At 42.6% G+C, this 70407-nt stretch overlaps 4 protein-coding genes across 9 annotated transcripts in view; 1 reads left to right on the top strand and 3 right to left on the bottom strand.

The window, feature by feature from the left end:
- The first annotated feature begins 32435 nt into the window (after window positions 1-32435).
- Window positions 32436-41958, top strand: TMEM14A (transmembrane protein 14A). 4 transcript variants are annotated; one of them, XM_042802891.1, is made up of 7 exons: window positions 33198-33529; window positions 33640-33756; window positions 34306-34391; window positions 36142-36243; window positions 40465-40552; window positions 40735-40833; window positions 41552-41958. In XM_042802891.1, the coding sequence occupies exons 2-6, from the start codon at window positions 33713-33715 to the stop codon at window positions 40808-40810; spliced, it is 396 nt and encodes a 131-aa protein (XP_042658825.1). In that variant the 5' UTR covers window positions 33198-33529; window positions 33640-33712; the 3' UTR covers window positions 40811-40833; window positions 41552-41958. The 4 variants fall into 4 exon arrangements, with proteins under 4 accessions (XP_042658822.1, XP_042658823.1, XP_042658825.1 ...); XM_042802890.1 differs by having other exon boundaries at window positions 33635-33756; XM_042802888.1 differs by lacking the exons at window positions 33198-33529; window positions 33640-33756 and adding an exon at window positions 32436-32978.
- A 2140-nt stretch (window positions 41959-44098) lies between these two features.
- On the bottom strand, window positions 44099-52796 carry LOC104356313 (glutathione S-transferase). Of its 2 annotated transcripts, XM_042802887.1 has the most exons (8): window positions 52671-52742; window positions 52082-52233; window positions 50206-50312; window positions 49078-49129; window positions 48701-48833; window positions 47461-47602; window positions 45609-45740; window positions 44099-44728 (listed from the first exon to the last, which is right to left on the bottom strand). In XM_042802887.1, exons 3-8 carry the CDS (start codon window positions 50290-50292, stop codon window positions 44606-44608), a joined length of 669 nt encoding a protein of 222 aa, XP_042658821.1. In that variant the 5' UTR covers window positions 50293-50312; window positions 52082-52233; window positions 52671-52742; the 3' UTR covers window positions 44099-44605. The 2 variants fall into 2 exon arrangements, with proteins under 2 accessions (XP_042658821.1, XP_042658820.1); XM_042802886.1 differs by lacking the exon at window positions 52082-52233 and having other exon boundaries at window positions 52671-52796.
- A 2497-nt stretch (window positions 52797-55293) lies between these two features.
- On the bottom strand, window positions 55294-62278 carry LOC104361416 (glutathione S-transferase). Of its 2 annotated transcripts, none has more exons than XM_009967545.3 (7): window positions 62095-62278; window positions 60917-61030; window positions 59923-59974; window positions 58034-58166; window positions 57034-57175; window positions 56021-56152; window positions 55294-55691 (listed from the first exon to the last, which is right to left on the bottom strand). In XM_009967545.3, the coding sequence occupies exons 2-7, from the start codon at window positions 61001-61003 to the stop codon at window positions 55572-55574; spliced, it is 666 nt and encodes a 221-aa protein (XP_009965847.2). In that variant the 5' UTR covers window positions 61004-61030; window positions 62095-62278; the 3' UTR covers window positions 55294-55571. The 2 variants fall into 2 exon arrangements, with proteins under 2 accessions (XP_009965847.2, XP_032865866.1); XM_033009975.2 differs by lacking the exon at window positions 62095-62278 and adding an exon at window positions 62042-62093.
- Window positions 62279-68477: 6199 nt separating this feature from the next.
- Window positions 68478-70407, bottom strand: part of LOC104361415 (glutathione S-transferase) — a 13049-nt gene continuing 11119 nt past the window's right edge. The window contains exon 7 of the mRNA XM_009967544.3: window positions 68478-68756. Coding sequence (XP_009965846.2) covers window positions 68634-68756 — 123 coding nt within the window. The 3' untranslated portion in view covers window positions 68478-68633. The remainder of the gene's footprint in view (window positions 68757-70407) is intronic.

Raw genomic sequence — 70407 nt, 5'->3', positions numbered from 1 at the left:
TCACACCAAATCCTTACATGGGTGAAGTTCCTACATCAAGCTACACAGAATGACTGGAAGGGATATTACAGTTTATAAGCTGTAAGGCAAGGGGTTAGAATTCTAAGGGGGTATTTATTATTTGGCAGCAAGCACGTGCCGACACTGAGCAGGCTCTGGTGCTGTGGCAGCACACCTCCTGGCATCTGCCCCTGGGACTCTGGCCAGCGCGCACCGAGATACGGGGGACTGCACGTCTGTTTGGGTGTAAGGACTGGTGTTTTTTCCTTCCCATTCTTCCACGTTTTTCCACGTTAAACTGCAAAGGCAGAAGGGACACGCTGGGTTTCATTGCAGTGAAAAAAAAATCAACCCCAGATCTTTCTGTGCAGTTTATAATGAAGCAGCAAACCCAAGTTGTCCGGCCTGCACAGCTTTTGTAGCGTGGTGCCTACTCTAAGGTAGTCAGTGCATATTAAGAAGGTACTTTCTGTAAGGCAGCGATTCCCTAAGGCGTCCCGTGCCAGAGCGCTGGGGAGCCGGAGCTGTGAGATGGACTCTCTTTGCCAGCCTTTGCAGATAATCCTGCTTCGCCCCCAACAAATCCCAGGCATAGCCACTGGTGAGAGCTGCTGTTTTTTCTTTCCTGCGTGGTGTGAGCCGGCGTGTGTGCAAAACAAGGCTGGAAGGGCCCTCTGCAGCCAACCCCTAGCTCCGGTAGCAGGGGGGATGGCAGTACTGGTAACGAGGGGTGGGCAGGGAGGGTACATCTGGACATCCAGGGTAGGGCCTATCACGTAAAAAAGGTAAACAGACGGAGATAAAATTAGGCTACAATGAGAACAGAGTGCCTTGCCAGCCTCTGCGGATGCCCAGCAGCAATGTGCCCCTCCAGGATGGTTTTGCTAAGGAAAGGGAAGCCGGCCCAGCGCTTGCATTTACCACCATCTCGTGGTCAGCCAGCAGATACCAGCTCTGGGCCGCTTCCACTTCCCTCATGCATGGCAAGCGGAAAGGGCAGCGAGCTGATCCTGGTGGGTCACAGTCAGGGCTGTCCCTGGTCACTCCTGGCCCAGGGGAGACCCCAGGAACCCATGAATGGGGTTGGCCAAGGGCAAGGGAAGCGTCGCCAGGTTCATTCCCCGGAGATCCCAGGCAATGCACAGCGTGTGCTCAGCCCCAGGCAGGCCCCAAAACGTCTCTCGTGCTCTTGGAACGTTAGTGAGAGACCTGCCTTCCAAGGAGCCCTCAGTCCTGAGGGGTGGTGCAAGAGGGCATCATGCTTCTCCTCCAACACTGGCATAAATGCTCCGTGTTTGGAAGGAGGAGAAAAGCAGCCTCCCTGCTCCTTTTCCTGTGGGATGGTAAAATACATGAAACCAGCAACAGTAGCCAGTGAGGTTCACAGTGAAAGAAATGATGGAAATCAGTTTAAAAAACAGAAATTCATGGGAGGGCAGAGGAGGAAGAGAGCTGCCAAAATGACAGGGAAGTTTTATGATTTCCTACTGAAAATATGTGAAGCAGTTTTGAGCTTTGTTTTAGCTGCTTTCAGAAAGCGGTGACAGAGTAACAAGCCTTAATGCACCATGCTTTATGTAGGAAACTCACTTAATGCACAGTGGACTAATCCCTACATATGAGATTCTCCCAGCCTGACAATAAATCAGAAAAGGTCTCGGATGTGTGTGGTGGGGGGGTTAAGGAGCTGCAGTCTGAACCAGATCGAAGGGATCTGAGAAGTAAGGCAATGCAAGCCCAGTGGTGCCTACTGAGCATCCTCAGAAAACAAAGTAGCTAAACAAATGCTCATCTCATGAGCTGAGTGGTTTACATCTGGTTTGCCCACACAGAGCCTAGTCAAGTGGACCTCAGGTTCAATGCATTGACTAACCTATGGCCTACAGGAATAAACTACCTTTATTTTCCCCCTCCATCTCTTACTTTGCTGTAAAACCAGGAAGAAGAAGAGATCCCTGTGCTCTGACTTTCATCTTCTCCAGAAAAAAAAAAACAAAGACTTTCCCCTCCCATTTTTGAGGGATCCCTAGTGTGGATTGTTTTGCCTGTGGGTCCTGTGCCAAGCTCCCTACATTCCTTCACTCACTTCATGGCTGTCTCAGCTAGAAGGAGGGCGTCTGATTTAAATTTGTGGGTGGCGATCAGCAAGGCTGTGAGCTATAGCTGAGCAGAGAAAGCATTTGGCATCACGCTCCTCTCAGATAACTTGAGATATCCACGCTCTACACAGATACAGCTGATCTTTTAGGACATCATTTTAGGAGACAGAAGAGCCCAGACCCTTTTACTTCTCTATATTGTCACTCAGGAGATAAATGCAGGTCCAGTGTTTCCTTCATCTGAGCAATTTTAGACACTGATTCCAGGATGAGAAGAAATGGAGCTTAGACCGATTTGTTATATTGACTATACGTCTGCTGGCTGTAAGGAGAAAACAGCCTGAGCAGCTCAGGCACAGACGTCCGTGCTGGTGGTTGCCTATGTTGAGCCAGGCGGATGCTGGTCCCTGTCCCTCTGCCTCCACGGGGGCTCAGGAGATGTCTCGGTGCCTGCAGTCCAGGGGAAAGGGCTGTAGGCAGTGCAGCCACCCCTGAGCAGGGGGGTCACCTCCCGCCGTCCTCTGCTCCTGGCCTGGGGCGCAGAGGCTGACGTGGGGGTGCCACCCTCCCGTGGGCTGTTAAAAACCATAGCTGAGCTGCCAAAGCACCTGCGATGTGTGTCCGGTTTGGCTTCTGTGTCTTGACATCCTCACACAGGGTATCCCCCTCTTCTCCCTTTAAGGGATGGGCCTGGGGAGAGATCTGCCCTCTCACAGGGTCTGTTTTGTTGATATCCAGCTGATATGGAGCTACACGTGTTGTACTGTGGAGAATGACAGAAGCTGAGTTATATTTAGCAATGTTCCCATATAAGAAATCAGTCTTGTTAGACAATGGTTGATGTACTGCATCTAGTGAAGTACATGGCTAAATGCCATGCTCTGATACAGAAATTTATGTTGCCCAAGCAAACAGGAAGCCCAAAAAGTGCAACTATGTGCCTACTTTTAGAAGGAAAAAATCTAAACCATGGTTAGATCTATTTCTACCTTACTTTGGAAACTTCTAAAATGCATTTCAGGGCAGTCAGTTGCATGCTTACAGGACGACCAAGAAAAACCCCCAAAGCTTACCACTATTACCCAAGCCAAAAGCTCGGCACCGTGAGACAGCTGGGCCCCCGGACTCTGCACAGTGTTCATCTGCAACACACCGTTCCCACAGGGGTCCAAGTAAATTGCCCCTTATCTGTTTTTAACAAACTTGCATTAAACCTTTGAGTCACTGTACTGTTACGAGTTTTATTTCTCCTCTCAGGCAAGATCACTTGCTCTGTGATGCTAATGATCTCCTAAGCATTCCTGTTGTTTAACTTTCCATGCAGAGTGATGCATGATGAGAGCCGGGCTGTATTATATTAGATTATAATAGTGTTTCTCAAACTGATATAATGAAATACCTGCAGCGGAGCCAGAATGTCCACGGCATCCTGGTGTGTATTCAACAACATACCACACGCAGCTGTGCATATTTCTATCTGTGCATATTTCTATCTGTGCAGCCCATGGTCAAAGAAAACCAAAGAGCAGAAAATGGAGGGATTTGTCTAGTCTTGCATTAGAGGATTGGGCGCAATGACAGCACTGGGTTTATTGGCAGAGCACTTCTGGGCCTGTCTTCTCAAGTGAACTGTGGAAGGACAGACAAACTGGAATCACCTGTCCAGAAACAGGCAATTATTGTAACTTCTGTCCTTGCTAATACACTTACTGCAACCTACAAGCTCCCTCACCTCCACACTGTACCCCTTATCTTAAGGATCTAACACATGCTTTTACTGCTCACAGAGAACATAATTTATATTGCCAACAGCTCAGTTTATATTTAGTCATTATTAAAAGCTGGGGGAAGCAAATAAAAGACAGTATTGGCTCTGAGAAGCTCTCTGCTCTGCAGGCAGTCAGATGAGATGACCTTGAGAGCTCCTCCATTGATGGCTGCTGCAGTAATCACTGCTGCTGAGAAAATGAGCCTGAACGGGATGAATTCAGCACATAATTTCATTACATTTTTCTGTACTTTTTTTTTTTTTTTTTTTTTTTTATGGAAAAGCCTCCAACACACTCTGTTTTCAAGTTTGTTTCTCTGTTGTTCAGTTGTCCTAAAGGTTTCTATCATCCTTGCTTCATGCTGACTTCCCTCATTCTGTTTCTTTCCATGTGGTTTCTAGATCACTGCTCTCTTGACAGACACTCTGTGCCTTTCTTTGTGTGCTCTCTTCTTGTATCTTTACTACTTCTGTTACTTTCTCTCGCCCTTTCCCTCTGTCTTTTACCTCTTCTTATGCCTATACTTTGGTGTACACTTTTTCCCCATCTGTTTTTGCCTTGCACTTTTTGTATCCTGACTTACATACTGTTACTTGGACTGGTTCTTTATTTTTGCTTGTAAAACCCATTTAATTTCTTTAATCTTCTCTAGTACAGTCACCATCACTTACACTACATTGACTTCACTGATTTCAGGAGCACCAGAAAGAATAAGAGAATAATGTAATTTAGAAGACATCAGTACCCAAATAGTACAGAGTAGCAAAATGAGGAAGAGAAAGCTTAAAATAATCTTTAAGCTACACGCTCCTGCGTTGCAAAGGAAAAACTCTGCCAGGTGTATGGATTTGCTATACCCAGGAGCAGCAGGAGACCTGCTGGCACGACTGAGATGTGCAGGCTGGGCACGCCGTAAACTCACTTGAGCTTTCCAGAGCCAAGCAAACAAAGGGTCAGGTTATCTGCATGACTTCTCAGCATCTTTACTGAAGAGCAGTGTTTTCCTCCACTAGCCACAGTCCCACATTAGGTGCTAGAAGTGAATTTGGGGCTACAGATGTCTGGAGAAACTCATGTTATACACCCTGTTTTCGTATTGCCTCTTTCCCCTGTGACCAGTGACGGAGAGCTGTTATTTTCCCCTTGTTATCCGTCTCTGGGCTATGAAACACAACAAGCATCTGTCCCTTTGCTCACAGAATCTGCTGTTGCAATTAGGTAAAGACAGAGAAGTACTGGGATTAGGGAGATGATTTCTATTTATGCAAACAGCACTATCAGTCCAGTCCCTAGCATGAAGCAGTTATACAGCACAGCAGCGCCTTCCATTGCCTTAGTTTATTCCCTGACTTGTACTCAGGTCAGCAGGAGATTGGCTTAATTGCCAGACTGTGTGAAAGAAAATGTGAGAGCAAAAATAAAGGACCAGACCTAATAACAATGAGTATCTGAGCCAGGCTCACAGTTACTTCAGTCACCTTCCTGATGACTGAGCTCACAGGGCTGGTAATGCTGCTAGCAGCATGACTGAAAATAGGATAAGGCTTCTAAACAGCAGTTTATTATTATGCATTCATAAAAAGTTGGGTCTAATCTATCCTTATTTAGCTGCAGGGATTTAATATCTGAAACATGCTCGTCCTATATAATTCCCATTAGGTATGTTCAAAACTCCTTATGTGATTCAAAGCCCTTTCAAAGTCTCCAGGCCACCAGGATGAACCTAGCCTCTCACTGTTTCTGCAGTGTACAGCTGTTCTTTTCTGGTTGAAGAACAATTTTCAAGAGTTCAAATGCTCTGTCCAATGTCGTGCTTTAAAACTCAAAAGAAAACCCAAAGCAAAAGAATGACATAAACTGATAGGCAGGCCTCGTAAGGCTGAATTTGCAAAGCCGACCTGCTGAACGGCCCTTGGTGCCCCAGCTCAGCCGAATGGATGCTGGCCATGCCATGGATCTCCATCAGTCTCTGAACACTGCAAATGCAGAGCACAGCCCTCCCCAGTGGTGACAGGAACCAGTGAGGATTGCACTCTACATTTCATATTGCTACTAACACACAATCAGAGTTGCTGTCAGTACTGAAATTGCTGTAAAGCTGAAATTGCTCCATGACTAGCTAAAGGACTCGAGGAACAGGATACAATGTAGAAGTATATTAAATCATGTCTTTTTAAATTGCATGGTATTATAAATTTCTCAAAATAGCTGCACTTGACAACATTCCCAGTGCAAATACAGTAATTTTATCTATTTTACCTAGAGCAGATTATAATGGGGATATGAATATACCATTCCTTAAATAGAATTGCCAGCTCTTTTACTGAAATAAATTGCTCGTTTGCACTTTACAATGGATATATTTTTCATAGCAGGAATGTTTAAGAGTTAATTTTCCTAATGAATGCAGACAGTAGCATGGCTTTCCCACGCTGCACTGGAGATGCAGCATTGACTTACATTTTGCTGTCTAGAGCTGTCAGGATTGTCCATGCTGGCTGAACTGGAATTTTGCTTCCAGCTTTTCACCTGTCCCCACGCACGTCCTCACCATTTCCCATCCCTCCATCAGTTCATGCAACCTCTCATGCCACAGCTGGCAGTCCCCCTGCATCTCGCTCCTGCTGCCCAGCAGCCTAGGTCCCTGGGGTCTGTCCCCGGCCAAGTGCTTCAGGAAAGGTAACATCTTCTCTTGTCTGCCATTTCTCAGAGGAAAAATATACCAAGGTTTGCACAGAGACTTTGTTTAGTCAGCAAATGTGCTCAAGTGTTTAAAAACCAGGTGTGGCACTTGGTGATGTAGTACTCCACCTTCATGACTCTGAACAGGGCAGTTTGTTTCATTTCCCTTCTCTTGCCTCTCTCATCACGGGGCTCAGTACTTACATACTCACAGAAAGGCTGAGGTGGGAAGCAACCTCAGGAGTCACCTACAGCCCGTTCCCCTGTCCGGTTGGGTTTTTAATATCTCCAAGGTTGGTTCATGGGGTGCTAGAGTTTAGTGTACCACTTTGGTGGCAACTCCTGTGCTGAGTTGCTTGGTGAGACCCTGCTTGCAGGCCAGCAGGTGATAGACCCCCATTCTCCACCCCGCTCCCGCAGCAGGAGGCTACCGATGTTGTGGTTGTGCCCTGGGTCTGGCTGCAGGAGAAGGTATGAGGCAGAAAAAGTAGAAAACATGGACTGATGTGGGGAAAATAAGAGTGAAGTGGAGAGAGGTGAGATAAGGGATCACAGCTGCTGAAGCAAAGGAGGGAGGTTGGGGTATGTTAGGGATCACAGAGTAGTGGGTAGGAGAGTAGGAACCTGGACTGAGAGGGGGTTATGAATAGGAGCGGGGTACACAGGGTTGGTGTACTGGTGTAGTGGGATAAGATTATATTAAAGAAAAGGTGAGGTTGGAAGTGTGTCTTCTTTAGCATTTGTGTACAGCCCATCCAAGACGTATTTGGAGAAAAGCCATTTTCTCTCCTCCCCTTGGTCTTCCTCTGAAGCCTGCACAGGCCAGAACAACAGGGTCCCAACTCAGGACTCTTTTTGTGTTGCCTCACTTTTCCTCCCTGGGATGTTTTTTTCTAAGCTTTGTGCTCTTAGATGTTTCAGCTGCAACAATTTTTATCACACTCGTATCAAGCAGGAAGCCTGACAGTACATCAGCTTTTCAACCACCGGCTGTTTGATCAGGTGCACTGAGGTAGCAGAGAGAATTCAAATAACTCCCTATCTATACAATAGCTATTGTTTCTTCTATCTCCCAACTCCAGAGCTAGAAAAGAAAGATGTTGTTTCCCATCTTTGCTTCTAAAAGCCACGGTTTTCAAACAGCCTTTTGATCTGACTTTCACTGTCAAGGCAACCGGTTCCGGGCCTGCATACAAAGGGCGCTCGTTCTCCCTTCCCTACTCAGGTCATTAAACTTCAGGGTCCAATTCGCTCCCATTGTTCGTTTTGAGTTGGGAAACTATTGCTGCCAGGTAGGTTTATAATGCTACTGTGCCATTTTTCTAAAGATTCATTTCTGCTTTCCAAAGCAACATGTAAATCCAGAGAGCTGTGCCTCTAGTATTAATTTGCTAATCAATTAATTGCACCAAGAAAACAAGCTCTCAATCATTTCAACATGACATAAGTATGTCTCAAGAAAAATAAAGCATCAGTCATGAGAGCAATGGACAAGAGGAGTGGACAAACATGACGGCCTTGATGATTTAAAAGCTGCATGAGTAGGAGAAGTCTGCATCTGATTATTTTAAAGAAATCCATTCCTCTCATGTTCTCTTTCCTTTGCTCAGTCTATGGCAAGGGAGAAAATTCATCCCTGCTGTAAGCCAACTGAAGTCATTCTGATCTTGCTGTTTTTAATGCTTACTGCTGTGCTTTTTGTGTTCATATGAAGAAATATCATAAAGAAAGAAAAGAGAGAGAAAAATTAGGCAAAGTTACAATAACAAGTGAGATACCAAGCAAAGATTAAAGCAAGAAACAAAATGTTACAGTTCAGTATGCGGTCAAACACACAGAAAACTAGCATTTTATCTTTAACTCTGCTCTTCCCTCTGTCTATACATTGTCTTGTTAGACTGTCATCAGCTTGCCATCTCTTGCTATCTCACATAGGCCTGACATATATTAGATTTTTAAAATTGAAAATGGTGGAAGGATTAAACTTTGTTTTTAAATAAGGTGGATATATTTCACATAGAATACATGAATTCCAACTAACATTTATGTGTTTGCGTAAAATACAGGAGGAGTTTCTCAAGGAAAAAAGCAGCTACTTCTCTTTGCTGCAAGCTCACTCCATGTCAGGGAACGCTGCGAGACTCCACACTGGAGCTGATGTGGAAGGGACCCTCGCTTTCTGCTCCCACGCTTTGTGAGGCAAATGTGATACCGCTCAAGTTTGTCAAGTCTTTGCATATGTATCTCTTTCTATATATCTATGTGCGTTTGTGTATGTGTTTGTAGGTACATACATGTATAACTGCCTGTATATAGGTAATAAAGCTACAATCCTGTTGAATCTCCCAAATTTAGGGACAGAGAAAGAGTAATTTTCAGAACTGTAGCTTCACTTGGGCACGCCTAAATCTTGTCTATATCTTCTTTTTGTCTGGACCTGAATCTCTACGCCTTAGTATCCAAGGTGTTTATTTTATATAGTTACACTGCTTTAGGGTAAAGCCTGAGATAAAAGCTATTTTTTCTCTCATCTTCCTGACCCGTTCAGTTTAGGGAAGAACAAAATTAAAAGGTTAACTGGCAGTAGAAAATCTTACACAATGGACAATGGAAAATTGAAATGTTTCAGGGACTCATTCTGTTAATGAGCAGCAATAAATAATGTCTTTCGTCTTCCTATCTAGTTCTTTTGGATAACCCAGCATTGCCATATACTCTTCCAACTGTAAAGCAGTCTCTCTATTGTTTCATAATGCCCACCCTAGCCAGCAGTAAGGGCATGCTGCATGTACACCTGGGAATATCTGCTGTGTGGATTGTAGTCTAATAAAGAGGTACCTGTGTAAACCTGGGGTTGAGAAGCAATCAGCTGTGATAACTCTATTGAGGTTGCAAAACTCATGTAATGAGAAAGCTAAATTTGCAACACCATGCTCATGGCTTGTGTACCATTGCAATGGCTAGTCAAGGTGTTTGCACAAACATAGAGCAGCAGTCAGAGACAGGTGTAAACCGAGCAGTCCACAGCTGGAGACCTGTTACCAACACACCAAACATTTCTGTTTTCTCCCTGGGGTAAAATTCATGGTGTCTGATTACGTCTGTGTTTGTGAGCTCAGCTAAGGGCATCTGCCCACATAAATGCATCAAAGCTGAACAAAGACAAAGCTCCAAATAGGGAAGTTGGTGACGAGACACAGATAGTGAGAGTAGTTCTGTGCCCAGCATGCTGGAGAGGAAGATACGGTTATATAAACACGGCACTTTGAACATATGGTGGCCATCTAGTCATCTAATATACTTGCTTAGGAGTATTCCATCCTGATGAGACATTTTAAAGAAGACATTGGTGGACGACAGGTATTATTTCAGCCACATGTACCTTAAGAAGTATCCAAATACAGTGCAAGACAATCCTCATAAAAGAGTAGGCTATGTAGAGCACTGCAGTATTGGTGGAGTCAAAAAACATGGCTAAAAAATCCCTTGAAACAGAGACTGGCTGGCTCCCTTTCTTTCTCAGGCACATTGTTGAACCTCCAGGCTCATGAATGGTCCTAACATTTTAATTATATTTAATATTTACTAATATTGCTATTTCACAGAATCACAGAATGTTTGAGGTTCGAAGAGACCTCTGGAGGTCATCTGGTCCAACCTGCCTGCTCAATCAGGGTGATCTAGAGCTGGTTGCCCTGGAGCACGTCCAGCTGGCTTTTGATTATCTCCAAGGATGCAGACTCCCCGGCCTCTCTGGACAACCTGTGCCAGTGCTCAGCCACCTTCACAGTAAAAAATGTTATTATATTATATATCCTTATGTTCAGATGGCACCTCCTGTGTTTCATATTTACTGATATTTTAATGCTAATAACGCCCACAGAAGATTCAAAAAGACAAATTTTATAGATGGGGATAATGTAGCATAAAAAGAAAAAAAAAAAAAAAAGAGATAATTGCTAGTCTGAAACTATCCAGTAGCCCCAGGTCAATAACAACTGTGGTCTCCTAATTCCCTGCCTTTGTCTCACATGGCTTCCTTTTCCTTCAGAACTTGTGGTGTCTCTTCCTTTATCTGCTTATTTCATCCACCCTCACCAGGGAGCAGGAGCAGGCTATGGTCGCTACTGGTGAGGTAGTAATGAGAACTGTCAGACTGGCCAATGTCCACCTAGCACAAGGACTCTCCTCTATGGTGGACAGTAGCAGATGCACAGGGGCACAACCAAGGCCATTCATAGGCTGAACTTTCTCCTGACATGTCCTCTTGACCTCCAGCAAACAGCCATTTAGGAACTTCCTGGGGTGACAATTTCATCCAAATCCCTGTGTACCAATTGATGTATTTTCCATTAACTCATCTAATTACTTCTTGAATCTACTTGTACTTTTGGCCTCCACAAAATCTTTCACAATGTTGTTATATACTCATGAACAAATCTTGTTTGTTTTTAAATTTGCTGCCTGATCATTTTGTGGAGTGCTCTCTACTTCTTGTATTCCAATAAAGAGTGACTAATAATTTCCTTTTTAGCATCTCCTCAACAATCATCACTTCCTAGGCCTGTAGTATACCCAGACTCAGCAACTCTCTTCAAATTGCAGAACCTAGTCTATTTAGTCTTTCCTCATACTCTTTTCCATGTCTTTCCTGGTTCTCCTACATCTGTTTGGTAGTGTGGTGAGTAGAACTAAGCAGAGAATCAGTAACCCAAGGACAATGTAGATTAGGAGAGTGACATAATGCTGTCTTTGGTTTTGTTCTCAGCTCTTCTCCTGGTAACATCGGACATTGTTGGCCTTGATAAGAAGGGGCATGAAGAAGTCAGAGTGCATGGTCAGCTGAGAGTCACAGACTTGTTCCATTTGATAGGGACCCCAGGAGGCCTCTGGCCCCCCAACCTTGTCCTCAAAGCAGAGTCAGCTATGGGGTCAGACCTGGTTGCTCAGGAGATTCTTAAAAATCTCCAAGGACGGAGACTGCACAACTTCTCTGGACAACCTGTTCCACTGCTGGGCTATCCTTGTAGGGAAAATGTTTCTCCTCATACTCAGTGTGAACCTCTCTCAGTTCAACTAACAACATTGTCCTTCATTCTCTCACCATGCACCATTGTGAAGAGCCTAGCTCCATCTCCTTGATATCCTCCCTGAAGTCACTGTGGGCTGCTGTTAGGTCCCTCTGAAGCCATCTCTTCTGCAGACTGAGCAAGCCCTGCTCCCTCAGCCTCTCCTCATGGGGCATGTGCTCTAGCCCTGACCATCTTGGCAGCCCCCACTGAAGTTCCTCCGGTTTATCTATGTGTTGCAAGAGGAAGACTGGGGGCGAACCTGGACATCCTAATCTAGATGATGTCTAATGAGTTCAAAGTAAAGGGGAATAAGCATTACCCCAACATTACCCCAAATCAACTGATTGTGCTCCTATTATTACAAGCCCAGATGCTGTTGGCCGTTCCTGCTGCCAGGGCTCACTGCTGGCTCAGGCTCAGCTCATTACCCACCAAGACACCCAGGGCCTCTTCGGCAGAACTGCCTCCAGGCAGACAGGCCTGGCCTGAATCACTGAATAGTCCCATCTCTCTCAGCTTTTCCTCATAGGAGAGGTGCTCCAGTCCCTTCCTCACCTTTGCGGCCCTTCGCTGGACTTGTTCCAGTACATCCATGTCTCTCTTGTAGTGGGGAGCCCAGCACTGGGCACAGCACTCCAGTATGGTCTTACCAGTGCCAAGTAGAGGGGAAGGATTCCCTCCCTCAACCTGCTGACAACACTCCTCTTGATGCAGCCCAGGATACCATTAGCCTTCTTTGCTGCTAGGGCACACTGCTGCCTCATGTTTACCATCCCAGGTGCACAACTTTGCATTTGTTCTTGTTGAATTTCATACTGTTCCTGTTGGCCCATTTCTCCAGCCTGCATAAGTCATTCTGAATGGCAGTCCTGACCTCAAGTGTACCAGGTGGTCATTCCCCTAACCCCATTTTGTTGTCATCTGCAAACCTAATGAGTATGCCCTCCCTCCCTCATCTCCTCCAGGTCATTGGCGAAAATGTTAAACAAGACAGATCCCAGGACAGACCCCTGCCATACCCTACTTGGTACTGACCTCCAGGAAGAGTACAAACCATCAGCCAATACCTGCTGAGCCCAACCATCCAACCAGTTTCTTTCCGGACTGAAGAATGCTTGAAATTTGCATTTGAAGGTTTAGCAAAACCTTATAAGCAGAGTTGGCCAATATGCTACCGAGACTGATTAAGATTGGTTCATGAAGATCTGGGGTTTCAGCTATGCCAGTTTTGATCATTGCCAACAGTGAAGGAATTGGCTGAAGGAATTTTCACCTTTGGCATCTCTTATAGTCAGTGGAGAGATAGAGCAAGAGCCTTATCAAAGGATGACCCATTCTATCTACACTAATACAGAATTTTAAGATTGATGGGATAAATCGGCGAGGGCTATCTGTCTCCACTAAGGAAGAAGCTTTAGCAACTAGTTCAGTATCAAACATCTAACTTGCATGTAGCGCAGGTCAGTGAAATGAGACATACACTTGCCACCTTTTTACTTTAATTCCTTATCTATAAAATGAGGGTGCTAATGCTTCCTTTTTCTTTACATCTATTTGAACTGTATGCAACTACTAAGTTAGGCTAAAATGTGTTTTGCCCAGTGTCTAGAATAACAATGAATGACATACTTTTGAGCCTTTCTTATTGGCTTCATGCTACCACTATTAATGATGAGGGGATGGAAGATGGAGCTTCTAGAGCAAATAAATTTTGAGCATTTGCACACAACCTAAAAATCTCACATAGAAAAGGCATAAAGGGAAAAATAAGGTAGTGAGTTTCCACAATTTCTCATTCTCTCAACCTTTTGAACTGCTGCCAACTTCAAATCTAAACTGGCGTATTTCTTATTTTGCTGTTTTTAACAGGAGGTAATTATAGCTCATTGTTCTACAGCTTACTGTGTAAAATGCTGAGCAGTACTTTTGTCTATTCTTCTTAGCTCTGAGGAACTTTAACTACTTTTGATTCTTGTGTCCCAGATAACCACTATTTAGCAGTTAAAAGTTCATTAAAAATGAGGCCAAACATAGATGAAAATGCCAACAAAAACATGTCTGAAAAGATAGATGAATAAAATGGCAGTGCCAATAGAAACAGGTTTTCTCACACTGTATTTTTAAACATATCTAATGAACATTTTATAAACTTTAAGTATATTTCATGAAACAGACTTTCTACAAAGTAATTGTCCTAGTGATGGGGAATTTATAAATGTAAATGATACTCTGAAGCAGCACCCAACGAGGACACTTACTACAAATATCCATGTGTATTTCTTTCATGACCTAGAGTTCAAATTTCTCTACTGTTTTGTACACTATGGAAAAAAAAAAGTTTAAACTATAATGCACAATTAAAATGAAGATGGAAAAACCATGTTTGAGTAGCACTCCTGCACTTTTCCACTATTAGGAAAGCAACAGTTCCCTTGGGTTTTCCTTCTTTGGCTGTGAAGGAAAATGGCTGGTTAATATTTCCAAAACATTTCTGTGCTATTCCACGACATCACTTAGCTCAACAAAAGGAGGTTCCTTCTCACATTCTTTTAATCCAAACTCCCATTGAAAAACATATCATTAGAAAACATTCTTCTAGAGGTTCCTGAATTTTTCTTTTTTCATTTGAAGTTTTCCACACTGTAAGGACGCTCAGATCATCCCTTCTCTCAGTTTGAACTTTGCTAGTGAGAAGGTCTTCAGCCTCTTTTCTTCTTTGTGGATGGGCAGGGAAAAACCAGCAGTTTCCTTGCCAGAAAAAAAAAAAAAAAACAAACAGAGTGGATGAACAGGGCTCAAAAATCTTAGATTAGCACAGAGATTCATCACTGACAGATAGAACAAAGGTCAAATAATAGCTTACTAGAAAATATCTAAAAGAGTGAAGCACACTTGGAAGCACAAGCTACAACCAGAATTCCTGGTCAGGACACATCAATAAAATCTGTTTTCCTACATTTAAAACTAACTCTAAAATACTAAGCAATTATTAGTAAGCTTTGTGTTTTGTAGTACTGGTTGAGGAAGCCTAAGAAGCTGGCAGAGTCAGGGCTGGCAAACAGGCAGCAAGGCAGGACGATAACCTGCACGGGGTAACAAAAGCGTGCCTCTGTGTCAGCAGGCACGTTTCACAGGCCAGATGTTTGTGGAAACACACATTCACCAGAGCCTGAAATAATTGTTCAGAGCACAAAGTAGGGCAGTTCTAGTACAGATACGGGCTCAGTAACCACCACCTCTACTAGGGCACTGGCTGTCAGGAAGAGGATACAGATAACCAGCTATATGACTATCTGTTATGAGGGGAACAATTTTTTATTTGCCAGGGGCAGCAAATATGCCCATGAAAACTGTTGTTCACCCATTCCTAACAGTTTATGGCATCATTTGCAGTGTATTCCAATGAGAACCTGATGGTCATTCAGAGATACAAAGCGAGCCTCTGTGTTTGTTCATGTTATGCTACGGGCTGATAAAAAGAGACAAGCATAAAGTTCTTGTTAAAGAATAAAAGAAAACCAGAATGTTTTAATTAACCCAACAGAGGACTGACATTGTACCAAGGACCACTGACTAAATTCATATTTGTTTTAAAATAACATGTTTTGGTGAGAAAAATACCTGGACTTACATTGATTGTTTATGTTAGGAAAAGTTTATGTAATATGAATGACTAGGCACTGCACAGAGAACCAAGCAGGGCATAATATAAATCTTTAAGGAGACGAAAAATCACCCATATGGTAATTATTTATTATGGAGATGTTCAAAAGAGTGCAACTTCCACTAAAGCTGCCAGGAGTTTAGTTTATAAGTTCCCTGTACCTTCAAAGCTTTTTCTCTTCTAGTGTCATGGAAATCGGAAGTGTTCCTACATTTTCTTCTTAACTGCTGCAGAACTTGAGGAATAATGATCCAACTCCAAACTGCAGTGCACATGAATCAAAACAGAAAAAGAAAAAATCCAGTGAATGTGAAATGTCAAACGGAAGAGAAACAAATTCATACAAGTATATGAGATATAAAAAATGAGGCCAGAAATTATATCTGGATATGTGGTCACCTTGATAAGTTCAACAAAGAGCCTCTCCGGGTTGGTTTGGAGCCAACCTAGTGCTTTCTCTTATTAAATAACTTAAATGATTTGTAGTCCTGTTTGCACACTATTTCCTCCTATTTTAATCTTCACAGGATCAGTGAAATGTTAGCTCAGGGATGATTTCTCTCTGAAGCACAAGAGCCTTAGTCAACCTGTTCTTCATAAACATCTGAAAATACACAGATCAATTGATTTACCAAAGGCAGTACAGTATCTAACTTGTCCATTCCTTCCTGTCCTGAGACAGTAAAGATCGGAGACATGAGACACATTTATGTTTTCCCTATGCTTGAACAATCACCATAAAAATGCAGTTTTGCTAAGTCAGTAGACTAAGAACCAAAGATACTTTGACTCCCTGTGCTTCGCCATCACAGCTGGGCCTTAAGGTAAGAAAACGGATCAGGTAAACAGTCAAATCCCACCGGCTTTGTTTCTTCCCATTTCTGAAGGACAGTCAGGTAGATGTGTAATATGGAACTAAAATAAAAGGGATGGCTCCAAATTTGGTAAAGTGAGCCAGTCCTGTTCATTTTTTAGCGCCTGAAATATACAGAAATGGGATAGGTTGCTCTTCTTGATACTTCTGCATGGCACCTTCCATCCAAAAGAACCTCAGGGATAGGTGAATGCTTTTGCACACTGCTGAGAGCCTGAGGCTCCCCAGGTAGAGTTCTGGGGCTGTGGTCTGAGACAGCCGTAAGGACTCACACACGTAGCTGAAGCTGCAGGAAGCGGCAGCAGAAGCAGGCTGCTTTTGACTAGATCAGAGCTAGCTAAATACCAAAGATCTACCCTTGATTTAAAACAAGGCCTGTGACATTTTAAACAACCACAGTTTGTCGGGACGATGGCCAAGCCAGCATTTCCAGTGCCACTTGAAAATCTGATGCGCCTTACATACCAATTAAAGAACACTCTTTGGGCTCCAGTCTCCCAAACTGTGCAGGTCTGACAGTCTCATAGCTCTACTTGGTTGGGAAAAATGCACCAGGAGCACATCCAATTTGAACTCACCATTCAAAATGTGTGTCTTCCTCCTTCTTGTGCCTGGTCTCCCTGACACCTGATCACCACCATGACCAACAAATTTGGTCACTCAAAGGTAAATCAGACTGAGCAAAGGACTGACCTCCACCTGACAGTATTTAAAGATCTTGTTCAAGGAACAACACATGTCAACATTGATTTGAGCTTCTCTGGAGTATATGAAAGGAGATCTTCTGTCCTTCCATGGTGTCTATTCCAAAGCTAAGGAACAAAACTGCAGACCATGAATGTAGCTAAAACAGGCACATCTGTATCTCTGCCTGAACACTACACTGAGCCCCTATTTTTACCCACTGTTACAGCTAAAATGGCTGAATTACAAGGTCACGTATTTTGCTGAAGGCCATATCATGAGTCATTTGATTAAAACTCTGCCCTTCCTGGCTCTCAGTCCTTTGCTCTACTCATTAGTACACACAATGTAATGAAATGTTGGAATATCCCCAGAAGGGAGTCTTGCTTAGACCACTTCCTCTGTAGTTCACTACCACAGACCTCAATTCCTGGCTTGGGCAGCTTTCCAGCTGAACTACATGATGCAAAATAACATTTTAAGTTAAATTTCAAGTGGGATAATGAGGAACTACAGAACTTCAACATTGTTCTAAATTTAAACAAAACAGCAAGAGGAATTTTAGAGAGTATTCAAGAGAGTAAACAGAATAGAGGCTAAGCAAATACATAGCGGACACTATTCGCCCTTCCTATTATCCATCTTGACAAGCGTTCTTTGATGCATTTAGGTACTTATGACCTCTCTTGCCTTTTTCTCAATTTTTAGCAAAAACACTTTACCCAACTCTCTCACCCAGGATAACTGAAATCTGAAAAGCTGGTAAAATTAACCAGCTGTACTGACTGAAGAGAAATCATTGATAACATTAGATAATTTATTAAAGTTGCATTAAAACTCTTCTATATAATAACACAGTTTAAGGAAGGGTTCATTTTATAAACTCATAGGGTGTTGGAATGAAAGATGTGATAGTTCCCATGTAACCTCATAAATTCTCTTGCTAGTCAGTCTTGAGTCTATGAGCTCTAATAAAATTCTCATGAGAACACAGTATCCGTCCATAAAAACTCCTGAACCTCCCATGGGAATCAGCTGGTTTAGAAGGGTTCAGAGGTTCAAGCCTGTGGTTTATTTATTAAAATTTTCTCAGTAAATATATCATGGTACAATAGATAACAACCACACTGTTCTGTGCTAGTAACATCCATCTTCCATAAAATACATGAACAGTAAGCTTCAAAAATAGGAAGGAAGAAGAACCTTAAGTTACATTTAAATGTAGGTGCACTGAACTTGTTCTCAAAATGAGTCCAAAATTATAAACAAGAATGAGAATTTGATTCTTTATTTTTCCCCTCACAAAACCACTGTCATCAGAAGCAGCTAAAATGTTGCTCTGTGCAAAGCTATAAAGAGAGAATTCAGATCACCTGAGCTTTTAATAGACTGGGCTGAGGTTAGACACTTATAGTCCCAAAAGACGATGGTGACTTGGAGATAACATAGCTGTAGTATTAGAAGTATGAACCTGCAGGAACACCACACCCATGCTGAAAATAAATACAACCATTTTGTAGTCTGTGCTTGAAGGCTCTGAACCAATTTTACCTCCTCCCTCTAAAAAGTCCCCAAAACAACCCTAAAAAAGAAAAGTGCAAGCCCCATTCCTTGGAGCTAGAGAACAGCAGTAGGAATGTGACAGACAGTGTTAGCTTCTGTGAGACAATGTTGTACCCAAGAATCACTCAGATATTCTAGTCATGATTTTGATAGCTAGTTGGTGTCAGACTAACTATTCTAATCCAGAAGCTACATAGTCATTTCCAGCATAAAAGGCTCCTTCGGGAAGAAAAGTACCACTAAAATCCAGATACAACTTTTGGTTTTCTGTTGGAAAGCAAAACCAGTTGCTCTAAATCCTCTGGTGGAGTTCTCTTGAAGAACACTTCCATGCTAAGAAAGAGTAAATCTTTCATAAATGTTTTATGGCAGGTCATTTCAGGCCTTTAGAGTCAGACTCTTGGGGTGACAGGAACAGGGAGGTGGCATGGATTTGATGAGTGGACCACTCGGTGGATAAGGAACTGGATAGATGGTCGCAGTCAGTGGCTCAATATCCACATGGAGAGCAGTGACGAGTGGTGTTACTCAAGGGTTGGTGTTGGGACCGGCACTGTTTAACATCTTTGTTGGTGACAGGGACAGTGGGAATGAGTGCACCCTCAGCAAGTTTGCCAATGACACCAAGATGTGTGGTGCAGTCAACATGCTGGAGGGAAGGGATGCCATCCAGAGGGACCTGGACAGGCCTCAGAGGTGGGCCCACGTGAACCTCATGAAGTTCAACAAGGCCAAGTGCAAGGTCCTGCACATCGATCAAGGCAATCACAAGCACAAGATGGGCAATGAGTGGATTGAAAGTAGCCCTGCAGAGAAGGACTTGGGAATATTGATGGATGGAAAGCTATGAGCCAGCAATGTGCGCTTGCAGCCCCGAAAGCCAACTGTATCCTGCATCAAGAGCAGTGTGGCCAGCAGGTTGAGGGAGGTGATTCTCCTGCTCTACTCCACTCCTGTGAGACACCTGGAGTACTGCATCCAGCTCTGCGGTCCCCAGCATAAGAAGAACATTGATCTGTTGGAGCAAGTCCAGAGGAGGGCCGTGAAAATGATCAGGGGGCTGTAGCACTTCTCCTGTGAAGACAGGCTGAGAGAGTTGGGGTTGTTCAGCCTGGAGAAGAGAAGACTGCAGCGCTTTCTAGTACATAAAGGGGGACTACAAGAAAGCCAGAGAGGGACTTTTTACAAGGGCAGTTAGTGACAGGAACTGAAAGAGGGTAGATCTAGATTAGATATTAGGAAGAAATTCTTCACCATGAGAGTGGTGAGGCACTGGCACAGGTTGCCCAGAGAAGCTGTGGCTGCCCCCTCCCTGGAAGGGTTCAAGGCCAGGTTGGACGGGGCTTGGAGCAACCTGGTCTGGTGGAAAGTGTCCCTGCCCATGGCAGGGGGGTTGGAACTGGATGATCTTTAAGGTCCCTTCCAACCCAAACTATTCTATGGTTCTATGATAAATGCTGACCAGGCAGTTTGCTGTCCAGGCACTTTGGACACATCTTCATCTTCACAGGTGACATTAACTATGCCATTTGCAAAGGGGGGGACTGTGCACCTCCGACAGGTCCATAGTGAGGGAGAGCCATCCTTGTGAGGCACATGGGCCACGGGAGCAGGGAGAGCAAGGGGCATGTCCAAGCAGCTGCCTGCAGCCATGTGGCTGACATTGTTCAAACCAGAGTTGTGATATTCTGGATGTATCCCACATGGTTGAAGGTAATGATAAGTGGGCATGCAAACCTATTTCCAGACTCTTTTCAAGCTCCAGTACCCAAAAATAAAATTAATGGTTGCTTTACTAAATATCTTTTGAACACCTATTATGATTTTCAATAAAGGGATCACAAATGGAACAGAAGCAGCAAATTGGATCATTGGAAAAACTTTGCAGAGAAGCCATCTGGGCCTGGTGCTTTACTGGATGGTGAAGAATTTACATTTCTCACTCCCACAGTTTACATTTTCGAGGTGATAAAGACATTTGGATCATTTTATTTTTTGGATGTTTTACATAAAATGAAGAGCTGTGATTGAAACTGGAACTGGAGTTGGGAAATAACCAGACTGTGTACAATGTGGTAAAGCGCTAACAAATGCCACGTGTTACATGATTAATTTAGTATAAATGCCAGTTATGGATTTGGTTTGTCAGCAGTTGGCTTGGGTTTTGTGATTACTGGCCAATAGTTTAATTGATGATTTGATCCATAACAGAATCCTCAACTTTTGGGAATGGAAGAGAGTTGCATTGATAATTTAATGTATTAAGTGTACACAGAGCTGTTAGCTTCTAGAAAGGATACAGATAAGTTCTGGGGTCTTAATGTAACTGAAGAATAACCTTTTCTCACAATACAGTATGATTTACGGTGGTAAATGTGACTGCTATTGTTTTAATATGTCTTCAGGTGGCATTTTTGAACTGCAGGTAGACATGCAAGGAAAACTCCGGGTCTGACTATAAATACAGCTGCAAAGTATGGCACCGCTCTTGCCTCTGAGTCAACCTCTAATCGCTGTTCTTGGCGCATCGGCACTGGGCCATAGGGAAGGGCCATCTGTCAGAGGTAATTGAAAGTGGAGGCACTGACCATCTGTAGGTATTTAAGGTCTCCTGACGTTTTTTACAAGCTGAAGGGTAAGCCAGTGTTATAATTTGTAGTGTGTCTACCTATTAGCCTCTACGTTTTTCAAGGGAATACAGTAGTATTGGTCATTTGTCTTTTACTTCTGTGGCCTATCTCTTTATGTCATAAACATACTTCCCTACATCTCTGCAGCTCACTGCTGGCTGAAATGACCCCTGTAAATCTTTGTAAGTTTGAGATTTTTTCAAAAGATGTGCTATGTAAATTGCAGGTCACTGCTATTGCTGGAGCTAAAATGCAAGCAGAAGCTTTCTGTAAAGCCTTGGGCTTTCGAGTTGGCTAGAATGGAATTCAGATATAGTTTTTGCAAAAGTCAAAGACTCATATATTCCCTTGATTTCTCTTATCCATATGGTGTAAATCATATGGCAAATGCCAATGCCGGCTCTATTCCAGAGAAAAGATGTATAGATACGTAAAGGTACTGTGCCTGCAGACTTCCCGTATGTGCATAGCTACAGCTGGTTAACAGTAAAAAACAGTGTACAGTATTTGTAAGATCAAACTCTTGATTCCATTAAGAAATTAAGAAAGAAACAATTTTAATGGTTACTTTACATGTTGAGCAGTTGAATTTTACATGCACATTTCTATTTAAACATTTATTGGGTGTGTCAGTATGCAGGAAACCAGCTCTGTCACGTGCATGAGCATGCACACACACATACAGAAAGTTTGGCTCCTTCCAGAAAAAAAAAACAGTTGTTTGAATATTTTTGTTAATTATCTTTCTAATCCAAGCATTCAAATACTGTACATGTGCCGAGCTCACATGGAAAGAAAGGAAAGATACAGAGAATTTTTAATAAAAACACAGTCCCAGCAGGATTTGGAGTGCACTGCTTTGAAATACAAAGCCAGAACTTTATTAACCAAGCTAAGCAAATTTTCTGAATGTATTCAAGGTGCTGTTATGATAAGCGAAGGAAGCCTGTGAAGTTGCTTGGAGCTGTTTAAAACTGCAAATAAAAAGTAAAACACATTTACATTTCATCAGATGGTTGGCAGAAATTGGAACAGTGTCCATTTTCCTGAGCAGAGTCTGCATGCACGCACACACCGCACCAGCGGTAGGGGATGGGGACATGAGTGTGAGATGCAATATGGAGCATGGAGCAGCTGAGTATGAAAGCTATGCATTTGTGTCCCAGGGAGACAAGGCAGGGAATATGCAAAGGTATTCCACCTTTTTCACGCAGCATCCTCCTCTCCAATTTTCTCTTAATACCGAAGTACCAGAAGAGTGGAGGATACGGGAGTGGCTGAGTAGAGAAAGCAGAGACTGCCTATGGCACGCTCAGCCCCAGCACCTTAGAGTAACGGTGGTTTTGGCAGTCCTGGGTTCCGCAGTGTGCTGGGGCTGTGATGCTCTGCACACCTGCATGAAGCACTGTCTTTTGGACAAGGAGAGCTGTGACCGTCTGCCTCCTTGTTTTCAGAGCTGGAAGCTGGCAGCTGACTCTTGGGCTGGGAGAAAGGTGACTTTCACAGAATCACAGAATCATAGAATGGTTTGAGTTGGAAGGGACCTTAAAGACCATCTAGTTCCAACCCCCCTGCCATGGGCAGGGACACCTTCCACCAGACCAGATTGCTCAGAGCCCCGTCCAACCTGGCCTTGAACCCTTCCAGGGAGGGGGCAGCCACAGCTGCTCTGGGCAACCTGTGCCAGTGCCTCACCATCCTCACAGGGAAGAATTTCTTCCTAATATCTAATCTAAATCTACCCCCTTTTAGTTTAAAGCAATTACCCTTTGTCCTGTCACTACCTGCCCTTATAAAAAGTCCCTCTCCAGCTTTCTTGTAGGATCCCTTTACTGGAAGGCTGCTATAAGGTCAGCAAACATGCTGAGGGTGCATTCAGTCCCACTGTCCATGTCGCCAACAAATACGTTAAACAGCACCGGTCCCAGTACTGACCCCTGAGGATCACCACTCGTCACTGCTCTCCACTTGGACATTGAGCAGTTGACCTTAGCTCTCCAATGTCTCTCCAATTTAGACAAGGATGTCGTGCAGCACAGTGTCAAATGCTTTGCACAAATCCAGGTAGATGGTATCCGTTGACCTTCCCTTATCCACCAATGCTGTAACCCCATCGTAGAAGGTCACCAAATTTGTCAGGCACGATTTGCCCTTAGTGAAGCCATGTTGGCTGTCACCAATCACCTCCTTATTTTCCATGTGCCCTAGCACAGTTTCCAGGAGGATCCACTCCATGATCTTGTTGGGCATGCCCTGTAGTTCACTGGGTCTTTCTTTTTTCTCTTTTTAAGAATTGGGTTTACATTTCCCCTTTTCCAATCAGTGGGAACTTCACTAGACTGCGATGACTTCTCAAATATGATGGATAGTGGCTTAGCCACATCATCCACCAGTTCCCTCAGGACCTGCAGATACATCTCATCAGGTCCCATGGACTTGTGCACCTTCAGGTTCCTTAGATCATCTCAGACCTGATCTTCTCCTGCAGTGGGTGGTTCTTCATTCTCCCAGTCCCTGCCTTTGCCTTCTGCATCTTGGGCAGTGTGGCTGGAGCACTTGCCAGTGAAGACTGAAGTAAAAAGTCGAGTACCTCAGCCTTCTCCATATCCCAGGTAACCAGGTCTCCCACTTCCTTCTGGAGTGGCTCCACATTTTCTCTAGTCTTCTTTTATCACCGACATACCTATAGAAGCTTTTCTTATTGCCCTTGACCTCCCTGGCCAGACTGAATTCTGTCAGGACATTGGCCTCCCTAACCTGATCCCTGGCTGCTCGGACAGTTTCTCTGTATTCCTCGCAGGCTATCTGTCCTTGCTTCTGCCCTCTCTAGGCTTCCTTTTTGTGTTTGAGTTTGTCCAGGAGCTCCTTGTTCATCCATGCAGGCCTCCTGGAGTTTTTACCTGACTTCCTCTTTGTCAGGATGCATCGCTCCTGAGCTTGGAGGAAGAGATTCTTGAATATCAAACGGCTTTCTTGGGCCCCTTTTACTTCCAGGGCTTTATCCCATGCTACTCTGCCAAGCAGATCCCTGAAGAGGCCAAAGTCTGCTATCCGCAAGTCCAGGACTTTGCCCAAACTGATCACATTACAGAAGATGACCATCAGCCAGATTAAACATTTACTGGGGAATTACAAAGAGACTTGACACAAAGAAGGAGTCAGACTGAAAAGAAGTATAAAAGATGCATGAAAACTCTTAACAGGAGGGAGAGGCGTTGGAGGGGAAACAGCTTTCTCAAGGGCATGTGGTTCAGCCAACAACTTGTAGGAAGCTGCAGGGGTCTGCATAAAGGCAGAGGACCCATATCTCCCACAGGAGACCCGCAATCTTTGGGAAGGGGGGCTGTTTTTGTAACGCATACTGCCCACACATGAGGGAGTGCATACCACTCTGTACACGTGTGTGTCCGTGTTTCTCTACACGTGTATGTGTACACTAAGGCAGCTTTGGGATTAGCTATAGGAGACTGTTTAGAAACTTCTAGTATGGTTTGCTTATTGTATTACTGATTTTGTATGCATAGTTCACTGATTGCTGGTTAATTACACACTGTCAATAAAGCAATAAAATGCTTTGATCCGTATTTATTTTAAACTATGTGAACTCAGCAGTTTTTCACCGCAACATCTAACAAGCTGCCGAAGAGACCAGAAATCTCTGTAACGCAAGGATTTCATGTTTTCTTCCAGAGCACTGACACTGAATAAATTAATGTAAAGAATAAATTCATGTTTAGCGAATCACACCTAAATAAAGGTGACATCCCTTAAGTGCGTGCAATATTTGTCTCAAAATAATTATTTTTAAGTAAAACATTACATATATGGTTATTTCAGACCTATTTCCCAGAATTTTGTGTGCAGATGTTACGTGGTTAGCATTTGTAATTAAACATGCTGTTATACTTCAATTTGGGGATCAGCACTCACTATTTGCACCATATTTTCCCTTTGAGTTGTCTGTGAAAAGAACAAACTGGGCTGGATTTGGATCTCAATTACCACAGTCTGACAGAGAAGAGCCTTAACTAAGCCCCACTAAAGAATCAAAATCTTAATTGTACAAGTGTTTGTTGCATGTTGCAGAGTTTCACTAATCCTACACGTTTTTAGGTTTTTTTGGTAACATCAATTCAGAATTTCCTTTTTCTGTAAGACAGACAAATCTTCTCTATTCTACCCATTTAATTGGCCTGGCCAATTCTCCCTCCTTCCATAGCTGTAATAACATACTCCAGTATTCCCTAAAGCATGTTCTGCTGTGCATGCCTAGATATGCTAGTCAGTACTAATTTGCTATAACCCTGCTGTCCCGACTTTCCCAGACCACACTGATACAAATGTCAGCAGTTTGGTCCAAAGGGTGGACTTTGCGATAGCCTCACAGCCCTGATTATTGCCCAGCATCAATGCACTACCAGTGACAGCAAACTCTCCACAATTCCTCGCAGTACGGATAGGGAATAAGCAGACAATCAGTCAGGAAGGCTCTAACACTTACCAAGCAATGAACTTTGAACAACTTGGTAAAGGAAACAAACAAACAAATAAAAAAAATCTCTTTCTGGGCTGAGATTGTAGCTGGATATCCCAGCCAAAGATAATTGTATTTCACAAAATTGCAAACCTCATATGAGGGTTTATAGTGGAAAAAACACTGACAGGCCATTGTCTGCGGCATTGTATCCACAATGCTGTAATTACAGCTTTACCATAACGAGTGTAACTCTGGTCAGAAAGATGGCAAGAATATGATATTTTTCCATGGAATACTTCTTCCTTCATAGATGTTTGGCTTGAAATCTGAGGTTTAAGCTGCAGTGTTGTTGGCATTATTTTTTAACACATTTTCATTTTTGAGGGCTGACCTATGTAAGTGCTTTAACTTGTCTTCTTCTTTTAGGTGTACAAATAAAAAACACTTCACTTTTTCCAAGTGTGATTAATTGCATGTAAAAGTAGACATGTAAACACTTTCTATCATTTGATGTTTATAAACCTCCCTTTACACCCACAGTGGTACTCCTTTGGGTATTATCAGCCACAAAAAATGAAGATAGCTTTATTCTCCTTTTTCAAATTAGGTCACTGCTGTTATTGGGCGAGATCCCTGAGCTCTCACTGAGCTGTGCTCGTCCAGGCTGGCTTGGCAGAAGACACATCCTAACCCTCGCTGCCTGATGACAACCACCATGAGACACCACTCTTATACCCTCTGGGGGCTCCTTTACCACATGGTTGTGGAAGGTTTCTGGCTCATCTGCACTGGAGGAGCAGCAAAAAAACCCTCAGCAGAGACCAAAGATCTGGCTCCATAATCAACTAAGCATGAAATATAGTACTGTCTAATATACTCTTGTGCATCTAAGTGTGGGATGAGCTTTGGAAGAGGAAGGAAAACAACATCTGAACTGTTATAAATGTTACTTCTGATAGGTCTAAAAGTGAGTTGGTAATCATTACTGGAGGCTGCCAAGTAGTGGGTGGTCCTCCTTACTGGATGTCCCAACTCCAGTGAGCTCTGAAGAGGAAACAAAGTCAGAATCTCACTGGGAAAGTGTTGGAACGAGAACACTGCTTTGAGAGCCCTAGCCTGTTCACCACTTTTTCTCAGTAGTATTTGTATAAGTAATACTCCTGATGTTAATGTGATTATATAAAGGCAGAAGGAATACTCATACAAATAAGGGTTGGGATTCATGCCTAGTATTCTGTCTAATCTGGCACTCTCCCTCCTTCAGCTGCACTAGATGTTTTCTAGCAGAAGACTCTCAAATAATATATCAAAAATACACTGATATCCTGGGGGAAAATTATATCACAGCTTATGAAATCTTTCCTGGAACATGAACATTCATCAAGTTCTGTGCAGACAGAGCAGAAGGATCCCAGGGGGAAAGTGCAACATCAGAAGGGCTATAGTTTAGCCTAAGAGGCCCTTTGTAAGTGGTAATACTATGTGGATTGTCCTAAAACTGCATGTTTCCTCAGTAGGGTACAATGCAGTGTTAGTGATCCAGGCATCAGGTTTCACTGAGGTAAGAGAACCCTGAGATATCACCTTCAAAAAATAAAATACAAACTCCTACCAACATCACATTTGTTCTCACATATGTGCAGACACAAAACCAGGGCCCTGAAAAGAACACGAGGGATGCCCTGGTGGGTCAGACCAATGTCCAGCTATCCCCCATATCCCTTCTCCAATAACAAGAGATGTTACTTAAAAAGAACATTCAGGTCCAGCATCCAGTTCTCCTCCAGCATCCACAATCATTGTACTAGGGATGTTAGGGAGCACATCCCTACTCATTCCTTCTACTATCTCTTTATGAACCTGTAGTCCATTTAATCACTTAGTCTCCTTTCCAGACTGCTGACCTATCACAGCAAATTCCACAAGGTCATTAAAGCTTCTACATAAACAAGTATTCCCTTTTATCTTTTCTAAACCAATCTCCTATTGGTTTCAATGAGTGCCCCCTTGTTCTAGTACTGCAGGATTTGTAGAACAACAATCTGCATTCACTCTACCTACTGACTTGATTTTATAAATCCAAATCATATCCACTCTCTCCAAATTGAAGCTCTTGCTGTCTATAACCTCACTCCCTTCTATTTGCCCCCTGAGAGTATGGCTTGTGGGTTTGAGCAGGACTGTCCCTCCACCTTTCACTCTCCTCTTCAATACACAAACAAGAATCAACTCTCCAAGACAGCAGTTCCAGAACAGAAATATCAACAGGGAGCTAAATTTTCTGATTATTTATTATCATGGCTCAGCAGAGAGTACACTGAATGCCAGAGGTGGTTCAAGCAAGGGACTGAGAATGGGGAAGCCAGCAATTGAAATAAATTATTGCAAAAATTACAGCTTGAGCCACTCTCTGTGCACCCATAAAAGCTAGGATCTCGCAGATCTCTTCCTTCTGGGAGGGATGTCTTATTTTACTTTCCCTTCTGTTTTGGTGTGAGAACAATCCAAAGGATTCTTATGATCTGGCTACTCCCGTCCATAAGCTTGCCCATACTCTAACTGAACAAAGATCCAGCCAGCTCATGCTTCTGCCTCAGTCAATGGCCACGGGTAAGAGAGAAACAGCAAGAACAGTGGGCATGAACTTGATACCTAGGAAAGAGTAAGCACAGGGCATGCATATGTGAACTGTCATCCTAAAACTTTCCTAGCTTCAAACTATTTTTGAGCCCAGGAAGCTGCCTTGAGCCATAGACAGGTTTTAGGTATGCCTTGGTCTATCTGCTAGAATTTAGAGAAAGCAATGGATCCTGTGCCTCTGTCCTTCAGTGAGCTGTTGTCTGGAAAGCTCTTGTGTCTCAGTGTGTGCAGCTGAAAGCAGACCCCTCTGTACCAACCACACAATGGTGAGAGCTATCAGAGATCTGATGTCTATCACAGGATGACAAATATTAGGGAAAGGATCTGAAAATATACATACACACACAAATCCCTCCTCTGTCCCAAGAAACTTCCATCTTCAAGAGTTGTTTTCAATCAGCTGAAAACATCACACAATGACAAATAAGGCACTTCAATGCCTCTGAAATCCCTTGGGGTTTCACTCTGACTTCCTGAACTGCTTTAAAATCCACGTACTTATTAAGAAAAACGGGAAATTTGGGGGTATCTCAGAAACAGAGCACAGCTAGTGGTCCTAATCTGGATTTATTTAGACCAAGGATTCCTGAGATACTGAAGAGAAAAACCTCCATTTCTTCAGGAGAGGGAGTCTTATCAGCTTTTGAGAACTCAGCTAAGAAAACCAAATCACTGTGCTGATCAGAACCCGAAGCAGTTTAATTGCTCACTCTTGACACCCACTGCAGCCCTTTGATCGTGCCTGGTGGGCTGAAACAGTTTTATATACACTCTCCCAAATTGCTGCATAACACAATCACATTCTTGCATTTCGTTCCTGTTAAACTCTCCGATATTAAATGTAGCTAGAACCTAATTTTGCTGGAGACCTCACACTAAAATCGTGGATATTGTCAGCTCCCAGGGCCCACAGATAGGTTTCTGTGGGCATGTACCTTATTTCAATGTTAGTTAGCTTCCAGAAATACTAGTTTGTTGGATTCGGCATCCGGGAAGATTCCTGAGATACCACTGGCCAACCATAATTTTGAGTTGCATTTCACTGAACTTACCAAGAATTTCAGTTGGTGCCATACCATAATGTTTTCTCACAGACAGTGTTCCCTGAAAAGTCAGAGGAAATGCACAGCTTCAGGTTATCTCACTCTTCCTTGCTGATGCTTACAGAGGATCTCCCACCCTGTCATGCAGTCCCAACTCTTCCTTTGTGCCCTGATGCTTGTTAGACCCTCCTGATTTAATTAACTGAAACAAATGACTGACTGAACTAATTCAGCAGAAAGCTATGTAATTTTCTGCCTGCTTATGTTTTTGCTGGGCTACTGAGTTGACTCAGCCATTGAGGACTGGGAGGAAAGGAGCAAACCTCATCAATTACTGTACAAAATAAGGGATTGGAAAGCAGAACTGGAAATGAAGAGGCTCTTTTTGCAGCAATGAGCTGTTAAATTTGAGCACTATCTCCTGTGAAATCACCACCTGAGAACCCACCTCTTTTTCCTTTGCAGGCTTTAGTCCACATTCATATATGTTTTAGGCCTTAGTTTGTGTGGCTATTTACTAATGTATATGTTCTGCCAGATTACTTCATGGTTATTATAAAGAGCAGTATCTCTGCTTTTTACCATTTGATGCAACTGTCAGGGATGATTCTGAATCAAAGCTTGCATACCAAATTTTCAAGGAAGTGACACCTCAGGCCTGAAGGGTAATGACCCATAAAGACAGCCCAATGAGGCTGTAGATCAGTTTCCTCAGCCTTTTAAAACAACTTTATATTACTTTAACACCACTGTCCTTCTCACTGCTTATGTACATATGTGTGTATAAATATATGAAAGCTTACAGAATTTCTGTCACCTTTTTGTACCAGAACATGATAAACTACTTCTTCCTTACTTAACTACAAATTATTAAACTTGAAGCTTCTGAATCTGCATTTTAAAAACTGTATTTTCCTCCTTTTCTTTTCCCATAGTCTCACTTGATAAAGAACAATCTTTTGCACAACGATCCTCCAGAACTACAGATGTGTCAGGGTGTTTAGCTCCTCCTTTTTCCCTCACTCAGGACCTCTTCTCTCTCTGGTATTTCAGAGGCACTTTTCCATTCTACAGATCCCTTCTGGTATCACACTACGTTCTGGGATAGCGGTCAGCCTTAAATCTTACTTGGAGCTTACAACTATGAGTAGCCTTTAGTGTTAATACCGGAAGACTAACAAAACCCACAAACAGCTTACAGCAGGAGACAGGTCTTTTATGCGATTTATCCTGCCAACACTCTCCCTAACAACAGGTAGCCTGAGCAAAAATGTTCAAGGGGAGAGAGATGGGACCCTTAGAGGCTTCTTGTTTTATACAGAACACTAGCAAAGCAAGGCAAAAGCTCAGCCTTTCTCTGGAGAGAGTGTGTACATTCAGATGTGAATACAGGCGGGCCTAACAAAAGGTCACACATGATCAACCTGGGTGGAACTTTCTAGGGACTGGGCTGCACAATTTTAAGAAGCCTCCACTCAACATTTTTAACCCTTTTTTTCTTCAGGCTACACTCTCATGAAGATGGAAAAAGATATCCCTGAAACTAAAGCAATTTACTTGCCAAATTTGAAAGCTGTTTTTCCAAACCAGAGAGATGCTAGAGGCTGTTCAGTGAAAGCGTTATGTTTGTAATGGACAAAACCATGTGTTTTCCCCTAAATTCATCCCTGTAGTTGGCTCAATTGCTGTAAATGGAACTTTCCAAAAACAAAGCAAACAAATCATAATACAAAACAAAACAACCAAAACAAGTTAAAATAAAACAGCTGGAAGCAGACACCCAACAGGGGAAATTTCAGCTCAGACTGGCAGTTATGAACAACTGAAAACTAGAATAAAAACTGCTTAGCAACATTAACACTCGCTTTGCTGATAGCTCTTTTATACGTCACTGTTAGGACTGATGGGTTTGATTTATCATGCCACTAATTTAATGAATTCTCCTCCCATTCAAAACCTCCCACGGGCGACTACCTATTCTGTAAAATACAGCAACCATTTCACTTCACACAATAGTTTCAGTAACAGCTGAGGGAAAACAATACCAAATACTTTTCGCAATTGAAAATGGAAGGGAACATAACAAGCAGCATGTAATTACATGAATTCAAATTTAGGCCAGACTTCAAGGTTATCCAGTCTGCTTTAGTGAGGAGTATCATTGAATCAGTAACCACAACTGGTCATTATCCTAGAGGTGCCAAGACACTTTATTTGTTCCACTTTGGAGCCCTCTCAAATAGAATTGCATGGTTTTGCTCTGTTTAATCCACTGTTTATTTTACTGTGCTTTTCAAGAGCCACAAATCTCAGAATACTTCATAAAGAAATCCAAGATTCCTGGATTTCAGCTTATAAATCTGCTTTTGGTTTGCATATTGGAGCTGTCCTGCCCTCAAGTGTCCTATGTTTGTTTTCCAAAGTTGTTGTACCTTCACTCTTCCTTCCCACATACACTGGTGAGATAAGGAGAGCAGTTCCGTTTTCCACTGAGCAGACAGACTTGGACAGCTCACATGGAGTGGATTTGTGTCACGGCAGTCAAATGCTAACAGAAAAAACAAATGGAACGTTAGGAGTGGAAATTAAATATGTTAACCCTGATGAGAATACTGATTCACTTTCCAGCAAGGTCTTTGGAGCAGAAAACTCCCACACCTTTAAGCAAAGAAATCTAAAGGAAACACAAGATTTTGGCAGGGATTTTGAAATGACCCCTGAAGAAGGCAGGTATCCAAGTCCCATCACACAGCATTGTTTGTCTCTCCCTGTTGTGGCCACATTTATGCTCAGAAACGTGAGTAATGTCACAGGCAGGGACCCCTGAATTGCTTCTGAAGGGTGCGTTCTACGCTGGTCAAGAACGGCTCACTTGAGAAAGCTAGAGGAATACTGCAGAGCGTTACAAAATACAGACAAAAATAGCTTGTAGTGGAGTATCTCCAGCAAACAGGGCTAGCAGACAAGAAGCCAAGGTGCTAAAATCACGCGAAGCAATTTCCTAATTAGCTACATGTGTAGTATCTGAGTCTTGGGGTTTGCGCCTGTTGTTTTCCCCTGACAAATAGGTGACATCAGTGTCTGGTTTGTGTGTCCGCTCCCCTGACTTCATGCAGGCGCCCCTCAAAGTTCCACAGATGCCGGCGAAGAGGAGCGAGGCACCGGCCCGTGTGAGGGGCTGGGGGCTCCTGGCGCAGCAAGGAGCTCCTGGCGCTGGGTGTCCCCGGGGTGCTGCGGGCAGGAGACCCTCTCCCCAACCTCCATGGGGACAAGCGATTCTGCAGACGTGACTTCATGCTCGTTCATGAGTTCTTCCATCCCCAACACGGCAGCGCAGGGGTTTTTTAGGCTTAAAAAGGCTAAAACAAGCCACGGATCTCCCTGCCGCCCGTGGAACCCAGACAAGCCGCCTGAGGGCTGGACACGGAGAGGCGGGAGACGCCAACGCCGGAGCTGGGCGCTGTCGCTGAGGGGCCCGGACAAACACGGTGCAAAGACCCCGCGCCAGCGTCTCCCCGCCTCAGCCGAGTGCCACGAACCGCCGCTCCCTTCGCCCAGGGAGCTTCGCAAATGGCCGCTCGGCCGGGCCCCGCCGCCTCCCTGCCATGATGGCGCCGGGCGCCCTCCTTCCCCCCCACCGCCCGGGGCGCAGGCCCGCCGAGGGGCAGAAGGCGGGGAGCGGGCGGCGAGGCGGAACCGCGGCGCCGGCCGTTCTCGGCCTCACGGTGCCCGCCGGGCGGGGGAGGCGGGGCCGGGGGAGGTCGGAGGGCGGCGGAACGAGGTACGGCGGGGCGGCGGCGGCGGCGGCGGCGGCGGCGGGGCTCTGAGCCCGGCGGGGGCGGCTGAGGGCGAGCGGGCGGCGGGAGCGGGAGGAGCGGGCCGTGGGGTTCCCCGCCACAGCCCCCCGCGTTCTGGCGGGGGCTCCGCCGCGGAGGGCGGTGGGGGGGGGGCGAGCGCGGGGCTGCGCGGAGCGGAGGAGGGGGAAGCGTGGGGAGAGGCGGGCGGCGGGGAGCGCGGGCCCGGCAGCTCCGGAGCCCCGGTGGAAGCGCCCGCCCGAGGGAGAGCGGGCGGCCGCGCTTGGCCGCGGCCCGCCTGCCGAGGCCTCCGAGGCCGAGCCCTGAGCCAGGTCCCTGCCTCTGTAGACCTCGTTTCCGGGGTTGCCGTGGCTCCCTAAAACCACCCGCCTGCCTTGGGCGGGAGGGGGTTACAGCCGGGACGGGGGGCAGCTCACCCTGTGCTGCTCACTTTAATATTAAGGCTTCCCATGAAACGATGAGTGTGTGCTCTTTTCCTGCCACCCCTTTAACACTGTGATCAAGGACACGCGCTCAGGTAGAAAGAGGGATTAAGTATACACTGAATTTGGGAGAAAGAGGGGAAAGGTGTACCGCACCCGCTGTAGAGGCTGCAGCGCTGATGGGGCTGTCCTTTACAAAGCACAGCTGGGGAAGTAAGCATCATTAGTGCAACAATAACTTAAATGCGTTTTGGAGGACAGAAGCCTCGCACTGGACAATGCATCAAAATCTGAAGGTGAAACAAAAGGAGCGTAGACATAGGTAGGGGAAAGCTTCTGCATGTATGAAGGCAGCCGTGGTTTCTGTGTGGAAGCTGTGTAGACTAAAAATTCCTATTTTTGCCTGGTGTTGCAGGGCCTGTGACAGCCTGCTTGAAGTACACCAAGTACAGCCTGGTTGAAAGGGCACTGAGCTGTGCACTCAGAAGACCTGTACGCACCCATAGTGTGTGCCCAGATCAGCCATGTGGCACAAGCGCAACGAAACTGGTGCTTTGGGTGGTGTCAAGCTTTTTGCTTGCATACACATATTTTTGACTGGGACATATGCATGCCACATACATCCCAAAAATCCCAATTTCCCCTAATGGAAATGAAATATACCTAGATACTGAGATGTAAGGAAGGGCAGCAGTTAGTGAAAAGATGATACACTAAACACACCTTTACCTTTTGAATTTTTTAACACAACAGGCAAACACGATTTAGGAGAGTGTAGTGTTATTTAGAACACTTTAAGTAGTGATTAATTTTTTTTTGCCAGGAGGCAGGAACTTGTTTGTCTTCAGTTGCAAGGTGTTTTCTTTTTCAGAGTTGGGACCATGGCTATTGATTGGATTGGTTTTGCATATGCTGCATTGCTGGCTGTTGGAGGTATTGTAGGCTACACTCGTAAAGGTAAATACTGGGACAGCAGGATTTGGAAATGAAACATTTGAGTTTCCTCTCTGCTATGCTTTGTGGAAAAAAAAAATAAGCGAGACATGAAAACTTTGTTGTAATGAACATGACTGTGTCTTAAATCCATCCTGTGCTGCTATAAATGAGCTGAGTCTCATGAGGTTTACTTGGGTCAACTTAAGCATTTAAGTGGTCACTTTTTTCTGTTAAGGTAACTGATGAGTTTGTTTTCAGGGCAAAAAGGGGCCGTCATGTTTTCTTTGACCTTGAGTGTATTTTGGGCCTTCTCATTTCCTTTAATCATTCCTGTGTTGAGCACAGTATAAGATCTTTGATTAAAGCTTATTTCCTATGGAGGCATCCAGGCTTAATTCTGAGATTTCCAGATACTGGAAAGAAAACCCTTTACTTGTGCATTCTGATTTGGTGGTTAACTATCTCATACTGTTAGAACTGTGCACTTTCACTCTCAGATAATCAGACAGGTTTTAGGTTATCGTGTACCATAAAGCGCATTTTCCATATTTCAGCCGTTTTTGCTGTCCTTCCCAGCCAGCAGTGCGCTGCCCGAGCCAGGCACAGCATCCCGGCAGAGGTCGCAGTGGAACCGAGGACGGGCAGGCAGGATCTCCAGGCTGGTCCCCGTTAGCTCCCCTGCAAAGCACGCGTCCCAGCAGTGCATCAGTCTTCTTCACTGTGGCCATTAGCCATCCAAATTCTTCTGATTTAGGGTCATTGCTTCCCTGTGTACTGTGCACATGCTCTGCTCTTAGAGACATGGCTTTATATCTGACTTACTGAAAACACTGTGTTTTTTTGTTTGCATCCAGCTGCACTCACTGGTTATCCCATTCACTTCTTCTCACTCTTGACTAGTTGGTCAGTCCTTGTGGCAAATCTAGATTTTTTTTTTATTATTATTATTTTGTAATGATTTCTGTTTTCTTGCAAATTCTTGATTAAAAATATTCAATATAGCAGGACTGGGAGCTAAATGACATCTGGGTGCCTGGATTCTTTATTTGTAAACATTTTGGGATCACCTTAATGCAGATAACACCTGCTATGCTGATTCTATGCTTTTATCATATGGTACAGAGTCAAATGCCTATTCAGAAACCTAAGTATATTACTGAAACTCTGGGCTTTATGAACCAGTTTTGTAGTAGCACTGAAAGAAGGTGTCGAATTACTTTTAAAAGTCATATTTTCATCTTCATTGCCATTAACTGTTTTAAATTCTTGTGAATTAAATGTGATGTTGGTGATACCACTTCTTTGTCCAGGACTGATGTCAGACTGAAAGGCTACATGTGTTGTCCAGTTTACCCTTTGTATATACTGACACATTTCTACCATTTTTGGAGATTCCCAAGTGCTTCCAGATACAGTTAAAATCAACAGACAGCCCAAAGAAATTACAAAAATGCTTCTGAAGGTATGGATGGTAGAGAAAATAGCCAAATTTAGGTTTGTGCTTCAAAGATTATTTTTCCCAAATTTCAAGTGTTACTAGATCCTGATCCCCTCCCTCTGATTTGGCCAACCTTGCCCCTAATGCCGTGCAAGAGAATGACCCAGTTACAGGAATATTACCTTTCTGTTCACACTGGGTGAGCTAGCTGCACTGTGGCAAAATCAGTTCTGTTTTTAAAATATTTGGATAATACTGTGGAGAGAACTGCTGTGTAAAGATTGGACTTAAAGACACTGTATTGAGAAATAACACTTGAATGGTTTCTTGCAGGTAGTAAAATCTCTTTAACTGCTGGTCTCACCTTTGGTTCTGTGGCTGGTTATGGAGCTTACTGCATAACACGTGATCCGAGAAATGTGAAGATATCATTGTGTAAGTGTTTTATTACAATAATCAAACAAACAAGCCAAAAAAAAGCAGTTTCCTGAACTGCATGCAAAATTCTGTCTTTTATTAAATTTAGAGTATTGCTTTGGTTTAAATGTTAGTTTTTAAGAGTCTGACACTTCAACTTAACTTGCAAAGTTCAAGAGCTTCACTGTGGAACCAGTTGCAAGGCGGATCATTCACACAAAGCCAGCAGGTGTGTTACCACCTGGCAGCACTTCCTTTGATTAGATGGTTACCTAACATTCTAACTATTGTGAAATCCAGCTGAGAAACATGCGAGAGTACTGGAATAAAATCATTTGTGCTACAGATTAGAATGTAATTTGAAATGTAGGTGTGGGATCCAGTCTTGCGTAATGTAACGTATCAGGTCCCAATTAAATAAATAGTCTGACTTGGTATTTTTCCTTTGCTGCTAAGAAAGACAGGATACAAACTGTGCAAGAAATGTCGTGTTAGCTAGTTTGCCATGAAACCCTCATGGAGGCAAGAAACTACAATAACTTCACACAACTGATTTGTGATAAGGGCTGCTGGGAGCTTGTCTCACTCATGGTTTTAGCAAAGGTGGTTTAGGCTGTGGTTTCGCTTGCAGAAATGTATTTAAAATACATTTAATCCAGATTGTGTGAGTACACAACTGCTTTTTCTGAAGTTAGTTAGAATTTATGGTATACTGTTCAGGCTGGCTTTGTGCTTTACACCAGCCACAGTTGTGAAAATTTCCATTTCAAGAAGTTGAATAGCATTTATAGCAAAGTATGTGCCCACCAACTGAGTTCTTTAGGAAAGGTGGTAATGACATACCTGATCTGCTCCTAGATGGCCTAAAATTGGATATTCCAATTTTGTCACTGAGACCTTGCTCAGATTAAGTTATCCCACTGCTAAAAAAAAAAAAAAAAACAAAAACAAAAAAAAAAAAAACAAAAAACCAAAACAAACCCCAAAAAAAACAGCAGCTTTTTGAAATGAAGACATAGACTTAAGTATATATAAATCTGTAATACATCAGTGTGAGATGCTTATAAGTAGCATACAGGATTGCACTTGTATGGGCCAATTAAATCACTAATTTGGATACGGAATTTGTGGAAGGGAAGACTAATTAAAACTTACTAAGTGTTGCCTGTTTCCCAATTCCCTAGTTTTGAAAGGACTAATACAGAATTTCCACTAATCTGCCTGTGAACATCAGATATACTGAAATATTGCCAGTGTTGTCCATTTCATGTCACTGTAGGCATGTGAGGACTTTCTCTCAACTGGAGAAATGTATTACTAATTTAACAGAAATTATAGCAATACAGTTGAGATAGACAGAGGTCACTACACCTGCCTTAGGTACAGTGTAAAGGTGTAGAGTAAAAGGAACAAAGACTTTTTAAAGCAGTCTTAGTTCAGAATGTTTACAAAGTGATTTTCTAATTGCTTAAAACCTAAACATATATTTAACATTTGTGGGAACGAAGAATTGGTGGTTAGCAAAATTGTAAACTGACTTTCAGACTAGAAGGATGATTGCAGGTAAATGAAGCAAGTGTGGAGCACCCTGCTGTGAGCGTGAGAAGCTGCAGGTCAGAACACCACCTGTGGAGCGTGTGATGAGCGAGCAGTCAGTAAACAGACTAGATCTGAAGGCCAGTAGGATGGGGAAAACAGAAATGAAAGATGTAAACAGGGGGCGATAAATTGGGGGCTTGCATACAGGATGGCAGCATTTGCTCTTGGCAATGCTTCACCTTCCCAAACTGAAGTGAGTTTGTCATTATTCGGCGCATCGTCCCAGTCCCGGCTGGACCAAGACCGGCAACCTTGGCTATGAATGGCTACAAATGGGTGGCCTCTTTGAGATCCACTCGTGCTGAATGAAACAAAGAAGGTGCTCTGAACTAACTGTGGTAACTTTTGCCTGAATTGAGTTAGTAAGTATTCATGCAAAGTACTCTGCCAGGGCCAACCATTCAGGCTGGTTTTAATCTTTTCCAGCCTGATGCATCTCAGTCGGGAAGAGGTTGTCTTTTGGCTTCTATATACATAGCTATCTCAAATGAATAAAGAACTCGGTAGGAAGACTTCAGAGGAGGGGAGAATTAGACATTGGAAACATCTACAGGTCCACACCTTAAAAACCTTTGGTGGCTACTGTATCTGCTACTTTCAGAATAGTGAGGCCTAGTAAAATTATATTGCTTTTGTAGAAAATCAGAATGTTTTCACCTATGTCTAGCCTTCTGAAGTGCCAAAAGGAGCTAGAGCACAAATGAAAGTAGGAAATGAAGTGGATGGAAGAAAGTGACCGCTCTGAATTTAGAAACCAGTAAATTGCAGTGTAAAATGAAGCAAGTACTCAAACCTTTAAAAGGTTAGGAAAATTTAAAAAAAAAAAAAATCTCTGCCAAACCCATAATTATCTGTAGTATTTATCACCTACACAGGAGTATCCCACAATAATGTAGGTAATGTTTTAGTACAAGACCTTGATAGTAGGGTTCTTGTAACTTGTCCTACACACAAAGAATATGAAGCATACAGATATCCAGGCAAATTGTCTTAGTTCTCTTATAAATTATTCTTTCAAGCATCTACCCACTACCTCTGAAATTAGCTCTGTGCTTTCTTGAATTCTTTAATGCAATTTTATGTGTTTGGAGTAGGTGTAGAAATTCAGGCTTCAGTATGCAACAGTTAGTGCTATACAGAATCCCAAGTTGATGTACCTGTTTTATTGAATTTCTGATATGAACCTGATTTACTGAATTGAATTTGGTTTGATTTATTGAATTTCTTTGACTGATTTAAGGTGAAAGAGTGAGTATCTAGCACTTTTGAAAATCAGGTCTAAAAGTTGAATGTCTTAAAAACTCACTGGCACATGTGAAAAGCCAGATAGTAGTAACTGGAAAAAAGAACATTACAGAGTGAACATGCTTTGTAGCTTGTAATTAGTTGCAAATATGCTCAGGGCTCTGGCAGGATGCATGCTGTGGAATAGTCCACTCTTCAGACATTCCTGAGAGGATCAAGGCTATGAGACCAGAAAATAAGAGCAATGGATATTGGAGCATAATATTTTTTTTACAGAGTAATGAGTGCACATGCATAGCTGGTAGAGATTTGTAAGATGCTTGTAGCTGTCAGAACTTGTTTTATAATGTTGGAGTGAGTTTAAAACTAATTCTTGACACCTATGAGCACAGGACTGTCCACAGGAGCAGACGGTGGAGTTTGAAGAGATTTAGCCAGAGGGTTTAACTGCTCCATAAAAAAGGGAAGAGGTTTATGTAACTGTCATTACTTTGGCTGCAGGAGTGTTAAAACCCAGCTGCCCATGAGAAGGCCTGTCTCTCTGCCCACTTCTAAGAAGTATTTCAGTGACAGTTCTTTAACAAAACTAGCTATCTTTGCAGAGTTTTATTTATTCTCATCAATCTTCTCATTTATGTAGCACTCTGCAGCCATAGTTCGATATGAAATCCCCATGCCTGTTCAGTTCACTGCTACCTCCATTGTTAGGTAAATTTGCTCCAGGAGGAAGACACAGTTCCTTTCATGATGTTTGTTCTCTGCACTACATTTGTTGCCCCATTGGGCTGCCCACCTCTTGTCATGGATAAGGATGGTTCCCTCGTAGCAAAAGGAAACAAGGGAACTTGTGGTCCTGATGAAGGAGATGTTGATAGCCGTATTCTGTAGCAAAAAGTGGCAAACCTTTCCATCTAGTTTTTAAGGCTCAGCAAATTAAGAGCTAGCATTCTAAAAAGTAAACAGATAATGTTGGCTGCTCTGGCTCCTTAAATAGTTAGAAAACAGCTGCAATGATCTAGGGTGGTGGGATTTATGAGACGCTGTTCCTGTAATTCAGCATGTAAGTTCTTGATACAATGAAGATTCTTCCTACTTTATTTGTATCCCCCTGAATGTAGATAATCACTGTCTGACAAACAAACTGGAGTAGAATTCACTGCCTGGCAAACTTACTTAGTATCTGTTGAATAGGATTTAGCATTCTGCTGCAGGTGGAAACCTTACTTGTATCTGAAAGAAATCATAGCAGTTTTTATAGACCCTATTTCTTATCTAATGTTTTATTAAATTACAGTTCATAGCAAAATTTAGCAATGACCTTTGATAACTCTCCATGTTCCTGAATGGTCCACTGCGAGAAGTGAGAACATAAATATATTGAATTGTGTTTTACAGTTTCAGCTTTTCTTTTGACCATTATAATGGGAATGAGGTTCAAGAGGTCCAAGAAATTAATGCCAGCCGGACTAGTAGCATGCCTGAGGTAAACATATATTGAGGATCTTAATGTAAAGATTTAACTGATTTTCAAATAGTTGCCATTTGACATCTAATCCAAACCAGTATCAGTGGAAGTTACTGTCATCGAGTCACTGTATGGTTTAAGTGAAATTAGTTCGAAGGTCACAGTCCTGTTTCCAGTGAACAGCTTTTTCATCTCACTAGGCGGATACATCTGATATGGACTGACTTTCTCAGCACAGAAAGGAGAGATCTGCAGTTAAATATTAATGCATATTGATAAGGCTCTTGGAAGAACCTGAGGTAAGCCTCAGTGTTTTCAAATGCATATGCATAAAATTAGTCATCTAATTTCATACAACACAGTCATCTTAGAAAAAAAAAAAACACTTTGGTTTAGAAGTGCTGCATTCAAAACTACTGGAAGTGCAGCACCTTTGAAAACTAGGACATTTTTGACCTGACCTAAGAACTTTGGTCAGTATTACTGCAAATTATGATGTTTCTAACTATTCCGACTGCTTTATTGCTGCTGTTTATTTTGGTATTCTGGAAAACATAATTTTCTGTACTTATTATTTTGGAAATAAATTATGGAGTAAGTAAAAACTTTTTTTTCCCAGTGAGTCTGTAACTCAAAACATTTTTCAAATAAGTCAGAATCTCCATCTTCTGAAGGAATAACTGTTCCTTCGTTGTTACGATTTAGTATAACACCATTAACTGTTTTACTCCAATTACATACAGGAAGGAAAAAAATACAGATGCAAATTGTCAAGGTGCAAAATTTAAGAATCGGGACTTAAAACTGGAAAATGTCATTTCCATTGAGGATTGCTTTTCAAGCCTCAATGGTGGACTGTGTGTTTCAACAGACATTAGGGCTGTACATTTAGGCAGTTTAAAAGATTACTTGAGTGTCAGGTATTTATGAATGCACTGTTATTTAATGATAACTTTCACTGGTTTTGTTCATGCACAACCATATTTACAGTTTTTGTTCTATTTTTTTTTTTTGCAGCCTTTTGATGATTTTGAGGCTTGTTTTTATGCTGCTGTAGGAGAATTTAGCAATTTAAGAGCTGAAGTATGACTGCCACACCCACCGAACAAACAGGCAAGCTCTCCATACTTGAAAGACAAGTTTGAACGCAAGTCTTAAATTGCATTTATCTTTTCTGTAAAAGATCTGTACCTGCTATTTGATTATTGACATTTGGTGATATTTTGCAAGCTTTTTTTTTAAACTAAAAGAAGAGTTTTGTTGATCATTTATTTTGATCTACTTCCGTTTAAGCAGCTTGTTAACTCAAGGGATCTTTCTCTGTAAGTTTGATCTTTCAGGGGTGCTGAGCACTCCAAGAAATTGAATTAATCTTGCACTGTATCTCTGAGAGAATATATATAAATACGTGTTTATGCTAAAAAGGTTTATTGTATTGAACAATAATTTTGTAGCTTCTGAGACTAAGTAATCAATTCTAATCAATTAAGGCTTGGGCCTGTGTTGCACTGGAAAACCCGCCTTCCTTTCAAATACACATTGTTGTTTCACTGGTTCTAAATGTAAAAACTTTTATCAGTGTTCAAATAATACGTAAAATGTTCAAAGCTTCTCAGTTTTTTATGCAGACTAGTGAGCTGTTTTGTCATTGGAAGAGTCTGATGATCTGTTTTGTACTCAGTACCGGTTTAAAACATGTACCGTGCTGTAAATTCCCACTGACATTGAACCACAGCTGAGGGAGGTTCACCATCTTGAGCGAATAGGTTCTAAACTCTCAGTCTCAGTACTCATTAACAGGTTAGCTGTTGTGGTTTTACACAGATTATCTTGCTGAAGTCCTCCTCATAAGCAAAGGAGATGATTCAGACATAAATGATTCAGGGGCTGGAGTTGCTTGGGTTTGCATAGAAAATAATTAAATAGTCCCTGGGTCTCAAAGCTTGGCTAAGACTAGCTTCTGGTGCACAGGAATATGCAGCCAAACCATTAGGAAACTGAATATGGGTGCGTGCACTATTGAAAACAAAGAGGAATTTTGCTTCTTTTCATTTTTTTCATACAGAGCTTGGTTATAAAGGCTATTGTATACCAGATCTCAGTGCTGCACAAATCCATCAGCAGAATACCAAGCTTATTGTTCTGGGCAGGGGCTTAGGTGGTGACAGGGTGTTGTGAACAGCTGATGTCTAAGGCACAACTGACTAAAAATAAGACAAAAAAAAAAAAAAAAAAACCACAATCCTGAACCACAGCCGCTGGCTCCAGAATCTTTTGCTATCAGATGTTGTATCAGTCACCTCCAGGTGTTGCCAGGCTTACAGGTGATTGAGCTGCTATGTTACAGATTTTAGATTGGGATGACAGCTGGACACATAAGATATGGTTCATCTCATCCTGAAGTAGAACTTCAAAGCACATCAGAGGAATCGAACTGCTACGTACCGTAACAGGCCTGGGTGAGCAATGCCCATTTGGGTATTTGTACTGTAGACAAGTTGAATCTTGCCTAAGATTAATGTCCAATGAAAAGTTTAGGCAACCTAGTGCTAAAATGCAGAAGCCATGCTGCAGTTGCTGCTACTCCAGATTCGAAGTGTGATGAGGTATTCTATTTCTGAGCATGTCCAGAGTTGAGCCTTCTGTGCATTCTCTCAAGTACCCCATAGGGACAGGGGGCTGGGCCTAGCCTCCGAGTCCAACTGTAATACAGAAGCTTTTGCTGAACATCCTGAGCACCCAGATGAGCAGCCTTCTCAGCAAGTCCAACATATCCCTGTGGGACTGAGGACTCACAAAAGGCAAAGGTGATGAGGTCTTGTGGCAGTCTGTGGTGGTTCGGCACTTGTTGGGAACAGAGGAGTAGCGCAATGGCACTTGAGTACTACGGTGGGCACGGCCAACTACTGCTCCCAGCTGCCTGGGAAATGTTAATGTAAAACTCTTAAGACCTCATTGGGACAATGCCAAGGTGACTGGGGTGCTCCAGGTTTGTACCTCCAAGATGCGTTATGTGGCTCTTCTTGTGCACAAGTCAGAAAAGGAGTTAATTCTGCTGAGCAGCAATTCTGTATATACACTGGTTGACTGTTTTCTCTGCCTAATCAGTTTGAGTCCTACTGAGAAAACCAAATAACTGCAAGGAAGAAGAAGAGTTAGTGGCACTGTTTTTAAAGGGAACAATGATGGTCCCCATGAAATGAAAGTAATGAATCTGAAGTAGTAATCAATGCTTTAAGCACTGTTGAGATAAAACTAACTTTTACTGAAAAGGTAAGCAGCTGGTACAGTTCTCTTTACAACTACTTGGGAAGCGACTGGAGAAGGTAAAAAACTTACAAAAAAAAAAAAAAAAAAAGCGGCATTTTCCTGACTGACCATCTAGCCAAGCAGCAAAAAGAAGAGCAAGGGAATAGGTGCTTTCAGTGGATGAAAACCACATCAGGCTAATTAAACACAAGTTCTTTGATCTTTCAGTGAACAAAATCCCTTCTAAGAGATTCATGTGGAGATTAAACAAGTTGCTTAGTTTTGCCCACAAACTTAGAAGGATCATGAGGTGTGTTTTTTTTTTTCATTATTTTTATTTATTTATTTTTTAAACTACAGTTCTGAAAGTACAGAGAGAGCAGTGAAATACAGACAGGGGACAGTGAACTTCGATATAGGAGAACACCTAGAGAGCAAAATCAAAAGATTCTGGGACTGAATTTAAGTGACTTCCCCATTTTTCCCAAGAGGCTCTTCTCTTGCAGTTTGTAATGGGGGTGGGGACTTTCTAGAGTACTCTGGAAGCTACAGCTGCAACATTTTACCCTACCAACCATGCACTATAATTAAACAAAACACAAAGTATCAGCATACTTTATGTCATGTAACTGCTCCATGAAACAACACTTTCTGGAGTCAACAAGTCCAAATTAGCTTTTTACTCTAATTTAAAAGTATTGTTTCAACAATTATGTCACTGGCTATATGATGCAAGCTACAGAATACATCTATGCAGTTTACACTCACAAGCTACAGCTTTGGTAATATACTACAGTTGTGTTATCTTCAGCAGTCATATGACTAGATATTAAATATTTTTCTGACAACGGCAACAAACTTCTCATCTGTTGGTGGCTTCCTCTGGCTGCCAGGCTGCAGGAATTTTTTGATTGTTGGAATGTTGCTTATTCTTCCTTTAAAAGCCTATGGGAAGCAGCAGTAAAATCAGAGAGTAAGGAAATTATAATTCCATCTTTTATAGCTTAAAAATCAGGTGACTTGATTTTTTACTTCTCAGACATTCTTATTAAACAGAGAAAGGTAGCTGCTTCTTATAACCAGCTCAGCACTCAGCATTTTCCATTAAAGAAAAAAAAAAAAAGAGGCAAAAATCTACCCATCACATACTAGTCTTCTTGGAAGATCCAGGTGTGAATGTTCTGATCTGCAATGCTGGTGCTATAAAATTTACCTTAGTTTCCCAGATGGGGGTTGGAGAAATTAATATTAAAGAGTTAAGATTCATTTAGTAAAGATGGAGTGAAAAAAGAAAAAAGCAACAACCACAGCCTGAATCCAAATCCTGCAGGTGTATTTGGGAAAAAAAAAAAAAAGAGGCAAGGACAGAAATACCTCAGTGCAAAACACCATGGGAGACAAGACATAAGAAACTTAACAGCTCTTGTATATGATTTCTTCAAAATATAATTTTGCTAGCAAAAAAAGGACAGGAACTGCAGACACAACAGGCTGCAGGCTTCCCCTCCTGATGCTCATGACCTCCTGCTGCTCATTGTTGTGTTTGCAGACACAGAAGTAGCAGTTACAAACTGGTAGCATTAGTAAGTGAATTTCTGCCAGCTGAGAACAGCTGGAAAAAGCAGAGCTGGAGAAAGGTGAGCCAGCAGCAGCTCTCGGGGCAAGGCAGGGCACCTGTGTTCAGGTTATAGTCAACAGAAGTAGGCCAGGGAACTGTCAGTGACATACTACAATAGTTCAAATGATTTAAAAGTCAATTTGCTGTTAAAACTGAGCAGTGAAATTTGTATGTTACCTTCCATACTGGGATCAGGTGGTTACTCACCTGTAGCAGAGGGAATGCAGACAGTATGTCAGGCTTACATTCTTCTGCCATTAAAATGGCTTCCAGCAGATGGACGTCAGCCCAGCTTAATTTCTGGCCAACAAGATAATCATGTCCATGATCTTTTAAGGCCTACAAAATAAGAATGAATAAAAAAAAAAAGTCATATAAGTTGTAACAGTTTTATCTAGGTATTTCATTACAGATTTCTACAAAAACACACAGCAGAGCAAATCCATGCAAGAACCTATCCAGTTAGAAAGTGATAGATATTCTCTCATGGCAAAAAGTTAAACCAGAACTCATGTTTCAGTGTGTGTGTGGACGTAGCGCTCGCTCTAACTTACTGCACCAGGTAGCTGTAGCAAGTCCAGTATCACAAGAAAGACAACTTAAATAGCTGCTCCAGAAGGAAAATTATTAATCATTCTAACAAAGTTAACTAGGCCAAAAATCATGGGAAAGGTTAGCTGTCTTTACCATAAGTGACCAAGGATTATTTTAAAGACTTTCCTCCAGTGACCATACACACTAAGACATATCATGACAGTGGTTTATGCCACCCAGGCACAGGTTCGGAGAATACTGGTGTCTACATTTCCTTTCTTATATACTTATGTTATCAGACTTCAAATATTTGAAAGCTTAATGGGTGCAATCAAGCCTTCTCTGCGCAGCCTTCCATTGGTATGGCAGTGGATCTATATGAGCACTGATTACGGGAGTGCTGGATTATGTTGTTTATGTGCAATTTTTCACAGTACTTTTGTGGGTTTTGCTTGTGCTATTTAAGTCTCTGATGAAGAGGCACATGAAATTGAATCAAGTCCTGCATTTTTTGAATGGACTTCAGCTGCCTCTGAACCAAGAATTCAGGCTAGAAACTCAGCTCAGCTCTGAAACAATGCAGCTTTGTACCCTTAGCCCAGACTTCCAAGGAGACCGCTACGCTCTGAAAAAGCTCTGTGGGAAAGTCTGTGTTGTACAACAATACAAGGTACAAAAGGTAAAGTAATACACAGAAGTAGGAGAGTGAGAGTAACAGCTGGCTCAATTCAAGCAGAAAAATGTTAGCACCAAAAAAAATTAAAATATCCTAAAGGGGAAAACAAAACAACAGGACAAACAGCAAGTTGGTAGAAAATGGCAACTCTGTAACATCCAGGCTCTGTTCCAGGTAGCAGCAGCCCATCCCCTCCTGACCAACTCCTGCCTAGCCAAGAAAGGCTCTTCATGTGCTCTGTGGGGGTGACAAGCATACCAGTGCTTTACCTCGCAGCTCATTAGAGGCTCTTTACTGCATGCTAGACAGTAAATAATTGCTTTATGCTTTTAAGCTAGATACATCCTGTTTGCAGAGCCTCATGTACACAGGTAAGGATGCCCAAATAGCAATTCCAAAAAAGAGTAAGAGTAACACATTTAAGCAACGGGTTTAAGAAAGATCACAGAATTAGGTCTTTAATTATAAAGCACAAATATATTTAACTTTGAACAGCAAGAGTATTTCAACTTTCAGGCAATAAATTCTGAAGGCTGGCACATGTATTTAAATGGAGGATTTATGTAAAATTCTAGGAGCTATCAGCCACTAAGCCAGGTTTAAAACGTAGGATCTGCTCTTTGAGGAGTCTTAAAGAAGACAACAAAGATACTCAGTATTGAAACCAGCTGAATATTATTTCATGGCCCCCTTTTCACATCGCTGAATGCTGGCTCCATCACACAGTTCTGGAGCTGCAGTGTCACTTGCCTTCTGGAATGTAGGTGTGTGGGGCCAGGGGAGTGCGGTGCGGGGGAACCTGTACCTCACTTTACTGTCTTTGTGGACGACTGGTGATTTATCACTTACCTTTTCATAAACAGGAAAGTACCTGGTTGTAGCTCGTTCAATGATTAAGGCAAGATTCTTTTCTTTTGTATCAGCTGGTTGAAAAGGGAGATACATGATCATTCCCATCAGGTCTGTTGTTCCCTCCACGTACATATCAATCCTGAAACAAATATTTTTATTTCACATTTATCATTTGAACATTCCATTTTGGTTCTTTTCTTGAAACCCAATACTGAAGTGATCACTGAGTAAAATGCTTATTAGTGAATGTAACATAAGGCACCAGTTTGTTTTCTTGTTCTTCCACTTTGAATCCAGGCCAGCTTTTTCAAAGTGCAGATCTTTATAAACCGGCTCACAGTGTCTCCAACAAACAAGGTACAAACAAGAGTCTGCCACTAATGTATTTAAAAGTGGAGTTCACCCTGGTTTCCCTTGATAACCTATTAATCTATGCTGTGGGAGAAAAGACCACATATGCAAACCACACTAGAGAAAAAAAAAAAAAGATAGTTTTAAGGTCTAATCATGAAAGGAACCCATCAACAAATGGCTGCCAATTGCCAGTTCATACATGCCAGTCCATAACATTCCCCACAATCTCTGAAGCTGCCTCTCCATTATCACAGAATAAACCCTTTACAGTAAGAGGCAGTCAGATAATTTAAGGACTTAACTGAACTTTTGCATGACTTTTTTTTTTTAAGAAAAAGTAAGCAAGGATTTTTGCTTTTGCATTAGCCCTTTATGACAATGGATTCCACAGCTTACATAGTAAAGTCATATTAGGAAAATATTGGTTTAACTTTCAGTAGCATTAAACCACTGAACATATCTTTTTTAAAATCAGTTGTGAAAGTTTCTTTACATTTTCAAAAAAGGAAATTAGAACACTTAAAGACACTTCATTTTTTTTTTCTAGGCAGCTGTAGCTTTTCCTTCTGTTTTCCAGTTTAAAGAGGAAAAAAAAAGGCATACTTAGCCTTTATTATTGTATTAAGGTCCTGCAGTTGCCCAGGAACATAATGCATTTCTGGTCTCTGTGAAATCAAGGGTGTCTGAAGGAGGCCATAACATTCTCACTATGTTGACAATTAACAATAATTTATCAATCACCCAGTCCCTGGTTCTGAGGAGACAAAGCACTGGCAGATGTATATGCACCTTTACACACAGATATTTCATTGCACTATTCTTCTCATAAATATTAAAAATCATGGAAGAGTATTAGTAAGGACAGTGTGCACTGTTAGCATACCAGGCTCTCTCCTTCAGGTCCTTCCCATAGAGGTTGTACTTCGCTGCTATGTAGCTGAGGATGGCTCTGGTCTGCACCATCTTCATCCCATCCATCTCCACCATGGGCACTTGCTGGAACATCAGGACTCCATCTAGGGAAGAAAAAGAAGCAAACTACTCAGACTGCTGCAGTACTACACTGAATCTGAGAAAGAGACCTGGTGACACATCAAGACATTTCCAGTTCTGAGGCATAAAAGCATTTGCAAGCAAGCAGGTCTCTCAAATCTTCTCTTTACAGGTCACATCATATTGGAGGTCTTACAAAAATCTCACCTGTTGTCCCTTTGTTACATTGTTGTGAATTCATGTTTAGGGTACAGTTTACAGACTTACCATTGCGTAATTTTTCTAGGTCTTCCTTCGTTTCTATGAATTCTTCCTCAAACTGAAAAACAAAGATAGAAAAACAACACCATGTCACTCCAAAGGCAATGAGGGACCTCTCCATACTATTGCCCATAATTCTCATGATTGTGTTGACTCCCCACTCATTCTTCATCACTGCTCCAGCAAACAACCCAGGACTATAGTGTCCACAACCCCGTAGTACTATGCTTTACACTTCAAAACCAGCTTCATTCATCACAAGGACCAGTCTGCTTGCCTGCACAAACAATTACCAGACACCAAGTCATACACTTAAAACCAGATGATGCCATGTGAAACAGAGAAATTTTTAGTAAGGTATGCTTTTGTTACACAGGATTTATATTCCTCTTTCCCCCTGCTGGCTTTTTTTTTTTTTTTTAATGAGAAAGACATTTGAATGAGGGCAAGGCCTTTTTTTCCTCAGCACTCATGCTCTGCATCTTCTCTGTCAGCAACATTCACAAGTGAGCAGCACTTAAAAAGCCTTTTATTTCCAATGCAGTATAAATAGGTTCTGAGGAAACAGTTTCAAAGTACCATATTCAATCAAAAATTGCATGTAGAAATTAAGATGCCTTATGATGGTTTTCACCTGATGTGAATCTAGATAGCTCCCCCACTGCCTTCAGGACAGCTTTGCTTGAGTTATCCTACTCAGGTCCTGACCCAAAGAATGAAAAGCACTTTGTTTGGAGATAATGTTCTGAAGTTTTTCATGTGGTGCATGTGGCCTTTCAGTGGAGAACAATCATTAGACACAGAGAAGTAATGACCATTCAGAAAAAGCCAGAGATACAGTTTGGGTCTGTAGTAACAATTTAAGATCTCCTCAGCTTAAAGTACATTTTAAAAATGGCACTTAACAATTCTCTTTGTATGCTAAAATCCTTTTACTGGGCAACTGTTGCTCAAGGAATACATTCAATAAATACAACATGAAAGAGTGCATCGCTCAATCTAAGTACTCTGTATCACAACATATGATGTGCATATCTCTAAGCATAGATGTAATTGGGAAACCTTTCCAAAGAATACTTATTTTAATCACAGATTAATCTGATCATCTTATAAAAAAATTTAAAAAATACAAACCTCAACCCCGGCTGCTGCTAACAGCCATCGGATTGACTCCATCTTCCCTCTTCCGTTGGTATAATGCAGCTTGGGTTTCCCTGCCATGATTTCAGAGTTCTTGTTTCCTGATAAATTCAAGATGATGATCTTACAGGAAGCATGTTTTAAATTATCATTTAAAATGTCCCACTCCAAATTACTAAATGCAGTTGGCTGAATGTGAAAGTAGAAGGGCAATCAAGACCTAGATACTTGGGCTTGATGCTACCATGTTTCCTGTGGATTAGTGAAAAAAAAGTACACACTACCAGGAGAATATGCAGTAATTCAAAAAAGAATCATGACAGAATGTAATAAGCATCTACTAAATCATATATGTATCTTTAAAAATATTAGAGCTCATGAGCTTTGCAACCAAAACAACTGTAGGGTATTCTTGAATACATACATTTTTAAGCTAGTAACGATGCAATCTCTTCAGTAGGTGCTGGGTGTTGTGACAGCATCCATGTCTTACCAGACTTTAAAATGTACTGTCAAATGAGTTGCTTCTCAAGAACACCAACCCAGAGACACCAGCGTTATCTCCACCTCTGTTACTATGACATTTCAGAGCCCCATGTTGTTGTGACTTTACAAATATGAGCTTGTAACAGCAATATATATTCCAGCAAATACTTCACCAGGCCTGCTGACTTCCATATTTAGCTAGTTCTGTTCTGACCATTAGCCAAATCATAATATATCCATTATAGAGAATGCGGACTGACTTCAAGACCCATTTCAATTTTATCAACAACTGTTAAACTATAACAGGGATTTATAACATATTGGCTCTAAAAACTTAACTTTGAAATCAAAACCAAATCAACGAGACCATGACCTCTGTTGGGCATATAAGGGCTGGTCAATGCCCCCAGCAGCAGGCGGCTGAAGTCAGCCCACCAGATGATGGCACTGGGATGAAACACTTAATCCTTTCAAATTTTACTAACAAGTGCAGTCACATGCCATAGCATGGACTTGGCAGCTGATGTGAGCTTGCCTGGTGCTGGAAACAAAGCGAACACTGTACTCTTATCACTAATGGGTCACAGAAGAATGAAGCAAGTTTAATAAGACAGTCACAGACTAACAGTGTGTTTCATCATTAAGCCAAGGTTTTATCTCTTTACAGGCAGGCTTATTTATTCTTGTATAGACTTCGCAGTATGTAATTGAGCCACAAAGTGGAAACTTTGGCCATAATTCCAAAAGCGTAAATGAAGAGGCACAAACAAACAGTACAACAGTGAGAGGCGAGACCACACGCCTGGCCTTCTCCACTGAAGTCTTTTGTGTTGTGTGGTATCCTCTATAGGCCCTGTGGCAAACAGCCATTGCTCTACTAGGGGCTGGACTCACAGGAGAAACCTGGTGCCCCAGTCCAAAACACGGGTCTTCAAAATTGCTGCTTAGCTTCCACCTAGCGCTGGCAGTGCCTATATCCCCAAACACCTCAGTCTCCTGCAACGAAGTTCTCCTGATGTGTAAATATGTGCTTGATAAAAAAAAAAAAGACCTGATTATATCTTGACGGTTTAGAACTGGCATCTAGTCTAGAGCTGCTGAATGCCTAGCTAGATTCCCCATGTTCTTGTGCGTGGGACTTTCCTTGGACCTCAGCCAGCCAGTTGTGAGAGTGACAACTACCATTGTGATCACTATATTAAAAAGATAAAAAAAAAAAATCACACTGGTTTATCCAGAACAATTCAGGCACCGGCCTTCCAGTGAGAAACAAGTAATTGTATTTAACAGCAAGCTCATAATCTGTTGCAAGATTTTAAATTTCCTTCCTAATTGGATGTGGACCCAAAGTAGTTCTCTGCGACACTTTGTTCCTCGAACACACCTCGCGCGGGGCTGCTCAAGCAGAATGACCTTACAGCACAGGCCCCAGGCCGCACCGGCCCGCCTTCAGACTGTAATTGCTCAACAGCTTGTGGCTTCTACCGGGATTCAGGCCAAGCCTGGATTCAAAAAGCGTTCCTTCCACCACCCAAGCTAGGAGGTGCGTTTGAACGAGGTGAACGATAAATTAACGCCGAGACACTTTAAAACTTTAACTCCAAACAGCAACTCCTCCCCAGGTTCCCCGCTGATCCTCCCGGGAGCCAGACACAAACTCCCTCAGCGCACACCCACCCGCCGGCAGGAGTAACCCGGGGACAGACAGACACCCCCGAGCAGCGCCGCGGGACACTCCAGCGCGTTCCCGATGGACAAGCCGCTCTGCCGCCCGCCTCCCCCTCCGCCCTCCCGGCGGGGCCCCGGCCGCCCACCCCCAGCCCCGCAGGTGGGCTCCTTCCGCTGGCGCGGGTGGGTGGGCAGCCAGCCCGGCCCGGCCCGGCCCGGCCCGGCCCTCCACACCCGCCCGCACCGCACCCCCGCGGGGCCGCCGACCCCTGCAGCCCCCCCAGCCCCCCCGCCGCCGCCAGTACCCTCCACACGCTCCGCACCGCCGACAGATCCCCCTGCCCAGCCGGCCTCGCCCGGGCTGCCCTCACCGCCCGGCCCCCCAGGGGCGGCCGCTCCTCCCCTCAGCGGCCGCGGCGGCCTGCCCACTGCCCGCCCACAGGCCCGGCGGCGGCGGCGGCGGCAGCTCCGGGACGGCGGGGCCCGGCTTCCCGCCGGCAAACTGTTACCGGGAAGCGGCGAGACTCAATTTGGGGGTTTTGGAAAGCAGGCGCTCTTTGTTACAGCGCCGGACGCACAGGGGATAGCTCCTCCTCCCGCGTGTGTCTGAAGACAAAAATCAACAAGCATTTATACTACCTTAATCATACATTTTCATTACATTTTTATCATATTTTTATCATATGCATGACTTTTCCGGGAACTCATTAGCATACGTGAATGCCTCTTGCACATGGAGTCTTCAGGTGGTTGTCAGGGTTCTTTAGATGAAGGCTCGTAGTCTTCACTGGGTCTGCCAGTCCAGTTGACCCTTACTTCTGCGCAAACTCAGTCCTGTGGTCATGTATATCTTGTCCTTCAAGGCTGGCCTGGTCTGGTGTCGTGGTTTGAGCCTGGTCGGCAGCCAAACACCATGCAGCCGCTCGCTCCTCCCTTCTCTTTCAGCGATGAGAAGGGACAAATGAGCCAGGTTTAGGATTTGAGATAGGACCGGGAGAGGCAGATCACCCATTATGGTCATGAGCAAAAAGCAGACTCGTTAGGGGAATTAAAAAATGAATATACATTTATTACAGACACTAACAACACATAACAGAGTAGCACAGTGAGAAGCATTGCCACATCTTGAGAACACCTTACCCTCACCCCTCCCTTCTTCCCGGGCTCAGCTCTGCTCCCGATATCTCTACCTCCTCCCCCAGTGGCGCAGGGGCAGGGAATGGGGGGTGCAGTCAGTGCTGATGCTTCTTCCATCTTCAGTGGGGGGAGCTTCTGGAACTCCACAAACTTTCTCTGACATGAGTCCCTCCCACGGGTTGCAGCGTTTCCCTACCTGTTCCACCGTGGGTCACCAACTTTCTCCTGCATGCTGCAATCCTCTCAGCACTAAACTATAACAGCGGGGCTACCTTTTCCCACAAGACACCAGCCTTCTTTGGGAACAGACAGCTTGATCATCCAGGTGAAATACAGGCCATAAATCAGTGTCTGCTCCACCGTAGATCTTCATGGGTGGCAGGGGGGGCCGCCCTGCCGTCTCACCACAGGACACAGGGGGGTCTCTGCTCCGGCACACCTCCCCCCTCCTTTCTTCCTCCATTCCTCCACTGACCTTGGTGTTCACGCAGCTGCAGCAACTCCTCCTCACAAGTCCGACTACTCCTCACCAGGTCCCTTCTTAAATACGTTATCACAGGTGCAGCTGATTGGCTCAGTTTTTGTGCAGAGGTGGGGCCAACTTGGAGCTGGGGCCAACTTGGAGCTGGGGGAGCTTCGAGAAGCTTCTCACAGGGGGCCACTCTTGTAGCCCCCTCCCCTGCCCTGCTACCAAAAAAACACCACTCAGTCAAACCCAGGACATCTGGTTTTCTTGCTAGTTTGCAGCTTCCTTATTTTTATGTTTCTTTGCACCTGCTACTACAAGGCCAAACCTTCTCGATTATTTATGACTTCCTTATCCTACAGCTATTCTAACTATTCCTCAAAAGATTAGTATTTGTTCTGCAGAACAGTGGTTAAATGGTTAAACCAGTTTAAATTGAACTTAATAATTCTATTCCACAAATATCTATTTTCTAATAATCTTAGTTCACAGGTATCAAAAGTACGTCCCTAAGCCTTTGAAGCACAGATGAGGGAAAAGCCAAATCTACATGCTCTGCTGCAGAAAAACACTGTGTTTTGGTTTGGTTTGGTTTGGTTTTTTTCCTTTCTTGATGCTAAAAACTGGTTACAGCCACATGGTATTCCTTATAAAGAAACTATTGGTGTTACCAGTTTTAGCGCCCTGAGTTTGACCAGCTTAAAACTGCCAGTAGTAGAGCATTGGTTGGTTTTAGGGCACTGGCTCTTGCATTTACGTACTTGGTTGATTTAGTGTTTAAATAATATACATGTTTATGTGTTCAACTGTCTTGCTGGCTTCTCTGTAGTAGAGCTTGATGTTTGTAATATACAATTTATGTTTAACTGAGTTTAATATAAAGTGACCTAAGTCCTACATTTCAAGGTCTCAGTAGCACCTGACACCAATCTGATGACTCCTTTCTCAAACAGTCTTTTTAACTTCACAGTTGGTGACAAGCATTTGTTTCTCAGTCAAGCCTGCAAAGTGCTTTTAGCTGCTACAGTCGACTTTTTGTTAAAGGAACTATTGCTGAAGTTACAGAACAAGAGTTTAAATGTATAGTGACAAAACAGAGGTGCAGTAGGACCTCTGATCCCAGCATAGCCCTAGGTAAGTTCAGAGGAAAGCTGAATCCAAACCTGTCATCCCCATCAAAACTCGCATTTCCCAGAACAGATACGTTACCTGGTGTTTGGGCTAAGCTCTCTTCACGTTCGAGAAGATCTTGGGAATGCCAGAAGGACAGAACCAGAGAGCCCTTAGGTATGTAAGTAGCAGCAAGAAGTCATTGACCAAACTGGTTTTGAGTGTCAACAGTAAGACTTTATTTCAGGTATTCTCTTAAGTAATTTGAGACATCCTGTGTTCTGCAGTGTACCCACTAATTCAGTGAACTATTTCATTTGTTGGTATGCTCATGTAGATTTACCTTGGAAGTGTTTGCAGTAGGTTAAAACCAGTCCTGTAGCTAAGGAAAGCGAGATCAAAAACATTTTCACTATTTTCACTAATTTTACTTTTCCACTATCAGCAAACACAAAGACAATGAAGTAGAGTTTCTGTGGGTTTAGGTTGCTGCTCAGTGAAAAATTTTCATCACTTTTGGTACATCTTTTTCTTGTAGTGGTGGCTTCCTCTGGCTGCCAGGCTGCAAGAATTTCTTTATTGTAGGGACATTGCTTATTCTTGCTTTAAAACTCTACAAAACAAAACCAAAACAACACTGGGTTTAAGAACCAAGGTAACTGTCAGACATTTAAATATTATCCACGCTCTAAAAGTAACAACTATGGGTTGATCTTGCCAAAGAATCTAGATGCTTCGTCCTATCATGCTTTTGTGGCTAGAGTGACCAAAGGTGGCAATAACCATCAGTATTTGAGGCCTGCTAAAAGTACTTAGGATATTTGATTTTGATTTTGTCTTTCACTTCTTTCCTTATCCTCCCACTTTCCCATATTTCTCAGCCACTTTAAATCAGTGGTCCTGCTTTGATTCCTTGTCCATTAAAACTGTCCATTCAATTACCTGCAAGAGAGGAAATTTGGCAAGTATATCAGGCTTGCACTCTTCCGCCATTAAAATGGTTTCAAGTAGTTGCACATCTGCCCTGCTAAGCCGATTGCCAACAAGGAAGTCTTGTCCATGGTCTTTCAAAACCTGAAAACAGAGAACCAGAAGCAGAGATGATTTTTTTCTCTGTGTGACTTAGTATGGTATTTCCAAAGCAAGGTCATACACTTCATGGAGTTCTCCTTGAAAGAAGGAAGTGCAGCAAGAACATCTGCAGTACAAATGAATGATCTGACCACACTGTCATCCCAGGCATAATTTATCAGTCCTTTCTCTTCTGCATTCTTTCTGGCAGCTCAGTTTTACCCCTCTTGCCTTCACTTCTGTAGCTCATGTAATCAGCACTGTTGTGTTGAAGGCTGAGATTTATGGGATACAACCATCACTGCAAATGCACTTACAAAATTTACTAGAGGCTCAAGTTCAGCCCAGGGCATAGTAAGAGTATCTTGGACTCTTTCAAATTATGGGCAGCTCCCTTACTTCTCACCTGTTTCCTCTTCAATTTTGGGAATATTGCATTGGGAGCTCTCCATGTGTCACCTGTGCCTCATGGTCTTGACACTCAGCTAATCCACCCTCCCTTTTGTTACAGAAGGAGCTTTAATGTTTTTACATAGCATATATGGTAGGCTGGGTTCTGCAGTTCAGGAGGATGCTTTATGTAAAAGCTGATGCTATAGTGTCTTTTGTCTGAAACAACATACAGACTGGAACATGGACATTTGGGGAGCTCAGTGTGTTCTGGGTTTTTGCAGCTTTGCAATCTCTTCCAGATTTGTAGTGCCTTCTGTCCCCTCTGTAGTGTCCTGTTTCCATTCTTATCCCAGCCACACCAAAACCATAGCATTTATATTTAGGTGATAATTTTTCTTCTCTGTTTTCCTTAACAAAATTTTTTTGTGTAGATCTAGAATGGAATCTCAGGGAAACAATAATAATTAAGCTGCTACATCTTTGCCACGTACCTTCTCATAGACCGGGAAGTATCTGTTTGTGGCCTTGTCCACAATAGTAGCAAAATGTTGTTCCTTTTTATCCGCTGGTTGGAAAATATGGGTCATGAGTAACTCGTTCAGATCTATTATTGCTTCCACATACATATCAATTCTGAAAGGAATAGATCCACTTTGTCAAGTTGAACACAGTAGGTCTGAATAGCATGATAGCTACTGGCATAACCCCACTGAGACGTTGGGAACTCTCCTCCTTTTCTATCCAGCTTGGAGCAGTTCCGCCCGCAGCGCAGTGGCTTTGGCAGAGAGCTGAGGGAGTGTGGGTGAAAGACAGGCGCAAAGTGCCTAACCAAAAACTAAAAGAGTGCATCTCTACCATTTTTCACTAGGGGAGATACTTCTTTGTATTGAGTTTTTTTGAACCTGAATACAAAATTGGCATGCATGTCACCCAAACTTGTGTTAAAAATCCAGTCAGACATGGTAAGTTCAACAGGGGGTCTGTACAATTCCTAACAAAAATCTTGACATGTGTTTACCAAGTGCTAACTAACTCAAAGTATTTAAAAATACTTCAGGTCAAACCGTCTGCCCTAAGAGCCCTATTCTTTAGTAACCAGTTATTAATTTTAATTCCTGGTTATTAGAGAGAGAAGAATTTTGTTTCAATCAAAGACATTTTTTCTGAATTTGATGTGGTGAAAACGGCTGCTGCTGACAACTACAAGTGGAAATGAAAAGCAGCATCAGTAAGACAGTCTGCCCTCTGCGCTCCTGACTCCTTTCTTCTGATAACTGTATTGGCCTTTGATCTTCATAAGCTCCCTTGCACCATGTTGCCTATCTAATCTAGCTGGCTATTACTGTTGTAGACATTACTTGCAGTCACCATCAACACATGCTACATGAAAAGCTGCTGTATCACCCTGAATCTGTGAGCTGGGATATTGTGTGACACATAGAGGCAGTATGAACTACAGTCTAACAAACAAGGGTGGTACTGTTGCAGTACAGGGCTCTCTCTTTCAAGTCCTTCCCGTAGAGGTTGTACTTCATTGATATGTAGTTGCCAATGGCTCTGCTCTGCACCATCTTCATTCCATCCATCTCCACCATTGGCACTTGCTGAAACAGCAGGGAACCATCTAGGGAAAAGGGGACAAGGCAAGGAGACATTCAGTCTCTGAATGAGAACCATTAGTGGGTGTTTGGAAAAGTAACCACAGGTGGCATTTTGTACTTAGAATCATAGAATTGTTTAGGTTGGAAAAGACCCTTAAGATCATAGAGTCCGACCATAAACCTAACACTGCCAGTCCACCCTAAGTGTCACATTCACAAGTCTTTTAAATATCTCCAGGTACCACGACTCAACCACTTCCCCTGTCAGCCTGTTCCAGTGCTTGATAGCTCTTTCAGTGCCAGTCTTCCTCATTCTCACACCAAGGTATGGAAAACACCATGAAACCAAGAACCATTTCTTAATGGCATGTTAATAATATTATAGCAATCAGCTTTCTGAAGTTTCTTCAGATCTGAGGAAGCACCCAAATGCAGAACTTTTAGCAGTCTTACGCTGAAAAAGACAAGTCCTGTGCTGCATGGCCCTGACTCATATGATTTTCATGGATGTTAATATGATGAGAAAGACTGAAGGATCTGACCCAGACAGTTTCTGTCATGGTTTAGTAAGTGTTATGGAAATCTGGACTATTTAAGGGCTTGACAACATATGGGAATATAAATGTATAATATAACTTTGTGACTACTATATTGACTTCATACAATGACATACATCTGTATGGGCGTGAAGCCGGGAATAATGGAAGGGTTTCATGAGATACCTGCAAGAGCCAAATATCATTTGTTGTGAGACTGTAGCCATGTAAATCCCTTACTAGTCTGCAGAAACCTAATTCTAGCAACGAGGAAGTAAAAATACCTCCAGGAACCGGTCAGAGAAGTGAGTTAGAGTATTTGCTTTATGGAGTCGTATTTCTTGACTCAGATAACTGATCAGCTATGTCCATCTTTGCATCCACTGGAAGGCAATCATGCAAATAAACTGTCTGCTATTAAGGGTACATTTTCATTTATGCTTATGTCTCAAAATACTTTTTGAAAGCCAGCAGGTGGCAGGGTGTTCAAGTCATTGTTCCTAAAGGAGAGCAGGACTGCAAATGCCAACCCTAGCTCAGACTTCTTTGAAAAGCTAAGTGAACTGGAAGAGCACACATAATGTGGTTTGGAGGAAACATGAATATCATGTTCATGAAGATGGAAGGTAATAACAGCAAAGTGACTAGTTGCCTTGGGAAACAGGAATGTATCAGAGGTACAGGTTAAACTCAGAAATCTGGAACTCTGGTTTCATACAGATTATAAAACAACAACTTTGCAGGCAACCTAAAATGTTAATGAATTTCAAGATTATCTGATGACAAAAACCTGGATTGTTGTAGAACAGGAGGCAATGGGCACAAACTGAAACAAAGGAGCGTCAATCATTTGAACTTAAGGAAAGGCTTTTTTACTGTGAGAGTGACTGAACACTGGCACAGATTTCCCAGAGAGGCTGTGGGGTCTCCATCTTTGGACATACTCAAAACACAATTGGTCATTGTCCTGGGCAACCGGCTCTGGGTGGCCTTGCTTGAAGAAGGGAGCTGGAGCAGATGATCTCGAGAGGTCCCTTCTGACCTCAGCCCTTCTGTGCTTTAGTGAAGACTGAAGCAACTGGGTGGATGATAACATCTAACATACTACAGTGTGTATCTGTGATACCACATGTACAATCCAGTCTAGATTTTCTTTTAACGAGACATAAGACTTCTTAGGTGTTCTAAGACAAACAATTATAATTGTTGTTATCTATCTTATTTAAAAATGAAGGAAACTTACCCTTCTGTAACTTTGTCAGATCATCCTTTGTTTCCAGAAAACATTCTTCAAACTGCAGGAAGTACAGAAGAAAAGTTGTGTTGTCAGTGCATGTTTTAGCTTCTTCTTTGCATGAGACAATGAGAGCACAAAGAGCTGTGTTTTGGGGAGTTTTGTTTTTAAAAAATTAAATCAGGTTTGGAAGTGATATATTTAAAAATTTATTTTGCCTCTGTCTCATCGTCTCCTTTTCCATTTCACATGTGATTCATATTTTTGTGCAGGTAAGATTTTGGCTAAAGCTGAGGTGACTGAAAGGCTGAAAACCCTGTCTGCTGAGCAAATGATGACCATGCCACTTCTGTTGTCAGTGCTGGCAAGAGATGGTGCAGGGAGAGAGGAGGATAGGTAAATTCACACTGGAGCAGCAGAACTGCGGCATAGCTTCTTTGCCACATGCTGGCAAAAGGAGGGACAAAGAGAAGAGATCGTGTGCCACATGCAGCCTTCTGGCACATTGCCCATCACCATGACAAAAACTCACAGCTCTTGAAACACACAGGTCCCCACATTCCCTCTCCAGTTTAGTATCAAAACCTGTTAGAGTTAAAACCAATTTGTGTTTTATAATACACAGTACCTTCAGGGGTTAGTGTAGCAGGCCTAGTAATATTTTGGACATTGGGATTTAACTGAAGGCCTTCAGAATTGAAAGTACTCGACCCCCGTGATCAGAATATAAGAAGCCAGATTCTGCTGCTGTGGTTTTAAATTTTTTCTTTCACTAGCTAGGGCAGAGGCATTTGTGGTGCTACCAGTAGGCTTGGCACATGTTGCTTGGAAGCGAAACAGGAACTTGCCCCCCTGCTTAGGGTAAACTAGTGATCATGGTTGGCTTGGTCAGCAATGCACGAAGTGAAGAGCTTGAAACTGCTGATCAGTCACTTTTTTTTTATGAGGAACAGTAAAAATACGTATTTGTCACATGCTCTTAATATAAAAAACAAAGGCAAACCTCAACCCCGGCAGCTGCTAGTAGCCACCGTATTGATTCCATTCGGCCTCGTCCATTGAAGTAGTGCAGCTTGGGCTTCCCAGACATGTTTCCACGTGTCTGATTTGCTACTATCTGGAATAAAGAAGTAAGTTTTGCAAAATAAAGATTGTGAATGCTGGTGTTGAGTCTCTAATTGGTCCTCGAGCATTGTTCAAATTTGTCTTGTTTGAAACTGATGATTTATGGTCCAAGACCCATAAAATTATTAAAGGAGGTAAAAGACTGTATTGAAAGGCTGCATTGTATCATTTTACCTTAAGATGTCAGATAATACCTTCATATGTGCATGTTAGTTAAGCAGAACTCAGCACTGAGAGCAACTGGCCCATGTCTGAGAACAAGCAAATTAAAACCCATTTGCATTCCAAAGTGTTCTGCTCTGACCAAAAAGCGTGTGCAGATAGATACTCTGCTCTGCTTATTTTGGCGTTATCTCAGGATACAGTTTACTGTTTAATCAGATATACGGTATAAACCGAGCAACTGCTGTGCTTTCTCCAGCAGCCGTTACACTCCATTACAAAGTCACAAAAAGTGAAAACATTCAATCTCATTTACAACACTCCCCGCTCCTCTCATTTCTTTAGGCAAGCACCTGAAAACATGGGATTTAATTTTGTCTCTGGTAACATTAGATTTCCCTTTACCCCAGGCAGAGCTGAAATGCAATACCTGCTTGGCCCAATTCTGACTCTGCTGGAATTTAAAGCAACAGTTTCTAGACAGTCATCCACACTGTTCAGAACCAGTGTGTGCACATCAGCAGAAAACATGTAGACAGTACCTAGTTTATACTAGCTTCACAGTTATTAACACTGTGTCAACAATAAAGCTAAAGCATTAACAGCAGCAAAAAGAAAATGGCTAAAAAACCCCCATATTCCCCTTGTAAATAACATATCATCTTCTCTACAATAGGAAGAAGGGCGTGAGAGGAAGGACTAAGCACTTCTGAGAGCCAAATTTCTTTTTCTTAAATCTGTAAACCTATAAAGCAGTTGATTAATAATTTAATATTTGATGCACATAACCATGTTAGTAAAGAAAGCACATACAAGTATATAATACATAAAACCCATTTACTTAGTTTCAAGTACGCTAATTTCCTATGAATATCCAAAATCCAAAAAGCTTACCTTGTACACAGTACAACTCAGTCAGCTCTCAGTTTTGCCTTGAGATTATGTAGGTCTGTAGCCCCTCCTACAAAGAGAATTGCAAACAGTTCTCTGCCAATGGGCAACTCCTATTTCTTAAACCAATAAAGACAATTAGGTCTGTTTAATCACTTCTCACCTACAGAAAGTAAATTCCTGACTAATGCTGACTATGTACAAATGTAAGATTCACAAGACGTCATGATCATTGGGAACATCTGTGTCATCATAAAATTGTATGCTTCCTATTTTCATTGTTTGGCAACCTGCTAGTTAAAAATAATCAGAACAGCTGAAAAGATCCCATGATTTAAAAAAATGCTATGATAGCAATCAAAATTTTATTTTAATATTTTTGATTTTCTACTTTTAACAGATTGCCACTTTACGTAAGTCACATCAACTAATTCAGCTTGAACCCTTCATAAGCTTCCTTCCCTTCCTTAGTGATGGGGGATAATCTTTCAGGACATTTTTCCTGCTGAATTTCATTCAGGACATAAGGGTTATTTCTGTTTCTGTCAAAAATGTTTCCCTCAATCTGATCTGGTGAAAATGCACGTCAAAGGCAAGTGTAGGAGACAGTGAATGAAGAGCAGCATCAGAAGACAAACTGCCCTCTGTACTCCTGACTGTTTTCTTCTGATAACTCTGTTGACTTCGAAGAGTCAATACAGCATAAGTTCCCACGCACCTTCTCGCCTGTCTGATCCAGCTGGTTAATACTGTTGTAGACATCACCTGTAGGCAAGGTCAGTGTGCTATATAGAAATCTGCTGATTCACCCTGAATGTAGCTGTGAGCTGGCATAGTCTGCTCATATTACACAGGGAGGTTGTATGAATTGTAGTTTATCAAACAAAAAAATTAGTTGTTAGAGTACAGGGGTCTCTCTCCTTCAGGTCCTTTCTGTAGATGTAATTTGCTGCTGTGTAACTGAAAATGATCCTCATCTCATCTGTCTCCACCACTGGTGCCTGTTAGACCAATGTGTTCCACGCTTGACAATAAAATAAACAATTATTTATTCAGAGGTAGAACCAGAGAAGGACAAAATGGTCACCACTGCAACATCTTGTCTTTTAGGATGTACCTAGTCCCCCAACAGAACACTCTGTACCCTACACAGCATGTGAGGAGAAGCAGGCTTCGTAGAATGTGCTCACTGACAGCACATTCTTATAGCCTCCACCTTCTGGTTCAGGCTCTTTTCTTTCTTATTTCCCTCTGTCCCCTTCTTATATTTTGGGAGGTTCTTCTCTCCAGCCTCTGAAAGCCTGCAGTGGGGCTCAGCCACCTATTCAGAGGTGCCCACGCCGCTGTGCACGTTCCAGAGCACCTGCTGGCCTCCAGCTGCGGCTCCAGAGAGCCCAGCTCTGCGGCACGTGTCGTGGCACGATGGCCAGCGCTGGAGAGGTCACGGAGAGCCCCAGGCATCTGTCCTAAGTGCAGCAGAAGCCCACTCGTAGTATCATTGTAGAAGCACAAGCTGCCTGTGTTTTGTTTTCTGTTAACATCCAGCCTGAAGTAATTTCTTCATGTTTTATAATGAAGCAGAACTCTACATAAGAAGGTTTTATTTGCTTGTGTGAGAAGTGACTGCTTTCCCCTCTAGGCTTCTGGGAGCATTAACTTTTTCTGTTAGCACAGGGGTTTTTAAGAGTAAGAGATCAAACTACAGTGCTGGAAACAGTATTTCTGGCACTATTGGACAGACATGACTTATGACCCAGAATCTAGGATAATGTGGGAGATTGAAGCTTTCCCTGCATAGACATATGCACCGAGGTGCATCTGGCAGAGTTTCATAAGTCCAAACTCACTCTTAGGTAGCTTGGCTGGATTAATCATTTGTAGGCCTGGCCATGATAAAGCCTAGGAGATATCCCAGGTCTAGTGACTACTCCTACAAGGACCTGACATCCACTGTGTCAGAGGACTGCAAGGTAAGAAAACATGAGTTCAAGCATGAAAGTTAATGGCAGTGTAGACAACTTGGGAAAACTCATCTCACCTAATTTTGTAGACTCCTACATTGAGTCTAGATGGTTAGTCTCCTTTAAATAGGTCTAAATTTAGGTCTAAATTCAGGAGGAATCCCTCACCACACACTTGAGCTACAGTTGTTACCAAAACTACTCAAAAGGATGCTGTCTCAACTGAGGCAGTTAAAAGTTTAGATGAAGCCAGTCCCTTCAACCTTCCCTTAAAGGTAGGGGAGAGGAGTAGAAGTCTTCGGAGGGTGATTTATTCCAACACCAATATTTCTTACCCTATCAGAATTATCCATCAGGATTTCAAGCAAGTCATCTTCAGTAAACAAAAGTGAAAAAATACTGTCTCCTAACTTAACAAGATTTTTGGAAACATCACTTCACTGAGCTTGTAAAGTATTTTGGAAAATGGTATAGAAGTGTTATTTGTATCTTGCATGCCTGAAAGCATCTGATCTCTTAAGAATGTCTAGGTTCAGGTTGACTATTCAGGAGAAAAAACTAGGGGAAATGTCAAAGATAACCTAATAACTTAAGAGTCAGTATTCATCCCAGCTGCTGCTGTTGCCCACCAGCTTGTTTCCAATTAGCCTCTTCCTTTAAAAAAACAAAGTATAATTTTTAAAATTATTTTTTCAGATATGATACTGATTTCTTGACAAAGCATTGGAAAATGTTTTCTGTTATCAGGCTTTGTGAACTTTCCTCTCTCTATAAAACATCAGAATTATGTTAATTTGGGTTAGAGATGTGTTCAACATTATGAGCCAATATTTAAAATGTACTTGCAAGGGAAGTGGGTGCACACACACTATTGTGCCTTATTGTATTAGCAGGGGGAAGAGGGACTCTAGAGAAGGGACCCTCACCTATGGCTGATGAGACCTGTTGGGAAATACCCAGTCCCGCCTCAATGCAGAAATAAAGTGCAACTCCAGTATTTCATATTATTTAAAACAAAGATCCCACTTGTTTTTCCAAACTGGTGCTGCCTGTGTTCACCACACTTGGAAAGTACAGCTCAGACATTATGTCCCATGAAACATTTCTCCACACTGAATTATGCCCTCTGAACCTGGCAGGGTAATTATGCAATGTAACCGTCTTATAAACTCAGGAATCTGTTTACAAATGATAGCCTTGCAGAGGGAAGAGAGAAATTAAAATACATAAAATGTCCTTTTCTCCAGTGATCCTTATGCTGACTTAACATTTAGCTTCAAGTATGTGAAGGGCACTAGGTGTTTTCCCAAACATTTTGAAGAGCAAGTGTGTTACCTAGGCACCAGCAGGTGTTCTCAGTGCTACTGAGCTTGAATTTTCTTTACCATAACATATTTTTCCCGGTTGTTCCTTACATGTTGATTTGAATAACAAATGCAAGACCTTGCCTAAGCAAAACCAAAACAACTCTGTGATATTCAGTGAAAAGTAGTGACCATCTTTCTTTGACTAACATCAGCAGCTCCTGCCTTGTCCATGTGAGGCAAAGAAAAGTTTGTGAATGGGGTGATACCTGCTCACCATTGCTTTTAGAGCTATCTCTCCACATAACAACATGTTAAACTTTCAGATTTTGTTCTAATTCCCTCTAGTTGGCTCCCTTTCCCTCTCTCCTTAGTTTGTAATCTTAGTTTGTCTCTTCTTGGCAAATTCCAAACTGTCTCACTTACCTGTGATTATTCCCCATTTTCCCCTCCACACTTCCAGCCCCTGGACCTTTTTCCTTTCTGGATGTGATTCTCCCCCCCTGGAGAAAGACAGTATGTAAAAATAAGAAGTAGTAGGCACTGACAGGCAGGTAATATCAGGAATTCCAGAGAAGTCGACCTTCTCTTTAGCATCTTTCTTCTTCTTTTCTCAGCTTTCCACCAGCCAGCACAGAAAGGATCCTAATATCCACAGAAATTCAAGGGTTTCTCAAGTCACTACTCGTAATGATTTCAGACTCCTTCTCTCTGAAACCAGGGTTAAGAGATTAACAACTTCTGCAAGTATCCCTCCAGGCCCACTCAAGCAATAACATGACGCAAACCAGCATGATTCCACTCTAAGGTCACTTATGGCCTAATATGAAGGTGTCTTGACCATTTCAACATCTGACTTGCAGGTCCTCCAGGTCCTCATTATCTTAGAGTGAGAGATGCCAGCCCCTTAACTCTGCTAGCTGTTTCTCCAGCAGCTGTGGGGAATTTAAGAGTGAAAAACCGACGGAAAATAAAACTTCTGCTTTGAAACTGAAGGTGAGCATGGAAAGGAAGACTTACGCACTAAATACCAGAAGTCTGTATTTATCTGCCTTCTCCTGACAGTGCTCCAAGGAGCCTGGTACGTGCTGTATGGCTTGTTAAACTGCTTGTGCTCTCTGCCCCTAGAGGTTAAGCCAATGTATGTCCTATACCAGTGGGAAATGCAATTGATTTTGGCAGTTTTTTGTACCTCTCACAGAGTTAAGCTGCAAATAGAGTATGCTAGCATTTTTCCAGCAGCCTTATTTTCAGAAGATTTGCTCTCACTTATCTTGCCTTCGCTAAGACACTTGACAGCCTTGACAATGATAAAGGACACACTTTTTTTTTTTTTTTTGAACCCTGGTTATAAATGTAATAAAATTTTACAGAAGGGCCCTACCTTACACACACATATGAATAACTCACATAGTATATTTTCTACTCCAGTTCTATTTATGCTTATAGCATAAAGGTTCCCTTGAATGCACAATTTGCTCTCAGTCACTATTTGAATTATGAGCATAAGCACACACTTGCTCTCAGATAAACAAAAATGAGTTTCAGTGTTTTCAGGTAGCAGGCAAAAAGCTACACAACTGTATCAGATATAGTAGTAAAAGAATAAGTTGCCTCTGACAAGAGGCAGAGCATATTCCATTAAAAACACCACTTCACCTAGTTGCATCCTAACAAAAAATAAATAATTAATTGTCCTTTATGTAGTCTGATGCATGGGGGAGATGTGGGGAAATGGCATATTCTTCATTGCTCACATTGGACCAAAGTTACCTTTGAGAAACCTATAATAGTTTTTTAGGATAGAAACAATAAGCATGAGTTACTAAATGATTAGTGAGCTTACCTGCATGAGGAGAGACTGGTAAGAGAAATTTATGGAACTTTATTACACCTTTAGTGCACTTGAGCTGTCCTAGCCCTGAAGCCTGTGCTGCTCTGTGGCCCCACTCCTCCCTTCCCCATCGCCAGTCTGTGAAAGGCCTCCACCATTGCACACAGGCCTTGCTGGGAGGAGATGTGGCCACCTTGGGGTCACTGGTCCCCCGATATCGCCACAAGGGTGGGTGGTGCCCCACACTGCTGCCCAAGCAGCAGCACCCCTAGGTTGCCCGAATTTCACTCTGTGCCACGCGGTAGCTCAGGCTCAGGTTTTGCCCTTTGGAGTTCTCCGAAAATCATATCAAAGACGAGGCAGTGCCAGGGCGCAGGTGCTGGAAGACGCCGTGGGTGTTACTGAATTGACAGCAGCTCGCTCGTGGGCTACCGGTCTGTGCCCACTGCTCTCGCCCAGATGGCTCCCAGCCACAGTCAGTCCATGCCAGGGCCCTGCTCCACCAGGTCCTTGGGATGTGTTTACACAGCTTTGGGTAATAAAATAGTTTAATGGTGTGTATGTGGCCTCAAAACCAGGAAATGGAGCTTGGTGCTTCTTGCTTTGCTAGGACAAAGATGCATCTGGCTGTTGGTGTCCGGAACTGGGGTTAAGGAAGCAGCTGAGAGCCTCCCAAAACGGCAGACGAATGCACAGAAAGAAGCATGAGCAAATATTGAGCCCGAGTGATCATTTTGTTCGAGGATTTGGCTCTTCCCTCCCCATCCTTTGAAGAGGTTCATCACATGAAGAGGTGCACAGACTCCAATGCATTTGGAACAATGAACTAAGGTGCCTGGAAGAATCATGTTAAAGAGGTAGAGGAAGAAAAAAATGGAACATCATAAGAGCTGGTTCCTAGGCAAGACCTGGGAAGTGTGAGAAACCAAAGAGATTTGGCTTTGGTAACAGATGAAACTAAAACTAAATCAGAAGTTTCACTCACACAATGCCGTAAAACTAATGCAACATAAGTACTTACTCACCAAAACTGCTCTTGAACCAAGTCTACTTCTTTAAAAGATAAGTGATTGAGTGAGTCTTCTTCTCTTCCATAGCTCTTATTCTGAAGCCTATTTTCATCCAGAAACTTTCTTCAACAAGTTACATTCTGATAAAACTAACACTGCATCGGTCTTTTTCCAGATTAATAAATTCCCTACCCCACAAATAGTTCTTTGCTTCCATACTCCTTTGTTTTCATGTTTTGCCAAGCAAAATATCAATAAAGACAAATCTGCTGCCACATTACCAGGGTAATCAGAATGCTTTATTTCAGTTTTGGCATGTTTTTTACCGTTGGTTTTAACTACAACAATACTAATTTACTTCCTTTGGTTTGGGGTTTGTTTTGGTTTGTTTTCTTCCCCAATATTTTGGGTCTCACTGAATGTAGCAAGACATTTATTTCTTAAAAATCTTCAACACGGTTTCTACATAACATTCATCTGGTGGGGGTTTCCTTGGGCTGCCAGGCTGCAGGAACTTCTTAATTGTAGGCATATTGCTCATTCTTATTTTAAAAGCCTAAAAAATAAAACCAGCAGAGTAAGAGAGAAATTCCAGCTGCTCCAGTAGCAGACAGTGCTCCTTGCACCGAACAACTGCTTCCCCCTGCTGCTATAAGAGATCCTAACGTTCACTCAAATCTCGTGCCACTACTCAGTCTCCTTCTGTCCAAGAGGAGAAGGACCCAGCTGCTGCAAAAAGCCTGTTCTTACCAATAAAGGCAGTACTGGAGCAGACAATATCTAAACCTTTGCTGCCTGAAAGAAACTGAAGGTAAGAATTCAATATCTGGGAGCGACAGGGGATAGTTTTGAAGGCACAAATACAAATCCAGCTCATGACCTTTTTCTTTTCATTGATGGTTCTGATGGTGCAAACTACCGTGTGGGCAAACCACAATATATGTTAACATGACTTACATTTTTATTACATGATGTAAGTATATGAGCTCTGTTTACATCTAGCATGGCCACTCTTGTCCCACTGTCCCAGCTTTTCTAGGATTGCATGGATGAATGTGAAATGGCTGGAATTATCCTTGGCTCAACTAATTTGTCCAGTAGAAGCTTCTCATACTGTGTTGTAGCCTAGGATAGCCAAAATATTGACGTAGGGCTGGCAGGTATAACACAGCCCCTCAGGGAGACCTGTTCCCTTCTGGAGCAGTGGCTGGAAGCCAGGACTAGGATTAGGGAAGAGTTGGTCATCTCAGGTGGCAAGAGATGCCTGTGTTAAGGCAAATGAGTCAAGGATCCTGAGACATCTCACTGTACAGTCAGAGAGGACTCACTGATGCAGATTGAAAGCAGCTGGAGACCCTGCGGTTAGCTGAGAAATCTTAGATACACAAGAACCTCTTCTAACATCAGGGCTAAGGGAGAGGAGCTTCACAGAGTGACTGTCAGCTCTTGCTGGCAGATATTTGAGCATAATTTCCTCTTTCTTACAGGCACTGTAAGGATAAGAGGGAAATACAAGAAGGAGCAAGAAAAGTAAAAATTGTGAAATAAGTCACCACCAATTTTAGAAATGTTTCCCCACTGGCTGTGAAGGAATCCCTCCATAATTCAAGTCATGGCTTCAGCAGAACTGTGCCAATGCCTGGTGGCTAAGATACCTTGCTAGAAGATGGGAGCTAGAGGCAAGAATTACCTGAGGCTGCAAAACTGCATATGGGATAAAATCTGACACGTTATTGCCCACTTTGTGGCTGAAGTGCCTCATCCTGTCACACTAAATTCAGGCTTAAACTGTTGGGGTTGAGATTTAGAAATTAAAAATAGTTACTAAAAAAAAAAAAAACAAACAAACAAACAAACAAAAAAATCCCTTTTCCTTATCAGTTCCAGATAGAAACCTAACTGTGATAGTCTAATGCTGAACTGTTTCTTTTGTTAATGGGAATAAAGCCAAAGTCTTTGAGTGTACCCCTCAACAGTTTGTAAGCACAAAGAAGCATGACCTCAAGCCTTGCATCCTCAACCCAAATTTTCACTGCCTACACTGCCCTATTACCATGGTTACAGGCACATGGGAGAACTACTGAACACTATCTGCTTTTTTCAAGACACAGACTACTTGGATCCACTGTATCTCAACTCTTAATGACTCCTGCAGGTCCTGCCCCAGGCCTGCCCCACGAACTGTTCTCTGTAGCATGTTGCATGCC

The sequence above is a fragment of the Tyto alba genome, unplaced genomic scaffold (genome assembly GCF_018691265.1).
Source record: "Tyto alba isolate M040663 unplaced genomic scaffold, T.alba_DEE_v4.0 Super-Scaffold_40, whole genome shotgun sequence".
Classification (NCBI taxonomy): domain Eukaryota; kingdom Metazoa; phylum Chordata; class Aves; order Strigiformes; family Tytonidae; genus Tyto; species Tyto alba.
Note: the sequence above shows the minus strand (reverse complement) of the source record. Positions and strands in the feature narration are given on the sequence as shown.

What these genes read in the sequence shown, in the direction of transcription:
- LOC104361416 (XM_009967545.3), bottom strand. Translation starts at nt 61,003, where the DNA reads ATGTCTGGGAAGCCCAAGCTGCACTACTTCAATGGACGAGGCCGAATG. An exon ending in TAGCAGCTGCCGGGGTTGAG is followed by an intron (nt 59,975 to 60,916) that starts GTTTGCCTTTGT and finishes TACTTCCTGCAG; the next exon opens with TTTGAAGAATGTTTTCTGGA. An exon ending in GACTTGAAAGAGAGAGCCCT is followed by an intron (nt 57,176 to 58,033) that starts GTACTGCAACAG and finishes TATTCCTTTCAG; the next exon opens with AATTGATATGTATGTGGAAG.
- LOC104356313 (XM_042802886.1), bottom strand. Translation starts at nt 50,292, where the DNA reads ATGGCAGGGAAACCCAAGCTGCATTATACCAACGGAAGAGGGAAGATG. An exon ending in ACTTTCCTGTTTATGAAAAG is followed by an intron (nt 45,741 to 47,460) that starts GTAAGTGATAAA and finishes CTTATTTTGTAG; the next exon opens with GCCTTAAAAGATCATGGACA. An exon ending in CTGCATTCCCTCTGCTACAG is followed by an intron (nt 44,729 to 45,608) that starts GTGAGTAACCAC and finishes TGCTTCCCATAG; the next exon opens with GCTTTTAAAGGAAGAATAAG.
- TMEM14A (XM_042802888.1), top strand. Translation starts at nt 32,803, where the DNA reads ATGATGGCGCCGGGCGCCCTCCTTCCCCCCCACCGCCCGGGGCGCAGG. An exon ending in TCGGAGGGCGGCGGAACGAG is followed by an intron (nt 32,979 to 34,305) that starts GTACGGCGGGGC and finishes TTTCTTTTTCAG; the next exon opens with AGTTGGGACCATGGCTATTG. An exon ending in GGACTAGTAGCATGCCTGAG is followed by an intron (nt 40,553 to 40,734) that starts GTAAACATATAT and finishes TCATCTCACTAG; the next exon opens with GCGGATACATCTGATATGGA.